Raw genomic sequence first — 72,089 nt, 5'->3', positions numbered from 1 at the left:
ACTTTGGTTTAGATTAATTACACCTTAAAAACATAGATAATTGCATACAAAAATTCATTTATTCATGTTCACCGATTCCTAAAATGATTAGATTTGCGTTCACTATAACTAATCCTTTAGCAAACAAGTCAATTCAAACAGTGATCAGTTGATTAAACTAACATGCTTCCTAGTGTTCAGCTCGTATCAAGCAAGACTTGTAAATATAGTTAATCAAATTAGTCATTCAATTAACCTCTTGTTGATGGTCATCTAACAAGGCTCACACATTAACTTACTTATTCCCAAGTTAATCCTAGTTTCACATTCGTTATTCCTAGACTTATAATCTTGATGGTCATCAAAATTATAAGCGACAAGCAATCAAGCAGATGTTCATACAACTCAATTTACTTAACAATTAACAGCAAATAATTATCATTAATATGTAAGGATCTTTTAACAAGCTTGGCAAGATAAATTAAACATAAACAAACAATTCAATATAGCAATTAGTCTAATAATCAAAGTTTCATTCAATCATAAATGCAAAGTAAAAGGTTTTTACACCCAAATCAGAAACTAAATACAGAATAGTAACACAATGGAATGCTAAACATGGTCACGTTAACAACCCATATGATTACCGACATGTCTCCGCTCTCCAACCCTTCCGATCTCCGCTCCCGTTAGCTTAACGGCCTTCCGGCCGCCTTCTAGACCCTCAAAACGGCTTAACAGAAGTTTAATATCGACTAAATTAAGTTGGAAGTCGAATCCCCTCTTCCGGTTAGCTGATAATCGACTTTTATAACCCTTGTAACCGACTTACGTACGCTGGGCGTAGTGAAGATTTATACGCGATTGAAGTTATCCGATGCCAGCCATTACGCGGGGCGTACACTAATATTACGTTGGGCGTAAGTCAAATTCAGTCATTACGTTTGGCGTACATGCAATTTACGCGGGGCGTAATCGGCTCTCCAACATTTTTCCTTTCTTTTAGCTTCTAAGCCCGATTTCCGCTTCAGTCTTTTCTTTTGTGCTTTATCGTCAACGAATAGCTGCAAATCATAATTCAAAGCATTATGTGTACTTTTTAGTTCTAAAAGAGAATAATAAAGGCCAAAATATTAAGATATAATGTATAAAAATATATATAAAAATACATATATCAAAATACCCCACACTTAGCCTTTGCTTGCCCCCAAGCAAATTTACTTTTATTTTACCAATATCGTACTAAACAATCCATTTAAAACTCAGCCATTATGCCAAGACGTCAACGCATGCATTTGTGTATAAAATTTTCCTAAGGTACCCCCATACTTTAAATACTCACAATCTTCATAAACACTCGCCCACTTTTTCCGAACAATGTTCATTTTATGCAACCCTCCGAATCCATCCGCAGAAAACCTCCTTATCCTCAAGGTATTTTTAGTTGAGCAACCTAAGCATACATAATCTAGAATTACAATTTATGATACCACTATGGAGCTCTTTTGGAATTCTTCACTTCCTTGATAATTTGATCTTTGATTTCTTTGAATTCACCACCTTATTTGATTTGATCTCTGGTATCTTCAACTTTTTGAATTTTTTAGAATGTTGATCTTTTGATCTTCACTTTATTTGCTCCAAAATTCTTCAACTTTTCTTGCAATTCTCTTTTTTTCTTTTTTTTACATGTACCTCTCTTTTTTCACTCAAAACCTACATGCTTAAGTAGAGGCCCTCAACCTCAACCTTTATTGGTTAATGATAATAATTTTCCTGGATACATTTCAGGTTTAGGCTGCTAAACATATTGCATCCCTCAAACCAAGCGGGGTTATGTTTTTGTTCCATGATTTCACGAAAATAAGGGAAGCCACAAATGCACTATAACGTATATTGGCTCAACTAAACATTTGAGTTCTCATCGGATAATCTCATACAATATTAGCAAAAATTTAAATTATCACTAGATTTTTCTAAATTAAACTATTATTTCAAGTTTTTAAATTTTTTAATTTCCTAAATCTAGCAATTTCCAAACTGTTATATATATATATATATATATATATATATATATATATATATATATATATATATATATATATATATATATATATAATTTACTTTTACCGACCCCCTACCCCACACTTATTTCATACAATGCCCTCATTGTATGCTAAAATGAATTAAGAACATAAAAAAAAGGAACAGACTCCCCTGGGTAGTTGTGGCGAGATCGAATGGGGCTGCTACAAGTTGCTTCAAATATTGCTGAAAGACTGAAAACTGGAATTGCTGCTTCTGAATTTGCCGAAAAATAAAATCAAGACTGCCGACTTCAAAAAATGTGGTGTGCAAGATTGCGAACAAATGCAATGTGTAATAACCATGACGTGGAAAAGTGTCGACCACGTCGTCTCTTCAAGAATGACATCCTCTTCTCACGATGAAAAACTCCCCCACAACATAGGAAAGTGTCAACCATGTCGTGGCAGCCGGGATGAGATTTCTTCCTCGCGTCAAAATAAAACTCTATGGTGTATGAACAGCTCATCCATATCATAAGAGTCAAAATATCGTAAAAATGCCAATCTTCTAAACAATCGCTCACGAAATCAATATGCACCCCACACTTATGACAGATTGTGGGTCTTGACTATAATCTTCGAACTCTCACACGGCTCTCTCTAGCAACAGTCGGACCTAGCTGCTGAACTTACTGCCAGCTTTCTAAGGGCAAAAATTCTGCAGAGATCTAAACAACCAAAGAGCATCAACATGGAAAACAAAAGTAAAACACCCTAAATTAAAGTTTACTTACATACCAAATAAAAAATACTAATACTAGCAACACAAAAATAAACTAAAAATAACATAAAAATAAAAAGGATAACTAAATCACTCATCATCTCCGTCATCATGCTGCTGTGTCCCAGAAGTACCGACCCATCATGTTATGGCTGGAATGGTGGTGGGTAGGGAACCGAGTACTGAAACCCCTGGTAGGCAAAGAATGCGGTCAATGCATCCCCATACCACTGTTGTTGCCTGTCCACATGTGCAACATACTCACTAAGGTTCTGAACCCTCATGTCAAGATGGTCAATTCCCTGAGCTAGGTAGCGCATATCAATCTCCGGCTCAGGTCCCTGCTGCGCTCCCCGAGGAGCAGGTCTACGCCATTGGACCCGTCTCGGCTGTGGCTCGGCGGCACCCTCCTCGTCCGCCACATCATTTGATCGTACCCGCAAGACACCATCTCCGCCCCGCTCAAGTACACGCATCGACTCTAACAACTGAAGGCTCATCGACCTCATGTCATGAAACACCATCGATCTCGTGATCTCACGCGTCAACAACTGATATGATCGAGCTAAACGCGTGATAAAATGCCCTCCACAAATCGGGCTATCCTCCCGAAGTTCCCTGGCCCTCTGTCCCAAATATGCGGCTAAAGCAACTGGAAGGTTCAGGTGCCTCCCTGGAGTAACAAGTGCCCACAAGAAATACAAGTCTGTCGAAGGCACTCTCTCACTGTTCTTATGATGCGTGAGAAACATAGAAATCAAACGGTGCAGCAGTCTGTATGTAGTAGACCGAATCATCCTACCCCGTGCAGTAAATGGCGTATAAACTCCTCCTGTAATCTCGGTCCAAAAAGTGTTCTCGTTATAGTCATCTGGCCGGTCCGTGAGACAATCAACAATGAATGTCGGAAAGTGGACACTCCTCGTCTCATCTGCTGTGTATATACCCACTCGAGTCGCAAGCTCTATGACACTGCACTCTGAAGGCAAAAGTTGTCCTATCATCGGGTGCCTTCCTAGGGTCATAGGAAACTGTAGCGTAGAACTCCAACTAAAATTCCCGATAAACAGGCTCCTGAATCCTGAACAATCGTGCCCATCCCTGACATACGAATAAATCCACTCCACTCGCGTCCGAGTGTGTGTATTGCGAAAAATCCTGGATCAGTGCAGAAAGTCCAGTCCGGGTCGCCAATTCCCAGTCGAATGATGGTGCTATGGCGATCTCCTTGGTGAGAAGTAGACTCAGATTGGTGGCATATCGTGCCCGGGTTGCATCGTTCAGAGTTTGCGGAAATTGTAAGAAACGGTGATCGGTCACATCCTCGGTTGGGTTGGTCCTTTGAGTTCTTCGGGCCATAATCTGCATAAATAGACACAAATCCAAACAAAATATAACAGCATTAACAATTTTTTAAACCAAAATCATGGTCATGGACTTAGTCTTTACGCTGGGCGTACATCCAACATACGCTGGGCGTACGTCCAGGTTTATGAATCTGTCCCCCCGCTTGTTCTAAGGTCATAACCCATATCAAAATTTTTAAATTAAGCAAATCTGCAAGCAATAAACATAGCAGGGGAAAACACAAGGGGGTATATCGAGCATACGGGATCATATCAAATATACAACCTCGTGGTCCAAGGCAGTAAAAAAAAACGGAACCACTCTTTGACTTATGAATCAATCCCCTGTAATCTCTTTGTCTATTCAAGATTAACAAACATTTAACAGGGAAACTTCATAAAAGCAGTCAAGAATCGAAGTCAAAAGAGCGTACGCTAGGCGTCCGTCCCCGAGCTCAAATCGATGGGTCTATCACGGGATTAAGGACGAATTAAGTCCTAGGGTTTAGTCCATTGATGCAAATCGGTCTATCCAAGCCCTAATCAAAACATACAATTGTGAAATCGGCCCCCAATTCAAGAAATGTATAAACCCTAGATTTCGAACAAAGGTACTATGCAGCTAATTCCATCGATTGAAACACAAATCAAAGCCATTGAGTACCCGAAAAAACATACCTATGTGTCGAATTTTAAAAGAAACGAAGAACAATCGAAAATCTTTGGGAGAGCTTGGTCGTCACATTTTGTGTGTGCGAAGGAAAGGAATTTGAAAAATAACAAAAAAATTCAAGGGTAAAATGATAAAACCTGGTTGCCGATTTACGTTGGGCGTAACGCGAAGTTACGCTAGGCGTAACGCGAAGTTACGCTGGGCGTAACCCCAACTCCGTGAAAAGTCCATCCGTGATCAGTGGTTTATTACGCTTGGCATAATTAAAATTACGTTGGGCGTAATTGAAACTGAAATATTCCCTTTCTTTATTTGAAATTCCTTTCTTTTAACTAATTAATTTAGGGACTTAGAATTATAATTAATTATTTTTCTTTTTAATTGCTTCAACAACTGATGACTTTCTGATGAGTGACATAAAAAAAATGAGACGTCATAGTCACTTGTCTTTGTCAAGATCAAACAACAATGGTTGATTAAAACCCTTGCACACAAGAATTGGTTTGCGAAAACAACCACTTTCAGGACCCGGTAGAATATTTCCTTTGTTTTCTTTGCACTTTTAACTAAAAGCGGAACAAGAACTGACCTAACTAGTCAAGAACAGCAAGAGCTCGGTCTTCCACTTAACCACCATAATACGCCTCGCTATACTACGCCTCATGGATTGAGTTGGACAAATCAACAAAGTAGTAGGCTAACCAGGTCAAAATTCCCCTAATCGCTTGCATTCTCGAAACCCATGCAAAAATTAAAGTCAAGCAATGTGTACAATCCCAAATTCCTGCAATTAACAACAAGAACCTTCCCGACAAGTGAAATGATATCAACGAAAATCAAACTAAAAATAAAAACAAATAACGAATAGTCAAATAAACTAAATTAATGACCAGCCGTTCACCGGCAACGGCGCCAAAAACTTGATGAGCACAAAAGTACCCACTAATTTTAATATTTATAACCTAACAAACTTAGACTAACTATGCACTTATAGGCAGTGTACCTAGTCAGATTACAGTATAGCTTAGGTAAGTCGGGTGTCGATCACAGGGAACGGTGGTGAATTAATTTAAAATATTTGATTATAGGTTACAGGTCACGAAAAGAATAAAGAAATAGTTTAATAAATCTCAAACTATCAATTAATTAACAACTTTCGATAAACTAACAGGAAAGCAAATCTCTTTAGGTACTTTGGTTTAGATAAATTACACCTTAAAAACATAGATAATTGCATACACAAATTCATTTATTCATGTTCACCGATTCCTAAAATGATTAGATTCGCGTTCACTATAACTAATCCTTTAGCAAACAAGTCAATTCAAACAGTGATCAGTTGATTAAACTAACATGCTTCCTAGTATTCAGCTCGTATCAAGCAAGACTTGTAAATATAGTTAATCAAATTAGTCATTCAATTAACCTCTTGTTGATGTTCATCTAACAAGGCTCACACATTAACTTACTTATTCCCAAGTTAATCCTAGTTTCACATTCGTTATTCCTAGACTTATAATCTCGATGGTCATCAAAATTATAAGCGACAAGCAATCAAGCAGATGTTCATACAACTCAATTTACTTAACAATTAACAGCAAATAATTATCTTTAATACGTAAGGATCTTTTAACAAGCTTGGCAAGATAAATTAAACATAAACAAACAATTCAATATAGCAATTAGTCTAATAATCAAAGTTTCATTCAATCATAAACGCAAAGTAAAAGGTTTTTACACCAAAATCAGAAACTAAATACAGAATAGTAACACAATGGAATGCTAAACATGGTCACGTTAACAACCCATATGATTACCGACATGTATCCGCTCTCCAACCCTTCCGATCTCCGCTTCCGTTAGCTTAACGGCCTTCCGGCCGCCTTCTAGACCCTCAAAACGGCTTAACAGAAGTTTAATATCGACTAAATTAAGTTGGAAGTCGAATCCCCTCTTCTGGTTAGCTGATAATCGACTTTTATAACCCTTGTAACCGACTTACGTACGCTGGGCGTAAGTCGGATTACGCTGGGAGTAGTGAAGATTTATACGCGATTGAAGTTATCCGATGCCAGCCATTACGCGGGGCGTACACTAATATTACGCTGGGCGTAAGTCTAATTTAATCATTACGCTTGGCGTACATGCAATTCACGCGGGGCGTAATCGGCTCTCCAACATTTTTCCTTTCTTTTAGCTTCTAAGCCCGATTTCCGCTTCAGTCTTTTCTTTTGTGCTTTATCGTCAACGAATAGCTGCAAATCATAATTCAAAGCATTATGAGTACTTTTTAGTTCTAAAGGAGAATAATAAAGGCCAAAATATTAAGATATAATGTATAAATATATATATATATATATATATATATATATATATATATATATATAATACACATATCATCCATCATCTCTATGTCAATCATGCAAGTAGGATATAGTAAATGTCAGTGTATGTATGTTGTTCATGTATAATCAATTGTGTACCGTGTAACCCATTTGTATATGAGGCCCTATGTTAGCTCATGTATAGATTGTTTTATGTACTATGTTGTGTATAAGCATGAGAAAGATCGTTATTCTATAATATTGTATCAGAGTTATAATACCTATACTCTTAAAACCTTTCCCTAATCTCTCATTTCCCACTTAATATATCTTCGGTTACTACAACCTCTTAACCCTACAGCAGCCAAATTTCTACACTTCTTCTCCCTTTTATGGCTATTGTTCCACTACCACCACACAAAGTATTTGTGTTACAAACATCAAATCATACATAGACCTTGATCAACTCAACTATGACTCATGGCGTGGGTTATTTTCTACACATTATGAATCTTATAATATGCTCGATCATAATGACTGTATGTATGACAAACCCAATGCTAAGCCTACTGATTTCAATTGGAATAATTTTAATGTTGCGATCAATATGTGGATTTAATCCATCCCCAAAAAAATCATTTCTACAAATGGTGATCCAAAAAGACCTATATGCAACACCAGGTTAGGTTAGTTTTGAACAATTATACCCAATTTGCTCGAGAATCTTGATGTCTATTCCAAGGTGCTTGATATAAACCTTATTAAATACAAAATTAATAGCTTTTTGTTCCATTTCGAATACCTTGTTATTATAATCCTCATTTGTAAGTCAATGCCCTCATTCCAATAGACACGTTGCATGCTATTACTAAAGGAACAACGTCTTTTAGTGTGTGTGTGTGTATATATATATATATATATATATATATATATATATACATACATTCTCTACCTATTCATATCTTTTGGTAAATAAAAATCCTCTACTCATTCATGTCTTTTCATAAATAAAAACCCTCTACACACCAGCGATGTAACACTGGATTTTGGATTTGCTTCTTTATTCGGGGTTGCGGCCCAATCTTAAGAGTTCATGAGGCTTAGGGCCTTGGGAAAGAAAGAATTTGGCCCTTTTCGGGTGTCAGTATTATGGTTTCGATAATCCAAGTATTTGATGGTGCCTTCAGAGGTCAAAGGTATGAGTGTAATTTAATAACTTGGTCTTTTACGGATTTTGGGTTTTGTTCAGGAAGTTTTAAGGCTTGGGTATGTTGGTAGATGTGTAGGGATTCTCGTCACCTTTCTGTGGATATCAGGTTCGTTGGAAACAGACCTAGGATGAGGAAGTTATGGTATTTAGAAGATATTGGCAAAAACGGCCCCTAATGGAAATACTTAGTAAATCGGTCTGATGCATGCAAGGAGGGCATGCACGTGTTTGGCTGAGTATGCCCAACGTAAGCTGGGGTACGCCCAACATAATATTGGAAAGTGGACGTGGGTGTTTGAGCTGTATGCCCAGCATACAGACATTACACCAACGTAGTGTGCAGGATCCCAACCCCTAAATTTTAGGGTTTGCTCACTATTTAAACACTTTCAATCATAGGTGTTAGCCTCTCTTTCATCCTCCATTGTCGTAACCCTAATCTCGAGTTGTAGCCTCATCAAGGAGTGTTGTGAGCTTTTTATGTGCATCTTTGGTGGGTTTTAGTGTATATTCAAGAATGGAAGCTTTGTGCAAGGTGGTCAATCAAGGGAAGGCTTGTGGATCTTGATTCTTTGCTCCATTTTCATCTCATAAATGGTAAAAAGTTCTAACCTTGCTCATTAGAAGTTGATATCTAATATTTATGTGGGTTTTGGTCCCATTTTTACCTTATGGGTGAAATTTAGTGGTTGGACACCACTCCAGGAGCATTGAGTTGCTACTCTTAACATTTTTGAGGTTATAAGTTCATAAAGTAGCCACCTATAAGGTTAAAAATCTTCCATGCATGTTCTAGTTGGATTAGAATGGGTCTTAATGGATTAAGTTGGTTGTTGGGTCCCACTGAGTCATGTAAATGCATAAAGGTGCCGACTTTATGAATTAAGAGCTTCATTTCAAGGTTTTATGAGGTTTGGGTGCTAAGGACTTAAAGTATTAATTCATAAAGCGAGTTTTGGGAAAATCCCATGTACCCCCCGCATAAAGATAACTACACCCCACATAATGACTCGCGGCCCCGATCTGTATCTTTGAGTACGTTAAGCGTACCTAGGGGGTACGCCACACGTACGTTCAGTTGTGGACTTTTGCGCTTCTTCTCATTTGGGCTTTAGACTTGGGTTGGGTTTTGTGTCTTGGGCTTATTGGTCATAGGAATCTTAGAGCCTTGGACTCTTGTTTGGGCATGTCTAGTTGGGCTTAGGTTTTGTATTGGGCCTTTGTGGGCCCAACGGTTTTGGGATTTAGTGTGCCCAATGGGCTATCTGAGATTTATTATTGGGCAATGAATTTTTGGGCTTTAGGATAAGGCTTATATGGGCTTCGGCCCAACATGGAAAATTGGGTCATTAGTGGGCATCTATGGATCTTGTAGTTTTATGCCTTTTTGGTTTTGGGCTTGGGCCTCAGTTTTGGTTCATATTAGATCAGGGATAAAACGGTCATTTTAACCCAAGTATGGATTATGGACCTTGGTTTGGAACCCAATTTCTAATTGGGTGTTATTTTAGTATTTATAGCTTTCGAAGTCGTCAGAGCAGCAGCTAGGGATTTCTTTCAGTGAGCTTTTGCATTCGAGGTGAGTCTCCTCACTGTTCTATGGGTCGAAGGAACCAATGCTAGTCCATTTGGTTTATATATTATAGGAAGACCCGAGGTGACCCTTGGCGTTTTTTATGAAAGACCAGTAAGCGGCTCTTGGCAATTTGTATGCAAGACCAGAGTCTAAACTCTGGCAGTTAATTAGTTAGTAACGGTAGATTGTATGTTAGTTGTCTTTGTGATGCTTGTATGGAAGACCAGGAGGTGGATCTACCAGGAGGTGGCTCCTGGCACTTGTCTGTAAGACCCAAAGTTTTGGCCCCCGACTTGGCAGGGAAGACCACGAGGCAGCTCGTGGCATAATGGCAAGACTATGGTTGGCACATATCACTCCTATTGATTGTGGTATATGTATGATATGTATGGTTCATGATTATGTATGACATGTATGGTTCGTTCGATAGGTATAGTATGTGGTATTTGGGGAACTCACTAAGCTTTGTGCTTACAGTTTGTGGTTTTGGTTTCAGGCACTTCTGGTTCGAAAGCAAGGGGCCCGACTTGATCGCAGCATATACATCTGTGTTTTCCGCAATATGTGATTTTGGGATTTAAGTCTGATAACTATTTTACTTAGAAATGTTTTAAAATGTTTGGATCAAGTTACATCTATGTTTTGACTATAATAAAAACAAAATTTTTATCCTTAATTTTGGGGTGTTACAAGCGACATCCACTGTTTGTAACCAGCAGTAACACACATCAACAAAATCATCTGCAAAGTTAGATGATGCCTCCTATGGTCCAACAATATTTTTTTCTCAATTTATGCCCAACAATATTATTAGATGTCATTTTATGCATATTTTCTATTAGCTTTTAGTAGTGTGTTTTACCATATTTTATGCATTTATGTCTACATTAGTGTAAATAATGGTCAACTCATGTTTTTCACCAAAATCCCCATAGTGTTCATATTTCTATGTCTTTTCTTGTATTTTAAAGTTGAGCAATATTGTAGAAGCTTTTGGAAGCAGCTTTGAGCATATTTGGAGCTTAAGTGGAGCTGAAACACCTGATGAAGCTGGTGCAGAATAAAACATAGAAAATCACGTTTTTATAAACGCGCCTAGTCCCTTTACACAGTGTATGTCAGTGTTACATGATTGTGCTTTCATCCCACAACTTTTTAGATCCTTAAATGAATCCTAGATATCAGCAAATAAGTTACACGATCGTGTAAGTCTCCTGAGGACCTGAAATAGTAACATAACTCATTAATCTAAATCTTGTATTATTTTATGAAGGACGCGACGGGTCCAAGGTGTACACGTTGCACATGGAGCCAGTGTTTTCCCAAATAACTTTTGTCCGTTTATGGATGTTTTGTGGCGATTTACGAAGATTTTAAGATTGCGACTAGAACAATTACTTTAGTTTATTTATTTTTCCTTTACATTCATTATTTTACTGTTTTGATAGATTTTTTACTATGCCTAACTAGTTTTCAGTTCTGCAAAGACTACAACTTTATATGCAGTTAATCATCAGATTTGGTTTAAATTTGGTTTCTGTCTAGTTATTTCAGTTTTGTTCTTCATAAATATTTTTTTTAATTCTTTTTAGACTGATTGCCTAATTATGATTAAATCAATCGAGTTAATTACTTGTTAAAATCTGTAATTATTTGGTTAAAATAGTAATAAGTAACAAATAACAGGTTCTCCGTTTGGATTTAATTTTAATATATATTGACACTTTCATATTTTATGCTTGCGAGCTTGTGAGAAGTATTGAATATTGCTAGAAATTTTACATAATCTTAATGTTGTTTTTTGTTTTAATTAAGAGTTTGTTTGATTAATTTAGTAAAAATTTAGGATTAACTCAAAGAGCATGTTTTGGTTAATTAATTTGATAAAAGAGATATTGCTACAGCTTATTAGTAATTTTCATTAAAAACTTAGACAGAACACATTTTAAATAATCTTATTTGAGTTAATTGCATTATTAAGAGAGTCGCAGCAAAACAGAAACATTTTTTATTACTGAATTTTTTAAAGTTAATTTTATTGCAATTTTTAGAATTAAATTTTTAAAAAAAATAAAACGTCCCAAAACTTACAGGACATTGTTTTTCCATTTTTAATAAGATAAAAATCAGTCATTCCATTTCATCAAAATATTGTCATAGTATCAAAAGTAATTTCAACACAAACATCAGAGTATCATAAAACAAAAGTGCGGAATCCCTAGTGGATGTGATGCAATCAAGTCTAGGTCTTCCCCTTGCTATCAGAAGTACCTGAAACATTTAAACTTAAAACTATAAGCACGAAGCTTAGTGAGTTCCCCCAAAATACCACATATCAACATATTCGTATACATAACAATACGATCTATTTCAGCAATCAGGCTTGTTTCAACCCATGTGAATATTGTAGTCCTCCCACAATCTTATAATCACTTCATTCTGCCTACAGTCTTTCTTGTTATGGTCCCCCCATAGTCTTTCATATAATTTTCATTGTCCTCCTATGGTCTTTCATATAGTTGTCATGGTCATCCCTTGGTCTTTCATATCGTTGCTATGGTCTTCCTATGATCTTTCATTCAAAAGTCGCAAAGACAATCTAGCATACTACATAATATAGTGAGAAGACTCACCTCACAAATCAAGGTAGACTACAATATATACCGCAAGATCGTAAGACTGGTACTACCCACCGCCTAACATAAAACTAAAGGTCAAACATTTGTCTACCATCTAAAACTATTTAGTTGACCAAAAGTCAACTTTGTCAAAAGTCAACGGCCAACGGTCAAAGTCAAGCCTGCATACCACCGTGTCGTGGCAAGGTCTTGGCCATGCGGTGGTACTTACGGGTCAACGATCAAAGTCAAGCCTGCATACCACCGTGTCGTGGCAAGGTCTTGGCCATGCGGTGGTTTACTACCCGTAAGGATAATGGGTCGTGCCTACTTCCACCAAGTGACCAATTCCATCAAAATTTCAAAATAACTTCAAAGTCAAACTTGGTCAAACTCAAAGTCAACTTGTCAAAACTAATTAACCCACTGAGTCAACCCAACCGAGTTAACTCAAAATGGGCTGACCCATGCAAGTACACGGGGCGTACTGTGAAGGTACCTTTACTAAAGGTACCTCCTTGTTACGCAAAACCTTTACCTTCTTTTCCAGGATAGCTACTGGCCTCTCAACATAGTTTCGGCGCTCATCAATCTGAATATCATCCAAGAAAATCATCGCATCCTCATCCAACATGCACTTCCACAACTGCGAAAGATGGAAAGTGTTGTGAATCTGAGTGAGCTCCTCAAGAAGATCTAATATGTATGCAACCTTGCCAAGCCTAGAGATCACTCGAAACGGACCAATATATCGGCGACCCAATTTTCCCCACTTCCTAAAGAGTATCACACCTTTCCAAGGTGATACCTTCATTAACACCATGTCGCCAACTTGAAACTCCAATTCGGATCGACGTCGGTCGGCATAGCTTTTCTATCGACTCAGAAGTGTCTGCAATCTCTACCTGATCTACTGAATCACCTCTATGGTCTGAAGGACCACTTCTGTCTACCCCATAACCCTATGACCAACCTCGGCCCAGGAAACCAAGGTACAGCATCTTCGCCCATACAAGAGCTCAAAAGGCGGAGCACCAATGTTGGAGTGATAACTGTTGTTGTAGGAGAACTCCACAAGAGGTAGGTAGGAGTCCCAACTCCCACCAAAATCGATAACACAGGCCCTCAACATATCCTCAAGGGTCTATATCGTCCACTCACTCTAGCCGTCGGTCTGCGGATGATAAGCAGTGCTAAAGTGCAACCTCGTGCCCAGTTCCTATGCAACTTCTACCAAAAACGAGAGGCAAACCGAATATCACTGTCTAAAACAATGGAGACCGGAACGCCATGGCGAGGAACGATCTCGCGAATATACACATCGGCTAATTTCTCGGCCGAAGAACTCTCCCGAATTGCCAGAAAGTGGGGACTCTTGGTCAATCGATCCACGATGACCCAAATAGAATTAAAACCCTTTGCCATCTTCAGCAACCTGGAGATGAAGTCCATCGGAATCGGCTCCCATTTCCACATGGGAACCTCCAGAGGCTGCAGTTTTCCATGCGGCCTCTGATGCTCAGCCTTGACCATCCTGAAGGTCATGTATCTCTCCACATACCAAGCTATATCCCTCTTCATACACAGACACCAATAGCTCAATCCTAGATCTCGTTACATCTTGGTGGCCCCCAGATGGATAGAAAAACGAGACTTATGAGCCTCCTCCAATATAATCTGTCTGACCCCACCAAACATCGGAACCCAGACCCGGCCACATCGGTTCAACAACCCACGATGATCTGGAACAAATCTGGAAATCTCACCCCTGATCCTCTATTTCTTCCAATTCTCTTCCTAAACACCCTCGGCCTGAGCCTCCCTAATCAATCCCAAAAGCGGGGAATCCACTGATATCCTCATACACGATACCCCATCTGAAGACTCAACCAACTTGCGACTCAACGCATCCACCACCACATTCGCTTTACCCGGATGGTAAAGGATCTCGAAGTCATAATCCTTGACTACTACCAGCCACCTACACTACCTCATGTTCAGGTTCGGCTGATCCATAATATGTCTCAAAATCTTGTGATCTGTGAAGATAGTACAGTGGACCCCATAAAGATAATTCCTCCAAATCTTGAGGGAAAAAACCACTGGCCCCAACTCCAGATCATGCATGAGATACCGCATATCGTGGGGCTTCAGCTGCTGCGAAGCATAAACTATCCCATGTCCTCTCTACATGAGGACCGCCCCCAAACAAGTGATGGATGCATCACAGAATACCACAAAATCCTCAATTCCCCCTAGGAGGTCAAAACTGGGGCCTCACATAATCTCTATCGAAGGGTCTCGAATGTTGATTACTGCTCAGGGCCCCATTAGAAATTCACCCGTTCCTCATCAGACAAGTGAGGGGTACTGCAATCTTGGAGAAATCCTGAATGAATCTCTTATAGTACCCTGCCAAACCCAAGAAACTCATGTTATCCAAGGGAGATTTTGGAACCTCCCACTACATCACAGCCTCGATCTTGGTCGGATCGACCAATATCCCATACTGGTTAACGAGGTATCCAAGGAACTGAACCTCTCGTAACCAAAACTTGCACTTCAAGAACTTAGCATAAAACCATTCTCGCCTCAAAACCCCCAGAAGCTCATGTAGATGCTCCTCATGCTGCTCTTTGGTCTTGGAATAAACCAAGATATCATCAATGAACACAATTACCAAACGATCGAGCATCGGCCTGTATACTCGATTCATCAAAGTAACAATATCTAAAATTTCAAAAAATGGTGAGGGAAGAATGTTATGCCATCAGGTCGGACCCTTTCCCTTAGTATAGGATGTACCTAAAACGATAAATATAAAATGTAAGCAAAAGCTAAGTGAGTTTCCCCAAGTACCACCTACCAAACATAAATAAGTTAGTGTTATGGGCTAAACCATAGTCTTACAAGTAATTTCCTGCCAAGGGCCAAATACCGGTCTTCCATACAGTTGCTAAGGGCCAGATCCTGGTCTTTCATACAGATGTCAGGGGCCACATCCTGGTCTTTCATACAATTTCCAATGGCCAAATCCTAGTCTTTCATACACTTATCGCAAATATAGCTAGCATCCTATATCAAAAATAATGGGTCGGCCTTGGTGCCTTCGACCATTGATATAGTGAGAAAACTCACCTCAGTCCGCTGATAAATAAATAGATGCTCAGATGCAAAACTGGAAGATCCCACACTAACACAAACAAATAACCCTAATCAAAATTAGGTTATAAACCATATTTTTAGGTGTAAATCCCAAACATAAACTCCTAAGATAGAATTCCATTTTACCCTTCCCATAATGGGCCTTCCCAAACTTGGCCCAATAACAAAATAATGATCCCAAAGGCCCATAAAGGCCCAAATTATGCAACTAAAGGTTCATTAATACAATTCTGAGGCCCACTAACATTCCAAGGTTCAATACCTAGCTAAGGCCCAAAAGTCTAAAGCCTAACAGAATTCCAAAAGCCCATGAAGAGCCACAACAAGGCGTACACGTTGTAAGCTTGGTGTACATGACTGCTTGCCAGTACGCGTTGCGTACCCCTTGGTACGCTCTGCGTACTGGGCTGCTTGCCACCTTAAGCCATTTATCGCTTCATTCATTCAGCCATAAGGTCCAACTTCCAGATCTAGTCCATTTTAGGGTTCTAATACATAAAGTTGGCAACTTTAACCCTTAGCATGTCTTAATGGAACCCAACATCCATTTGTATTCATCAAAGATCCTATTAAGGACTCAAATTCATGCATGAACTCATACCAACCATCAAGATAACAATTTTATGCATCAAGAGCAACAAAGAGGCTGAGATCTAACATATCTAACTCCTGGAGTTACTCAAACTCATAAGGAAAACCCATGGGACCAAATAAAGCTCATAAATAACCCTAAACTCAAACTACCATAATGAATCATCAAGGTAAGAACTTTATACCTTCTCTAGCTCCCAAAATTGATTAAGACTCTCGATCTAAAAGCTCAACCTCAACAAATGCTTGGTCTCCAAGTTCCTTTTTCTTGAATACACACAAAAATGCCACAAAATCACTTCCAATGCTCAAATATGCTCAAAGGATGAACTAGGGTTTCACTGGGATGTAATGAACAATGGAGGCTGATGAGGGTACAGGTACAAAGGATATAATGATGTTTAAATAGTTCTTATTCCCTAAAAATTAGGCTTTATTCTTGGTTATCTTACGCCATGCGAACACCACGTACGCTCAACGTACGTGGTTAAGCTCCCCGACTCCAAAACGCGCTTGTACGATAAGCGTACTTAAACGTACGCCCAATGTACGAGGGACCATTTTCTCATAATTTTCAAACTTAAAGGACTATGGAAGAAGTACCTGAAATCGAATGTTACAATCAGCATATCTAGTTGTTAGACTTTGGAGCAAATGATTGACAGAGCCCGTGAGCAGGAGATTAAGTTGGAGCCTCAGAATAAAAGGAAGGCACCTCATACTCAGACAACAGTTTTTTCGTCGAAGAAGTCTAGGATTTTCTGATTTAAGATTTGGAGGCAAGTCACGCCATGGCCATTGTGGTAGGTGTGGGAGATCATATGAGGGGCCTTGTCGTGTAATGGGATGTGACTGCTTCAAGTGCAGCTAGACATGACACATCAGCAGAAACTACAAGTAGGGAGCCTTGATTTAGTCTTCACTATAATCAAATTGGCTACAAGAAGGCTGATTACTCTAGTTTATCTGGAGAAGCGATGAGGGAACCCGCTCATGCCACCTTAAGGATTACTGATGCACACTACGGCAAGGAAGAGGCTCCCGTGGTGAAGAACCAAGCATTCCAATTGACATCTGAGGAGGCCAGAGCAGCGATGGATGTGGTTACAAGTATGTCTTCTATCTATTTTTTCGTTTTTGTGTTTATTCTTATGTTTTGTGATGATGTGATTAGGGATATTCGTAGTCAATGGTATGCCTGCTCTTGTCCTTATTTATTTGGGTGATACTCGATCATTTGGGTCTCTCGCCCTTAGAAAGAAGTTTGATGTTGTTACTGGAGCACTGGGTTTCCATTTGGAAGAAGATATCATCAATGATCGCACTGTGAGTGCTTCGAGGGTTCATTGGGATTGCATATTGGAGATGTATCGGGTGCGATTTCCTATTGATTATCTTCCTATTTCTCTAAAAGGATGAGGATCATTGTGGGCATGGATTGGTTGAGTCTGTTTTAGGCTATGATCGACTTCGAGTAGAAATTGGTTTGAGTTCAAACCCCAACTGGGGAAGAACTGATCATTCATGGTAAGGAGGCATGGGCAACCCGACCATTTGTTCAACAACGAGAGCTAGTAGATACTTACAGCATGGGTCTACATGGGTTTTAGCATATGTTGTGGATACTCGTGTTGAGGGGAAAAAGTCTATTCAGGACGTACCAGTTATTCAGGATTTCTCTGACGTGTTTCCCAAGGATTTGCCAAGATGTCACACCCCAAAACCAAGAACGGCGGAAATCGTTCTGGGGCGGAGGACGTCATGTATAGTATCACAACACAGTATAACAGTAAATAAGTAAACAACATCATCCATTGCATTAAATATATAATTTTAATATAAGTGTGTTCTGTACAGTTATAGACACCAAAAAGTAAATCAAAATAATAAGATGAGTCTTGGATGCGCTCCATCTTCTCAAAAGCTGGCCTCGGTACCTGTCTACTGTCGACCTGAGAATACAAGTTATTTTGAAAGAGTTTATCAGCATTAAGCTGGTGATTTCATAAGTATTTTAGTGTCGGTGTTTGTATCAAAACGTTTGAACATAGTTTTAAACAATAGTTTGTAAGCATTGGTGATAAAAGTATGTGAGTGTTTGTACGTGTTTGTAAAAGTTTGAATCTCTTAGAAAAACCTATATTTTCTACTAAAACTAGCCTTCTACCAAGGTGTAACTGTTTTGTACGTTCGTTTATCGTAAAAGTGTGTAATTTTCCCAAGGGTAACTATCATTATCAAAATATAGTTTGTACATAAATGTTTAAGTGAAATAATCACTAAATGTATATAAAGGATAAATTACTGTAGTACTGTAGTATTGTAATATAGGAACTACTGTTGTACTAACTACCTTAAACCGGATTTATATTAAGGTATCATGTGATTAATTGTACCATACTATCGACTGGGTAACAACGACAAATGAATGGTCGTAAAAAGAAATGACGTTTGGCACCCGCAGACCTGTAGGTCCAGCTGTAGCTAGTAGCAAGGTGTAGGATAGTCAATCCAGTATAGATCTATACACAAACTCACGCTCTCCCTGCAAGAGACTCTGGCTACCACTGGGCCATGACATTTAAGTCATGCTCCGATACAGTGGATCACAATTCTGTCAATGTATATATGTATATGTAATGTATTGTTACTCGTTCTAGTATCGTTGTATATGTTCTCTTTCTAGTATAGTTGTATATGTTTTCTTTCTAGTATAGTTGTATATGTTCTCTTTCTAGTATAGTTGTATATGTTCTCTTTCTAGTATAGTTGTATGTTCTTCTCCTAGTATAGTTGTATATGTTCTCTTTCTAGTATAGTTGTATATGTTCTCTTTCTAGTATAGTTGTATATGTTCTTCTCCTAGTATAGTTGTATATGTACTCATAGTAATGTAATGTATATGTTCTCATAGTAATAAGTATTTGATACGTAAAAGAGTTTGTAAAACAGTTTGAAGTAAAATAGTTTGATAAACAGTTTGAACAGTGATAAAATCATTGGTTTTATAGTTATTAATCACATGTGATTGATGTAATAACTATAAGTATTCAACTTCTATTCCCCCCCCCCCCATAAAAGCATTTAAAACATTTAAAAGTATTTCAAAGGTTAATTAAAGGGGTATAAACTCACTTGTGGTGAGTGGATTGGATTGAAGGGTCGGTTACGGTGCTAGGTGACAAATGAAGACTTGTACACACGCACGAGCCTAGTTATCATATAATGAACATATATATAACTGATTAGCCTTATTATAACTAATAAAATGAGTTGGGACACTCTAGAATATGAAAACACTCTGTTTCAAGTGTTAAAGATCACAAGGATTGCATCCAAGTGTTAGTAGGGCAAAACTAGGGTGTTTGGGGTCCAAGGGTAAACTCCTTGGGAGTTTACGGTCTAAATGACCTTTACCCTAGGAGTTTACGGTAGTAAACTCAAGGGTTTGCGGTCTAAACTCCATTTCTTGCAACTATGTGTTGTTTGGAGGTTTAACAAGTCCTTTGAAGCAATCTTGCTAAGTGGTTTAGCCTTTGGAATGGACTAGGGCCACAAAACACCCTCTTTGAGGTGTTTACGGCCTAAGGGCATTTTCCTTTGGGTTTACTACCATAAACCCTTATGGGAAAGGATATTTCCATTATTTCAAGTCCTATACACAACTAGGTAAATATCTAAGTTAGCTTCTAGGGCTAAGAAAGGAAAATGGCTCATTTAAACACCTTTTTGGGTGTTTACGGTTTTGGGATATCCTTAGACCATAAACACCTATGAATGGTGGTGTTTGGTGTTTTTCAAAGCTTAAACACATCAATGGAAGGTTTACATATGTTAAGGTAAGTCTTAAACTTCAAACTAGGGCTAAACATGGGACTTAAGTCAATTTTGGGGGACTTTATGGTGTTTATGGCCCAAGCATCATCTTGGACCGTGAACACCTCAAGCATGTTGTTCTTGACCGATTTTCCTGGTGTTTAAATGATATACTAGCTTACAAGCACTCAAGGATGGAAGTACTTACTATAATGAAGCTTGATTTGAGCTAAAAGGCCAAGAACACTTAGTGTGTGTTCTTGGTGTTCTTGGTGTTTTGGAAAATCTAAACAAAATACATAAATGAATGGATGAATAGATGCACAAACACTAGATTAAGTTTTTTACTAACTTGAAATGGTTAGAATACTTACAAGATTGGAGTTTTGGAATTTAATGTTGGATGATACTTGAGAGAGTTTTTAGAGTTTACTCTTTTAACTATTTGGGGAGTAAACACAATGACTAGTTTCTTGGGGAGTAAACTCATACATAGGCATGAGTTTACGGTTTTTGGGTGATTCCTAAACCCAAAACTTAAAAGTTTGGTCGGGTGATTCTAATACGCGAAGTGTTTGCGGTTTTCAAAAAATAAAAACCCGGGACGACACTTTCTTTCACCCATTCGTTTAAAAATAATATTAAAATAATCAAACGAACTTTATATTTCTTATAAATAAGAAATAATGATATTAATTCACAATAAGAAGTGGTTGACTTTTAAGGTTTGACCAAATGAAAATTTCGGGTTGTCACACAAGAGTTCCTCCTAAGAGGCAGGTGGAGTTCAGGATTGACCTAGTCTTAGGTGCGGCTCCGATAGTCAAGGCACCTTATCGTCTTGCACCTCCTGAGATACAATAATTGTCCATGCTGTTCGCCTTGGGGAAAACCAATTTTGTTAGTGGGGAATAATGATGGATAACATCGGATGTGCATCAATTATAAGGAGTTGTATAAATTGACGGTGAAAAACCTTTATCCACTTTCGAGGATGGACGATTTATTTGATCAGATCCATGGTGCATCTTGGTTTTCTTAAATTTACTTGAGATCGGGGTATCATTAGATGAGGTTCACGGATGAGGATATTCAGAAGACGGTCTTCTGGACTCGCTATGTGTAATGTCCCCAAAAAATACAAAGAGAATTTTGTTTATAAAATAGAATAACCAATTAAACCATTGTCCTAAAAACCATTGAATGACATTTGATTGATTTAGAATAATACATTATCATAGTTAAGTTCACAAAACCGTGGAAACGAATATCTTCGATGTGTGTGTATAATCTCGTCGAGCTCTTCTCATGAACGACCTGCAAAATGTTTAATCCATAACTATAAGCATAAATTTAGTGAGTTCCTCAATATACCACATTGTTGGATTAATGTCTAAGTCCATAACTATAATTGGTAAGACTTGACCCGACCCGGCATGGTCCATTTGGGTTGTGTAACAGCCCGGATTTCCAGGTATCTTTATTGTTTATGATTTTGGTGTTTTGAGAGGGGACCCGGCGAGTTGGAGCTCAGACTCGCCGAGTAGGGACGCGATTCTGGACGCGGGATTCGCCTGGACTCGGCGAGTCCAGGATATGGACTCGGCGAGTCCGCGCTGTTTAATGAAACCCTAATTTCTCGGGTTTGGGACCTATTTAAAGGGCCTTATGGCCGTCATTTGTACCCAGCAGTCCATAGAGAGAAACCCTAGAGTGCTTTAGCGATTTGAGAGAGAGAGGAAGCATTTCTTGACCTTTGTGTGTTGTTTAGCAAAGAAGAGGGAGGTTCTAGCCAAGAGAAAGCAAAGGAGGTTGCTATTCTGTGGATTTGAAGCTTAGATCATCGATCTAAAGGTATGATTTCGGCTCATCTTCTGTTTTGTGAAGTATATTTAGATTTAGGGTTTCTTGTGGCCTTTGTTGGGTTGATTTGATGGCCAAATAGTCCCTTGCTAGTGATGAGGCTTTGGATCTGGATCCATAGAGGTCCAGAGAGCCTCATTCATCAAGCTTTATGAAGAAAAATGGAGGTTATGACCTTGAGTTGTGATATTTGTTGATAATTCTTCATATATGGACATATAGAGGTTGTATGTACACAAAGTTTGGGGCTTTACGTGGTGAATCAGTCTAGGAAGGCCAGATTTATGAATTGATGGAACAAATCTGACCTTAGAAGCAAGTTTGAGTGATTGCATGGCATGGACTCGCCGAGTCCGATGAGCAGACTCGGCGAGTAGCTTGAAGATTGCCTTGGATCGGCCAGTGAGTGGTCCAGTCGAGTCATGGGTTGACTCAGTGAGTCAGGGCGAGTTAGGGAAGGGTGGTCAAGAGGACTGAGTCGAGCTGGGACTCGCCGAGTTGTTCTTGAGACTCGGCGAGTTGAGTCGGGGTGGCCCCGCGATTCTTCCAGGTGGAACTCGTCGAGTCAGGGGGAGTACTCGACGTGTAAGAAGGGAATCCTAGAGAGTTGGTGAAAACGTCTAGACTCGCCGAGTTGCCCTCGTGCACTCGCCGAGTCCGGTCAAAGTTGGCCGTTGACCGTTGACCGTTGACCAGAGTTGACCTGTGATTGACTTCTTAGGGATAGTCAACCTTAGAGATAAAAAGTGTTAATTAGAGACATATGATGTTATAGGAGGATTATAGCTCGGAGGATCGGGCACGAGGGATTTCAGGATTTGTGAGTCATCGAGATACGCGAGGTGAGTCTTCTCACTATACTTTACCTTGAGTAGGTAACCAGAGTTATGTGACAGAGTATTGTATGCTATATGTTGTACTACATTATTTCTATGTGATTATGATGTGCATGTTTACAGAGTTGGAACCGGAAGGTTCCTAGAGTTAGAACCTGAGGGTTCACAGAGTTTGGGTGCACGGACCCATAGAGTTATAGCCTCGAGTGGCTAATATGTGTTTTATGTGTGGTATTTTGGGGAACTCACTAAGCTTTGTGCTTACAGTGTTAGTGTTGTTGTTTCAGGTACTAGCGATGACCGTGGGAAGGCGCCGGCTTGATCCGTACACACGCATGGGATTTTGTTATACTTGTGATCTTGGGATTTTGTATAATGTAAATTGGGATTTAAACTTGATGATTTTATGAAAAGTTAATGGGAAATGTTTTTATAAATTGTGAAAAATTATTTTGAAATTTACGGTGTTACAAGTTGGTATCAGAGCCTTGGTTTGAGGGATTCGAGTACACCTTCGGGCGTATTTGAACTCAAACTGAGGATTTGAGATGTATTTTCAAAAAGAGTAAAAGATTTTTGAAAAACGCAGAGCAAGAGATGTGTGTACGATCAGTCAGCGCCCGAACGGTGATTTCCCAAAATACCTTATATTATGTGATATTGATATTGATATGATGTATCTGCATGCTAGAGTAGGATAGGTATTGCTATTAGGACTAGAGTGGCCTGATTTGTGATGCCTTAGCCGAGGGAGAGGTGAGCTGCTATGAGATATTTGAGAGTAAGTAGGTAGCAGCGAGGGGCTTATGAGAGATCTATTAGAGAGTGGTCTACGCATGATAGAGTACTTGGGACTTGGAATCCGAAGAGGAGGACTTGGGGTGTATTTTGGTGCGGTGCGGACAGTAGTATTGGGCCCGTACTACTGAAAGCATCGGAGCGGTGTGCAGCCCAAGTAAGAATCTTCGGAATACCAAGAATCAAGGAGGAAAAAGTTGTCGAGTGTGAGTATGCTCGTGTGGATTCTGATTTCCGTATGTTGTATTTCAGAGGTAGATCATGGTGAGGACACGTTTGATGCCCAAGAGCAGTGGTACCAGTGAGGAGGAGATCCGCCGGATCATCCAGGAGGAGGTGGCTGCGGCCATCAGGGCGGAGATACCGGAGATGTTTGGGTCTATAAAGACCACACTGATTGAGACGTTTGATGAGCGTTATGCCGCTCTTTCTGAGGCTGCTGCTGCAGCGGCTACGACAGCGATTGCTGCTGCGAGGCCGCAAGGTGGTGATGCGTTGCTATTCCGCGAGTTCAGCAACACGAAACCACCAGAGTTTGATGGGACTCAGGATCCGGTGGAAGCTATGAGGTGGATATCTGATATTGAGGGGTGTTTCTTCACTTTCTCGTCTCCTGAGCATTTGAAGGTTCGGTTCGCGCTGAACCAGCTTCGCTTGGGAGCGAAGGACTGGTGGAAGTTTGTGACGGCGCATTATACGCCTGCTCAGCTTGCGACAGTGACCTGGGAGAGGTTCACTGTCATGTTCCGAGATGAGTACGTTCCCCAGGTGGAGAGGGAACGTTTGGCACAGGAGTTTCTGACCCTCAAGCAGGGTACTGAGTCAGTTACAGCGATCACGAGGATGTTCCATGAGAGGGCGATGTTCTGCCCTGAGCACGTGTCCACTGAGCATGCACGTATGAGCCGCTACTTGAGCATTTTGAGGCGGGATATTCGGGAGTTCGCTGCGAACTCCTCGTATCGGACATTTGCTGAGCTTCAGGCAAATGCCCGGAAGAGGGAGATTGAGCTTGAGACTCAGGCCAGGGAGGAGGCGGAGTCTCAGGGGAGGGATCGGCGACCGGCACAGTCTCAGCCGGCAGCCAAGCGGGCCAAGCCCGCTGATCCCAAACCAGGGAGCCAGAAGGGCCGCACTTGCGGGAAGTGCGGCAAGGGTCATGATGGAGTCTGCCGAGCGGGATCTTGCTACAAATGTGGCAAGGAGGGGCATATGGCCAAGGACTGCCCCAAGGGGTTTGCAGTGTGTTTTCACTGCAACCAGACTGGACACCGGAAGGCCGAGTGTCCGCAGTTGGGCGGAGCATCCCAGGGATCTGCTCCTACCGCCATCAGAGCTACAGAGAGTCGGCATGTGAAGGTCGAAGCGCCGAGAGCTCGAGGGAGAGCTTTCCAGCTGACTGCGGAGGAGGTCCGCGCTGCGCCCGATGTTGTGGCTGGTATGTTTCCTTTCATGTAATTATTTTGATGTTGAGATATTATGCTTATATTATGTTATGTGTAGGTACTTTTCTTGTGAACTCTGTACCTGCTTTAGTGTTATTTGACTCGGGTGCGAGTCGGTCTTTTGTATCTTTGGCCTTTAGTCAGCATATCAGTGTTAGCCGTGAGGCATTGAGTCGGCCTCTAAGAGTTTCCATAGCTGACGATAGAGTGATTTGTGCCACGGAGGTTCTCCGGGGAGGTGTATTAGAGATTTTCGGGGTTGAGTTTCCGATTGATCTGATTCCTATTGCGATGGGTGATGTCTGTGTCATTGTGGGCATGGACTGGTTGAGCCGATTCGGCGCGGTTATCGACTGTGAGCGTCAGCTGGTGACCATACAAAACCCTAGTGGGGGAGTTCTTTCAGTGTACGGCGAGGGTACACGTTCAGGATCAGCTTTTTGTTCGGCCGCTAGGGCGAGGCAGTGTTTACAGCAGGGCTGTAAGGGTTTTGTGGCGTATGTGATGGATACGCGGGTGGCTTCCGAGAAACCGAGTTCAGTTGAGGAGGTTCCGGTGGTGCACGAGTTTCCAGATGTTTTTCCCGAGGAGTTATCGGGTGTGCCTCCTATGAGGCAAGTGGAGTTCAGTGTTGATTTGATTCCAGGGGCCGCGCCTATCGCTAAGGTGCCTTATCGTCTTGCACCTCCCGAGATGCAAGAGTTATCCTCGCAGCTTCAGGAGCTGCTGGGGAAGGGGTTTATTCGGCCGAGCAGCTCACCGTGGGGAGCGCCTATCCTGTTCGTCAAGAAGAAGGATGGTTCACACCGGATGTGCATTGACTACCGGGAGTTGAACAAGCTGACGGTCAAGAACCGTTACCCGTTACCGAGGATCGACGATTTATTCGATCAGTTGCAGGGAGCATCTTGGTTCTCTAAGATAGATTTGAGGTCGGGATATCATCAGGTGAGAGTGCGGGATGAGGACGTCCAGAAGACAGCGTTCAGGACACGATATGGGCATTACGAGTTTGTGGTGATGCCTTTTGGGCTTAGCGTGACCCGGCTGTGTTCATGGATCTCATGAACAGGGTATGCAGGCCGATGTTGGATCGGTCGGTGATTGTATTTATCGATGACATTCTGGTATATTCAAGATCTAGAGAGCAGCATGAGGAACATTTGAGGGAGGTCCTTGGGGTTTTGAGATCGGAGAAGCTTTATGCAAAGTTCTCCAAGTGTGATTTCTGGTTGCGGGAGGTCCAATTCCTTGGACATCTTGTTAACCAGGAAGGGATTCTGGTCGATCCGGCCAAGGTTGAGGCAGTGATGAGTTGGGAGGTGCCGAAGTCACCATCTGAGATCAGGAGTTTCCTTGGGTTGGCAGGGTATTATCGGAGATTTATCAAGGATTTCTCCAAGATCGCGGTGCCACTCACCAGATTGACCCGGAAGGGTGTTGCGTTCTCATGGGGTCCCGAGCAGCAGACCTCCTTTGAGACACTTCGCCAAAGGTTGTGCGAAGCCCCGGTATTAGCACTCCCGGAAGGGATGGAGGATTTTGTGGTATATTGTGATGCATCGATTTTGGGGCTGGGTGCGGTGTTAATGCAGAGGGGTCATGTGATAGCATATGCATCGAGGCAGTTGAAGCCTCATGAGACGAGATATCCCACGCATGATCTAGAGTTGGGGGCAGTAGTGTTCGCTCTCAAGATTTGGCGTCACTACTTGTATGGGGTTCGGTGTACGATATACACGGACCATAAGAGTTTGAAGTACTTGATGGATCAGCCCAACCTAAATATGCGACAGAGGAGGTGGTTGGATGTGGTCAAGGATTATGATTGTGAGATCCTGTACCACCCAGACAAGGCTAATGTGGTAGCCGATGCGTTGAGCCGCAGGGCGGAGAGCACACCACTGCGAGATGTATGTTTGAGGTTGACCGTGATAGCTCCGGTATTGGATGCCATTCGTGGGGCACAGGCCGAGGCTGTGCAACCGGGGATGCAGAAGAGGGAACGGGTCGTTGGTTTGGTTTCAGAGTTCGTTACGGATGGTCGAGGGCTTATGACTTTTCAGGGTCGGATTTGGGTACCGTTTGTGGGCGGTATGCGTGCTACTTTGATGGAGGAGGCTCATCGGTCGAAATTTTCGATCCATCCGGGGGCCACGAAGATGTATTTGGATTTGAGGAAACAGTATTGGTGGCCCTGTATGAAGAGGGACATCGCCTGGTTTGTTGAGAGGTGCTTGACCTGTCGCAGGGTTAACGCCGAGCACTAGAGACCGCATGGTAAGTTGCAGCCATTGGAGGTTCCCGAATGGAAGTGGGAGCAGATCACTATGGATTTCATCACCAAATTGTCGAGGACTGCCAGAGGAGTTGATGCAATTTGGGTGATTGTGGACAGGTTGACGAAGAGCGCTCACTTCCTTGCCATCAGTGAGAGTTCTTCAGCGGAGAAGTTGGCGGAGATATATGTGAGAGAAGTGGTATCTCGGCATGGGGTGCCGATCTCGATTGTTTCGGACCGTGATGTGCGTTTCACTTCCAGATTCTGGAAGAAATTTCATGAGGAGTTGGGTACTAGATTGCATTTTACTACCGCATATCATCCCCAGACAGACGGCCAGAGTGAGCGGACGATTCAGACGCTTGAGGACATGCTTCGAGCATTTGTGTTAGATTTCGGGGGTAGCTGGGATGCGTATTTACCCTTGGCAGAGTTCTCCTACAACAACAGTCATCATTCGTGCATTGGTATGCCACCCTTTGAGTTGTTTTATGGTAGGAGGTGTCGAACCCCCATTTGTTGGGGAGAGGTTGGGCAGAGAGTGATGGGCAGTACAGAGATCGTGCTTCAGACGACAGAGCAGATTCAGCAGGTCAGACAGAGGTTACTGACCGCCCAGAGCCGACAGAAGAGTTATGCAGACCGACACCGGTCCGAGCTTGAGTTTCAGGTCGGCGACTTCGTTCTCCTGAAGGTCTCTCCTTGGAAAGGAGTGATTCGATTCAGGAAGAGGGGCAAGTTGGGACCCGGTATATTGGGCCATTTCGTGTGATTGCGAGGGTAGGCCGGGTAGCCTATCGTTTGGAGTTGCCAGCAAAGTTGGGGCAGATCCACGACACTTTTCATGTGTCGCAATTGAGGAAGTGTATAGCCGATGAGTCGGCAGTGGTTCCATTAGAGGATATTCAGGTGGATGCGAGCCTGAATTATGCCGAGAGGCCAGTGGCCATCAGAGATCGGAAGATCAAGGTTCTGAGGAACAAGGAGGTACCTCTGGTGTTGGTTCAGTGGCAACACCGGAAGGGATCAGAGATGACCTGGGAGCCGGAGCGCGAGATGCGGGAGCAGCATCCGGAGCTATTTTCAGAGCGAGACTTCGAGGGCGAAGTCTAGTTCTAGTGGGGGAGAATTGTAACAGCCCGGATTTCTAGGTATCTTTATTGTTTATGATTTTGGTGTTTTGAGAGGGGACTCGGCAAGTTGGAGCTCAGAATCGTCGAGTAGGGACGCGATTCTGGACGCGGGATTCGCCTAGACTCGGCGAGTCCACGCTGTTTAATGAAACCCTAATTTCTCGGGTTTGGGACCTATTTAAAGGGCCTTATGGCCGTCATTTATACCCAGCAGTCCATAGAGAGAAACCCTAGAGTGCTTTAGCGATTTGAGAGAGAGAGAGAGAGAGAGAGGAAGCATTTCTTGACCTTTGTGTGTTGTTTAGCAAAGAAGAGGGAGGTTCTAGCCAAGAGGAAGCAAAGGAGGTTGCTATTCTATGGATTTGAAGCTTAAATCATCGATCTAAAGGTATGATTTCGGCTCATCTTCTGTTTTGTGAAGTATATTTGGATTTAGGGTTTCTTGTGGCCTTTGTTGGGTTGATTTGATGGCCAAATAGTCCCTTGCTAGTGATGAGGCTTTGGATCTGGATCCATAGAGGTCCAGAGAGCCTCATTCATCAAGCTTTATGAAGAACAATGGAGGTTATGACCTTGAGTTGTGATATTTGTTGATAATTCTTCATATATGGACATATAGAGGTTGTATGTACACCAAGTTTGGGGCTTTACGTGGTGAATCAGTCTAGGAAGGCCAGATCTATGAATTGATGGAACAGATCTGACCTTAGAAGCGAGTTTGAGTGATTGCATGGCATGAACTCGCCGAGTCCGATGAGCAGACTCGGCGAGTAGCTTGAAGATTGCCTTGGATCGGCCAGTGAGTGGTCCAGTCGAGTCATGGGTTGACTCAGTGAGTCAGGGCGAGTTAGGGAAGGGTGGTCAAGAGGACTGAGTCGAGCTGGGACTCGCCGAGTTGTTCTTGAGACTCGGTGAGTTAAGTTGGGGTGGCCCTGCGATTCTTCCAGGTGGAACTCGTCGAGTCAGGGGGAGTACTCAACGTGTAAGAAGGGAATCCTAGAGAGTTGGTGAAAACATCTAGACTCGCCGAGTTGCCCTCGTGCACTCGCCGAGTCCGGTCAAAGTTGACCGTTGACCGTTGACCGTTGACCATAGTTGACCTGTGATTGACTTCTTAGGGATAGTCAACCTTAGAGATAAAAAGTGTTAATTAGAGACATATGATGTTATAGGAGGATTATAGCTCGGAGGATCGGGCATGAGGGATTTCAGGATTTGTGAGTCATCGAGATACGCGAGGTGAGTCTTCTCACTATACTTTACCTTGAGTAGGTAACCAGAGTTATGTGACAGAGTATTGTATGCTATATGTTGTACTGCATTATTTCTATGTGATTATGCTGTGCATGTTTACAGAGTTGGAACCGGAAGGTTCCTAGAGTTAGAACCTGAGGGTTCACAGAGTTTGGGTGCACGGACCCATAGAGTTATAGCCTCGAGTGGCTAATATGTGTTTTATGTGTGGTATTTTGGGGAACTCACTAAGCTTTGTGCTTACAGTGTTAGTGTTGTGGTTTCAGGTACTAGCGATGACCGTGGGAAGGCGCCGGCTTGATCCGTACACACGCATGGGATTTTGTTATACTTGTGATCTTGGTATTTTGTATAATGTAAATTGGGATTTAAACTTGATGATTTTATGAAAAGTTAATGGGAAATGTTTTTATAAATTTTGAAAAATTATTTTGAAATTTACGGTGTTACAGGTTGCATGGCATCATGCATTTGGATAGACTATAATGAGAGAAATAAGACACTTATGGTTATTAATATATTATAAGTTCTAGTATATTAATAATAAGAATAATAAGATTATTTAATTAGTATTGATCAAGAATTAATCTAGGATTAATTAAGTGATCAAAAGAAGACTAATTAAATATATGGGTTGATTGTGCAAATCATCCATAACTTATATAGTGGGCCAAAGCTCCATGAATAATCAAGTTGGGTTAAACCCATAGGATGCTCCATGGATGCTCCATGGAGGTTACATAACCCATGGGTCATGGAAATGAAAGGTCATGACAATTAGGGTTTACATGGTGTAACCCTAATTGTAACACACTATATAAGCATCATATTATTCACCAAAATCGGCACTAGTGGGTGTAAAAGAAGGGCTAGCCGATTTCATGAAGTGTAGATTTCTCTCAAGTTATTCCAAGTGTATTTGGTGTTGTGTGAACCATTTGAGGTGTCACACTTGGGGCACTAGGCACTCAAGCTTCGTGAAGACTTTCTACATCAAAGAGGTATGTATTCTATCTTGCTATATTCCTTGTTTTGTATCCTAGATTAGGATAATACCTTGGAAGTTCATATTTGCATGTATAATAGAGAAAACATAGATCCAAGGTATTTAGGGTTGCATGTACACTTAGGTGTGTTAGAATGCTCAAAACCCATCAGTGGTATCAGAGCCTAGGCTTGTTTTCAATTATACTTGATGCAAATTGCTGAAAAATGCTGAAAAACTCGATTTTCTGGCTTTCTGGGCACTGGACTTGCCGAGTCCACTGATGAACCCGCCGATTCCATGAGTAAAATCATCCAACTCGCCGAGTTGGTTCATACACTCGACGAGTAGGAGCCCCAGACATCATATTTTCGAGTTTTTGGCTAGAAATGGACTAGGAACATTACCCTAAGCTGTTTTTGAACTTATAAACTTGTTTTTGATGTGGTAATGTTCATGCTAATCCATTTTCAAAGATAATTGTCAATAGATTCATGTTTTGAATTAGTTTAGTGTTTAGGCTAATTACATGAAAAAGTTTGATTTGAATTATCTTGTTCTTATGAGTTGCTTAGATTAATAGAAAGTTATGTGAAATTATTGTTTTCAATCCAAATTAATCTAAGAGTTGATTCTAAAAAGTGTTTGTGTAACTTGTCCTCAAGTTATATGAAAAGACACATTTAAGTTTCATAAAACTCATAAAAGTTGGAAAAGGTTACAAAATGAAGAGTCTAGTTCTAATTAAATGGTTTTATGACTCCATAACTTGTCCTCAAGTTATGGAGGACCAAGAGTCTCTTCATTAAATAATAAATAAATAAGTGTAACCTTAATTAATTCCATAAGTTATAAAATAAAGATAAGTTAATTCTTTTATTAGTTTAAAGTCTTCCATAACTTTTCCTCAAGTTATGGAACTTGAAGAGTTTTTGGATTAAAACTAATTTAAACACATAAGTTATGGAATTAATTAGTTTTGAATAGTTTCAAAACTTGCCCTCAAGTTTTGGAATTTGTAAAGTTTTCTTTTATGAATACTTTAATTCCAAGTTAGCCCTTAGAATTTTAAAAGTTAAAATTCAACCCTTATACTTTATAATATTATAAGTTAATAATATTTATATATATGTATAAGAGCAAGTCAGTCTTACCGTTAGTAGGCCTCATTCACGAAGCCGGTCTATAAGGGGGTATAAGGTTACTGCCTATAAAATGGCAGTTTAATGGGTGTCCACTCTCACCCACCGCTTCCTTGACTGGTAGAGGGTCGTTAGCCGAACGGGTTTGACAGGACTATAATTCTCCCTTCATTAAAAATATTAATGATAAATACTAAGTAACTAAACTCTTAATAATACCCAATCTTAGTTACTTAGGAAAATGTGAATAAGGTGCTAATCCATGAAATTACACTTTGCACTTTGTTTAAGTTGGTTAGTGGAGCGTGTGTGGTTAACCGGCACACTAACTCGTATTTAACAAGGTAGGCAAAGGGTAACTTAATGTTTATCATAGTATCGATGGAGCGTGTGTGGTTAACCGGCACAACGATTGAGGGGTAAACACTTAAGGGTACCAAGTAATTTGCATGGTTACTTCACACCTTGCTTTGTGATACTCGGCATCCCATTCACAAAACCTGAAGGGCACACTCGAGATTGAAACATGCCATTGAACAGTTCAATGAATCTCAAAAGATCTAGGAGTTTCAAATCCAATTAAAACCTAATAATACATTTCGTTTATCTTGGTGGAAATTGGTGAATCGCCATTCACCTACCTTCAAAATATTTTATAGCTTGGATTACGGCATCCCTCTTCTAAGTTATAAAATATTTTGTCGGTTCCTAGCCTTAATATTTCATATTGGGTGTTATATTAAGGACTTTAGATCAACTATCTTGAATATCTCCCAAAAGATGTCTGGTTTAGACATTTGTGATCTTCCCAAATCCCTTGAAACAAGCTTTCCTAAATGAAGATGATGTCCCATGGAAATCATACTTCTTTCACCTCCTCCAATTATTCTCCCTAACCCACAAGTTCAAGGTCACTCAAGCCCTATTGGCAAGGCAAGGTCTAGGTGTGATCACATCTTGAAGATGTAGTCACATATTGACAAGCCGGGAGAGTTGTGTGTCAAAGTCTTGAGAAAGTTGGTGGCTCAATCACTTTCTAAGTCACATAGTGAGTTTCTTTGGAACTCCTATGAAACAGACTATGACAAGACCCTTAATGATCTTATCTATTTGCTAAGATCATCTTCCTAAAACTTTATGGACATTGACAATGGTGACACTGGAAATCCAGAAAAAGCATTTTCTTCCTAAGGAAAGGGATTGAACATAGTCAACTAGGTTGACCAAATGGTAAAGAGAAAAAGCTAATTCTGAGAGAGTACCATTACCAAAGCGTCCATATGTTAAATAGCCAAAGGAAGGGGCATTAGTTGCGAAGCTGCAAATTTACCTAAGTGTGTTAAAGTCAATAAGGTTGACTCTACTTTAGGTAAAGTCCACTATCTAACTCTGATAAGTTTCTATTCTGAGACTCTTGATACATAATGTGACTGGGTCACATGGTGATGTTTTAAGAATCAAAGAAAAGTAAAGAAACTTAAAGAAAGAATATGTTGAATCTGTTCGCGTAGATGTATTTCTATCGCATAGTTTGAAGATCGGATTCTTGAGCTACTTCTTAGGAGATATGAGCTATTGCTTAGGAATAGATAACAACAAGTTTTCATATGGATTGTAAGGATAGTTTTTCCGCAAAATTTTTAAAATAAAAGGAAAAATGATGATTTTATTTATTTTAAAATATCCTTACAATGGCATTTGAGGAAAAATTGTTGCATATATGATTCCATTAATAGCAAGTGTAACGACCCAAAATTTCGCGTCCAAAAATTTCGTTTATAAAACATTACATAGAAAACGATAACAATTAAAACATTGTTTAGTTGAACCACTTCACATCGAAAACCAAATTAAAAACCACAACATTCGATCGATCAAAATATCAGAGTATCAATCCCAGAATAAACTCGTAAATGCGGAAACCAGAGAATGCGTGTGTGACATGCTGCTACCGCGCCGACTCCTTTCCCCTAGCTGAGAAGGTACCTAAAACCAAAACTGAAAACCGTAAGCACAAAGCTTAGTGAGTTCCCCCCATAATACCTCATACCATGCAAGCATATAACAAACAACGTTCAGCTAGGAGTTACGGGCCCCGCCCATACTCGGGAAGATACGGGCCCTGCCCACACTTCGCTAGCCGGGAGATACGGGCCTCGCCTGCACTTGTGAAGATACAGGCCTTGCCCACACTTCGCTAGCCGGGAGATACGGGCCTCGCCCACACTCTACTATCTGGGAGATACGGGCCTAGCCCACACTCCAACCTCGGAGAGATACGGGCCCTGCCCACACTCAACCGCTAACCCATAATATACCAGTATCACACAGACAACAAGTATAAGCAACTCTATCATATTGACACATATATCATACTCGACTAAACCCAGAGATACGAGCTCGGCCCACACTCTCGTACTAACATCTCGTCTACACGGGTCGGCCTTGGTGCCTTAGACCCGTTTCTACTGAAAAGGAAACTCACCTCGAAATAGCTGCTAATCTGGTCGAGAACTGACTGCCTACTGCTGCTCCGGAAATCCTCCGACTGCAAATCCCACAACATACTCAGTCAATCACTGCTAACTGCCCATTGGGTAAAATGACCATTTTACCCCTGATCATGTCATAAGTCAAAGTCAGAGTCAAGTTTCAGTTGACCCGACTCGCCGAGTTGGCTCTCCAACTCGCCGAGTCCCTAACCAAACGACTGTCCTAGATCCCGACCCTACTCATCGAGTTAGGCGTTGCCTCGACGGTTCTTCTTCTTAACTGAGGTTCAAGTCCTTCATCCTACTCGCCGAGTTGTATGAACAACTCGCCGAGTTCATCTTCATCCGAAGAACACTTTATGCTGTGACTCGCCGAGTTGTATGAACAACTCGCCGAGTCTGTTCTTGATCTAAGGAGATTGCCTTGAACTCGCCGATTCAGGGAATGGACTCGCCGAGTTCCTCCATGGATGAGTTTGGCTTCCAACTCACTGAGTCACACCCCGTGACTCACTACACCCACTCGGCACAACGAAAAGGGGACAACTCGGAGACTCGCGAGCAGACTCGCTGAGTCTGATGAACGACTCGCCGAGTCGTCGCCATGCATTCATTATATATGCGATTTTTCTCGATTCCAGTCCATTCCATTTACAGATCTGGGTTCCTAGAGCATGAATGACACGTAAAGTTTCCATCTTTACGTGTAGATACTCACCAATGAGGGATTTAGGGCTCAAAATGCCTCAAAAGGGTAGATCTAGGGTGAACAAGCAACATGGGTCCATAAAGGTAACAGATCTGAGCTCCTGGAGCTCAATCTTGCCTAGATCTAAAGGCCAATCAACTTATTACGACTTATTTTGCACATACAAGCTTGGGGATTGGCTCAAGAATGACTTAAATGAAGTAATAAGCATAGAAACAGGGGGAAAACGGGTTATACCTCAAAGGAACTGCTGAGAGAGCACAAAGATGCTTGGATTCCTTCCCTTCCTCTTGATCTACTCCCCTTTTGCTTCAAAACCTTCAAGAACACACAACAATTTCTTCAAACTCTTAATGAACAAGCTTAGAACGAGGGTTGGGAGCTCTGAGGGTGAATGGGGGCTGGCCTGGGGCGGATAAGACGTTTAAATAGGGTGCAAACCCCTGAAACTTAGGGTTTCATCCAACAGCGGTGACTCGCCGAGTCCAGGATATGGAATCGCCGAGTCGCCAACTTAAACGTGTCCCGGGTCCCGTATCTACTCGGCGAGTCGGACATATGACTCGCCGAGTCCAAGGCTACAAAAAAAAAAGAATACTCAAATAAGATTTACGTACCAGGAACCAGGTGCTACAGCAAGAGTGGAAATATGAAATTGATTCTTTCATTTGTGGTAATGTCTAAATATACCAAATAAGGAAAGATTCCCATCACACAAGTTTCAATTGGACCGGAACTTGGAATCATGCAAGCTGTATAGCATGATGAATGAGAACTTTCAAGTATTGGAAAATTAAGACTAATTACTTGTTCACATGGATGTGTGAATCAAGTGAAGGACTAAGGGATCGAGTACACATTCTTGTGCACTGGTCAAGTGCACCACAAAAGATCGATAAGATTATTTGTCATAATTTACTAAAGCTCAGTAAATATGGTTATACTTACAAGCTTAAGTGTAATTTTGAGACATTGGAAAAGGTTCCAATGTAAGGCAGAGCGAATAAGAAGAATCAAATTAGGCAGAAAGATAAAAGTTTCTCAAATCTGAAAAGATGGGAGAGTACTTTAGTATCAATTTTTTGTGATCATCTTAATGATTAAAAAACCATATCAAAATTAGTTCTCTAAGGAAATCTTAGTGCATTCTTATGACTAAGAATAGGAACTTTAATTGTTGAAATGGTTAAATCAAGGAGATGAGTCATAATTCATTCCAAAAACAATTCTTAGAGTTATACTCTAAGATTGAACTTGAGTGACATGTATTAAAGAAGGTTTAAAACACTTATCAAATGTAAGAGTAAAAGTTTTCTACTCTTGTACATTTGAAATTGGTAAGTTGTGATGTTTTGGATAAAACAAAGACCATCTTAGGACAATTGTGTGAAGTGTTTGTCTTGATTAGAATCTACACTATCCCTTGAATATTTGACAAGGAAGTCTTATATGTGAAAAGGACAGTGGGAGTCTTAAAGGTCTTGAAAGTCTCAAGAACTAATCAAGAATAAAACCTGAAGTTCTTCACTAGCACACGACTTGAGGTTTATAACCTATCATGTTGACATATTTTGTGCCCATTCCAGTTAAAGTTGGCTTTGCATATAAGTTCTTAGAGTTCTCAATTGGTTGCACAACCACTTGGAAGCAATGGCAGGCCCTTGAGCTGCCAGGTGGCAAGAAATTAAGATTGAGTTCAGTCCATATGAGTTTGGATTTGTCATTATCCTTGTCTTGTGACTATGGTTTTGACAATTCACATGGATAAGAACACATACACCAGTAAATCTAAGTGTCATAAGGTTTCTCTCCGATTCATGAAAATGATGGTGAGGAAACACTTTCACTAAGTAGATTTTAGCTAGATAGAAATTGTGATATTTGCATTCTCAAAGTCGTTAGTGGAGCGTGTGTGGTTTACCGGCACACTAACATGGACTTGTGAGAAGTGGAAAAGGTATAAACAATTGAGACTATGATTACGACATCCCTTTTCATAGTTCTAAAATTGTTTAGACACACTTGTGAGCTATCTAAAATTGGTGTATGATTTTGATAAAGTTTTATCAAAACAATCTAGTATCAGAAATCTGAACTTTGGTAAGAAAGTCAACTAATTTTTGAGTACATGTCAAAGCTAGTGGGAGCATAAGTGTTATGCTAATAATCATCATGTTAGTGGGAGCATGATAATTATGATAAGTATTGCAAGTTGGCAATGTTAATTATAGAAAACAAAAGGTTTCAGGTGGGAAAAAGTTGTTTTGCTATAATTAAGGGAGAGGAAATTATAATTCATCTCAAATCTAAAAGCTTAGATTGAGGTTTTAATCATACTTAGTCAAGGATATATATATATATATATATATATATATATATATATATATATATATATATGAATTTCATGTTGGAATGGATCAACATAAGGAAATTCTGTATATGGGTCCATTATTTGCGTTCTAAAATTCGATTATGATTACGACATCCCTTTTCATAATCTGAATTATGAGAACTTGGCAAATAGAAATGGAAATGTTATAGCAAAAGACTGGTTTACTCTTTATGTGAGACATCATGAATCGTGTCCCATATTCTTCGGATATAGGATCGATTATATGTGCTATATTCATCCTTTCTAAAATTTTCCAAATGCCTGGGGCATTAAGAAGGGAAAAGGTCTAGAATTGGATATGACTAAAAGGATTAAACAATTGTCGAGGACAATCTATGGTTTACCAAAGATTGGCTGCTCAAGGACAATTGGAAGTATAGTGATAATTCTGGATGGACGATATTGACATAATCTGTAAGGAGGCAACTCTTGTTCAGAAGTGATAGTCAAAATGGAATATGGAAATGTTTCAAAGTTAGAAATTATTCAATCTGTATAAGATTAGGAAACTTAATGCAAGAAGGATGTTTCCAAGGAGCTGATCTCCTTTGGAATACTCTATAATGATTGTTGTCAAGTCTTTCTGACTTTGTGCATAATCATTACAAGAGGATCAATGCATATAAGTTTAGAATCTAACAGATTTCAGTAAATGGCATGAATTTGGAATTCTTGCATTTGCAGTAAGGATTTGGGACTGTGAAAGAGGATCATTGGAGTTATGTTCAATTGATCTAATTCACAAAGTGAAGATCATAGACAAACATAGTATGCATACTTGGTGTATGGCATGACTAGTGTTTAGAAAACATAGTCTACATGCTTGGAGCATGGGACAACTATTGTTTTAAATTCAAGAATAAAGTTGATAGTTGAAACAGTATACAATGAATAATGTGTAATCATATGGTGATAAATAAAAGGTGTTTTATTTATGTTCATAGGTTTTGATACCATATTAGATTCTATTGTTATTGTGTTTCATTTTGCATGGTTTGACTTCCAGAATAACTAGGTCTTTCTTCTTGATTGACTAATTTATTCAAACTATCCACAGTCGGTCATATGTTGGAAGTAGATATGAATTAAGACTGTCATGGGTTGGCTTGTAGAGGTCTAAGATGTTGGACAAAGGGCTACAACACTCATGAGTGCTCATAAGTTCTGAGTATTGGATTCAACCCGCGCTCATTGGAATCACTTCATGGATTTTATCACGAGTGATCATGAGACGATAATATCTTATATTCTTCAAACCTAGAGATATGAGTTGTTACTATGAGTTGGTTGTACATTGATTGCACGAAAACGCATTCGGTAACTCGGTGTTATAAAACGTGTATTTGTGTATGATTCAACAAGTAGTAGAACAAGCCATATGAGTCGAAGTTTATCCATTCCTTTTACCTTTGGAATAAAAGCGATATTTGTGGGCCCCTCGCTGATTTGATGATGACAAATGGAAGTGCTCGGCCAGGCCAGGACTGATTTGATTTGTTCAATTAGTCAGTCGTCATAAATCGGAAATCGGGAAACAACAAATGGACAGAGATAATGATTATAATCCATGTCTCAGTCCATATGATATCTAGAATGGAGTAATATATGATACCTTATCTAATGGACAAGTCATTGACAAAGGTCAGAGTTCATCGGCAAGGTCAGATTTCGATAGAAGCTTTTGAGAGCTACGATTGCCAGTTGGTTCTTGAAGTCATACGCAATAATAGTTTTAGACTTATCCAAGTGGGAGACTGTTGGATTAATGTCTAAGTCCATAACTATAATTGGTAAGACTTGACCCAACCCGGCATGGTCCCTTTGGGTTACATGGCATCATGCATTTGGATAGACTATAATGAGAGAAATAAGACACTTATGGTTATTAATATATTATAAGTTCTAGTATATTAATAATAAGAATAATAATATTATTTAATTAGTATTGATCAAGAATTAATCTAGGATTAATTAAGTGATCAAAAGAAGACTAATTAAATATATGGGTTGATTGTGCAAATCATCCATAACTTATATAGTGGGCCAAAGCTCCATGAATAATCAAGTTGGGTTAAACCCATAGGATGCTCCATGGATGCTCCATGGAGGTTACATAACCCATGGGTCATGGAAATGAAAGGTCATGACAATTAGGGTTTACATGGTGTAACCCTAATTGTAACACACTATATAAGCATCATATTATTCACCAAAATCGGCACTAGTGGGTGTAAAAGAAGGGCTAGCCGATTTCATGAAGTGTAGATTTCTCTCAAGTTATTCCAAGTGTATTTGGTGTTGTGTGAACCATTTGAGGTGTCACACTTGGGTCAATAGGCACTCAAGCTTCATGAAGACTTTCTACATCAAAGAGGTATGTATTCTATCTTGCTATATTCATTGTTTTGTATCCTAGATTAGGATAATACCTTGGAAGTTCATATTTGCATGTATAATAGAGAAAACATAGATCCAAGGTATTTAGGGTTGCATGTACACTTAGGAGTGTTAGAATGCTCAAAACCCATCACACATATCATCATATATACAATGCATCCACACAAAGTGATTGGTTGTAGCACCAACCTGCCAAATCTCCTATTCACATAAACATACATTGGAATCATATATGAAATAACGTGTCTAGTCCAAACCCAAGTGAATGTTATGGGCCAAACATAGTCTTACAGTCACATATTGCCATGGGCTAAATCATGATCTTTCCTTACAATTTCCAAGGGCCAAATCTTGGTCCTGCATGCAAGTGCCAGGGGCCAGATCCTGGTTTTACATACAACTGCCAGGGGCCAGATCCATGTCTTCCATATAGCTGCCAAGGGCTAGATCCTAGTCTTCCATACAATGGTCAGGGGCCAGATCTTGATCATTCATGTAATACAATAAGTCATATGTTGTTAGTGATCAGATAAACAGTCGAACAGATGACCCAATCGAAAGCGAACAATCAGACAAGAGCACCGCAATAAGGCATTAGACCAAGAATTCTCAGGCTATTCAATTTAACTACATAGAACACAAGCTATCATTACCACATAATCATATAATATAAACACACAATAGAAACTAGTATATACATACCCTTAGTAGTTAGCATTCTCTAGTTACCCTACCATTGACCACTTCTAAAATAAGTCATCCGCTGGTCAGTCATACATAATCTTGATAATTGGCCTACCCCAGTTACCCTAACCAAACATAACAACTAACAACATCACACAATCAACATGCAAGACCCTACCAGTCTAGCATACCAAGAGACCAAGTGTCCTAAATTGCACATGAATAACAAGGAGTTATCCTAGTCCACTAGCATACTTGTACTCAGACAGTACCTCTATCCAACCATGCAATGGGTATACAATGAGATATGTGGGATAGTGAGAAAGTCACATGAAGTAAAGATTCAGAGAAGCACAACAGCACTTTCATACCTTTCACATATCGATCCTGCGATCCGAATGACATCAGAAGAGATAAATCATCCATCAATAGACCAAATCTTCTAAGTTTTACTCCAAATCAAACTGGTCAAAATTCAATGGTCAATGGTCAACAAAATTCAATATCCACTACGAAGTGGAGAGCACTTCGCCATGTCGTGGGCATGAAAGGACAAAATAGAAGACATGTAGGGCATCACCAAGTCATGAACCTCCTTGGCCATGTCGTAGGCATATCCGGACAAAACAATTTTAGTTTGGACTCCACCTCGTCGTGGTCACTCCTTATCCATGTCGTGGTCACTAGAAGACTCAACAATTCTTAATTAAGGGGTTAAACCTAACAGATCAAAGCTCATACTTCCATATTTGATTCTTTTCAATGAGTTAATGGAGGAAGTCTGCAACTTTATCCATTAGGACCTCACCACAAGAAAAAATCTTAAATCATAAGTTCATAAAGTCCATAATATGACCTTAACTTGTGCATGGAGCAAATGGGACCAAGACTTAACATTTTTTCCATCAAAAAGGGCCAAAATATGGTCACCAAACAAGACTAAGGTTCTAGAATTGTCCAAAATTCCAAGAAAACTTCTTCAAAGCACTTCATGGAATGAAATAAAATAAGAGAATGATAAAGGTAGAAGCTTTATACCTTGCCAATCTCCACAAGATACAGGAGATACAAGATCTGAAGCAGATACACTTCTCCCACTAGCAATCACACCTTTTTCTTCTTCCTAAAGTGAAAAACAAGGCTTTAAACCTCAAGAATACAACAAGAATCACCAAAAGAGGGAAAAGGTTCATCTTGTTGGTCGGAGGCTGAAGAGGGTGCCCTAATCTTGGATTTAGAGGCTTTAAATATGGAAGAGACCCTAGAAGATCATGGGCTTGGGCTGCAGCACTCGCCACGTCATGGCAACCCTTTTGTCATGTCGTGGAGCTCTCCAAAGATGCATTTTCCATAAAATCCATGTCGCGTTGTGGTCATCCATGCACCATGTCGTGGCACAGGGTTTTTCTCCAAAAAGCCCATCTTTGATCCTGTTAACTCTTTAGATAAACCATTCTAGATAATGGGTGTTGCAACTCTCTCCCACTTAAATTATGTTTCACCCTCAAAATCTGTACTTACAAATTACTCTTAAAACACCCTCCAAACCCTTTGTAGATTTTCCAAATCCACTCCCATCTTGTACCAACCGACGCCACCCTGAATGCCCGAAACTGCAACAACTACAACCATAGGGATTTCCAATACCAAACGAATAGGCCAAACCCAAGTTGAATTCCCAAAGGTCTACTTCATAACCACTACAGCACTGAGACAATGCTTTGAACAGACACTTCCTTCAATCCCTAATCCAATTTAATCCTTAATGAGAAACACACGACCCGACGAAGAGGTAACACTAACGCCTTACAACTAACCCACGTCGAGAAGAAATAACTTCCTTATCCATAATCTGAAGACTCTGAAACCATGCCTGACTTCCAGACAGACAGAGCCACCCGAACCTCAACCATACTGACCAAAACTCACATATATGATCAGACAATGAATCGACAATCCGAATATTGAATCTAACAACCCTTGATAGAAACTAGCTGTAACACCCCATTTTCACATTTCAATAGAATTCAATATAAATCATCATTTATAAAATCCGAGAAAGAAATATATTAACTTTTGGCCTAAGTAATCATCATAATCATGTAGGAAATGTCGATACGATTTTCGTAGATATATATAGAACGCTTAAATCCGACTTCGTATCAAAAAGTTATGCTTCTTCGAAGTTTCGTGATTAAACCAACACAGCTCAACATATCACAAAAGTGAATTTTTGATAGATTACTTTTTAGCCAAAGAGATCTAAAAGAAAGTTGTAGTAGTCATAAAACCGAGAAAGTGCATACAAAGAATGTGTAAATCTGACTTAGTGAGAGGAAGTTATGATTTTTCGAAGTTTCAGCGCAACAGTGTGGGCTGAAACCACATGCAATCTAGATTTGTGTGTATTTTAACGACATGCCATGAACCCTTTTAGAGGCATGTTCCGAATAGAGAATCCAGTTAGGAAGTCATAGATAAATTTCCGTAGTAAAGCACTTTATATCGAGTGGACTTTGCCGATATTTCACGTCTAAAGGCGATTGTTTGTAGTACAACATAAAGTTCAGGAAGTCTAGACCGACGAGTTCCCGATTTTGAACGGCTTCGCGAGGAGTTTAGGAGTGTGCCTAAGTTAGAAAATGAATTTCTACGACTAAATAAGTACAGATATGCGAATTTGATATGGCAGCGTCAGCTAAGATCATGAGTTGGTCTCAATGAATCCAATAAGGTGTCATCTAGGAGCGCAAGGAGCAGGATTTTGGGGATGAAATATTTGTAAGTGGGGGAGAGGTGCACCCCATTTTTTCATTTCAATAGAAGTACATATTAACCGTCATTTATAAAATTTATGATAGAAATATATTACTTTTTGGCCCAAGTAATCATCATAATCATGTAGGAAACGTTGATGCGATTTCTGTACATATATATATATATATATATATATATATATATATATATATATATATATATACGCTTAAATCCAACTTCATATGAAGAAGTTATGCTTCTTTGAAGTTTCGAGATTAAACCGACACGGTTCAGCGTATCGTAAAATTGAATTTGTGATAGATTACTTATTAGCCTAAGAAATCTAAACTAAAGTTTTAGTAGTCTTAAACCTAGAGTGTGCATATAAATAACGTCCAAATCTGACTTCGTGAGAGGAATTTATAATTTTTCGAAAATTCAGCGCAACAGTACAGGCTCAGAAATCGAAATTCAAAACAATTGATTGTTAGCCGAAACAATATAGAAGAGAATTAAATATATCGTTAATAGGAGCCCAACGATATAAAGATGGCCTAAAACGGAATATGTATGAAGAAGTTATGAATTTTCCATGGTTGTTAGTAGTATAATCTTCGTAGACTGTTAAATTTAAAATCGTACAAGAGTTAGCCGACAGACTCTAAATAAAAGTTACAATACTCACCGATAACTATGTGATGATATAAAAGAACGTCAAAAATGGAGTTATTATGAGAGATATATGATTTTTAGATGAATTGGCGATTTTACATGGCTAGGCGACGGAGAACCACTCATATGCGGACATGTGGCAGCATTATGGAGGGGGAGTGCTTATAAAGCAAGGGCGTGGAACGCACCTTGTCTGTGCGCGATGCATACCCTTATCTTACTACCTATAAATAGCAGTCACCCTCCCTCTTCATTCCTCACACCTCCCATTGCTTTACTTCTCTATTTTCGTCGATTCTAGCCCCATTTTCCCTTAGGTTTAAGAGTCTGGCGAAGCCCGGAGGTCCCTAAGAGCCCAACATTTAGTAGCTAGCAGGCCGGAGTTCTGCCAGTGCAATTTTCAGACGTTTGTCATAGTCATTTTTATGAACCTATAAATAGGATTTATCAGTAATTCCAGTTATAATATAGATTGATCTACTTACGGGAAAGATGTCTAGAATGGTTACATTAGCTTAGTTGTTGGATTTCAAAAAGGCTATATGTTGAAATGGTCCTGCCTCACAACCATCTGGCCTGGTTGATCCTTATTTGTTAAAAATTTCAGTATTTGTTGGGATTAGTGAAAGATCTAGTTGCATTATCAGATCGTCATAGAAATTAATAGGTTAAAGTATTATAGGTTAATACTCTTTAGACGCGTTGACCTCCAGTGGGATCGCCCAGAAAGCTATTAATCCTCTAACAAACTGTCCGGGTGAGTTATCTCACTATACCTTGTAGTACAAAAGATATCCATGTATATTAGGATGGAGAGCTAGTAGATTAGAAAATATAAATGTGTTTGTATTAGTAGAATCTAAAGTGTGGTCTCTATATGCATAATTGTTGTGATATTAGACCTAAGTAGGGGTTGATGGTGGAACGGTTAAAGAGGTCATGAACCTATTCCAAGATATATAATGGCAGATCGTGAACCATTGTTTGCATGCATGTATATGTATTGTGGTATATGGTATTTTAGGTAACTCACTAAGCCTAGCGCTTACCAAGTTGTTATAAATGTGTTTTAGGTATTTTGTGAGAAGGGAAAGGTTCGACTATACACACGCGCATTCACAACATGCTTCCACATACTGTAATTATAACTATGATATATTTTAAATAAATAAAAATGAAAAATTTTCCATGAAATTTAGGACGTTACAAGTTGGTATCAGAGCCCTGGTTTGAGCGAACTTGATGAACAGTCATGTGATTCCAAACTCAAACTAAGGATCTGAGTAACTAATGAATCTTTTTGTAAGAAAAATAATACAAAAGGGGAAGAATGTGATGCGTACAGTCAGCCAAAGCTCAGAAAAGAAAGTGATTCCCAAAATATCCATGTTGGTTATAAGTGAAATGTTAGAAATGCATGCTAGTATGTAGGCTAGGGATCTTTTCAAGGATTGCTGCTTAGAATTTCCTGATAATTAAGATGCCTTAGAACTTAGAGATTTGCTTGTTATTTGTTGCTTAAAACCTATATTAATATTAATTATTTATTTGACAAATACGTTAGGTTGCATGCTCCCAAAAATAGATAGTTTTAGATTGTTGTATTTGGCACTATTTCGCAGGTTTCTTATGAGTCTAACCATTCTAGTGTCGGATATTTCAGTCTCCATACCATTTGATTTCAGAGGCATATAATTGTATTCTCCAAATAATTAGTAAATATTGGTAGAAGCTCGTCTTCAACCAATAATAGGGAGGAGTGGAAGAAATCCTACAAGGAGAGGCTATGAAGTTTAATATATGTTCGGTAAGACATATATTTGTAAGATAGGACGTCGGTACACAAACAAGATCCAAGTAAAGTCTAGGTTAGAAATAATTAGGTCCTTGAAACACTGTATGTGTGTGTGTGTGAAAATGCCTACCAAATAGCAAGTGTAGTGAATTGGAAACATTTGAGAAATTCTTAGGTCTAGTATGGACATGTGTGGAAGGTAGTATGGGCCCATACTACCGGAAGTATAGGATCCATACAGGAATCAAGAAAAGCCACAAAGTTGCTAAGAAACTGGAAAGGATTTGAATAACATTTTAGATTTAGTACGATTCATATTAACATATTCTCGTTACGCCCCCAACATGGTGATGATTACAAGATCAAGTAGATTGGGTTCTGGATATGAAGGGTTAGGACCAAGCAAGAATAAGATACACGATTGGATCGGGGTGGTGGTATCAAAAAATGTAAGAGAAATACTTCTGTAAATGTTCGGAACTATCAAAACCGAACTAATCTCCATGTTTGATGAATGGTACGGTGTTGTTCTCAGTATCGTTGTCGCCGCAACAACTGTTGTTGTCGCTGTTGCAGCTTCTCTTAGAGAGAAGAAGATACCTTATCGAGAGTTAAAAAACACCAAACCCCCAAATTTTGATGGTGTTAGAAATCAAATTGTTTCTTTGAGATGGACCTCAGATGTGGAAGGATGCTTCTACACTTGTGCTTGTCCGGCGAACCTAAATTTCAGATACATGTAAAATCTTCTACGTCTAGGAGAAAAAGACCGATGGAACTTTGTCACCAAGAATTATTCACCGGAAGAGAAGAGTGTGGTGACTTGGGAACAGTTTGTTGAAAAGTTCAAGGCAGAGTATGTTCCACAAGTACAAAGGGAGCGAATCGCTCAAGAATATATGTCACTCAAACAGACCACTGAATCAGTGACCAAGATCACCAAGATTTTCTCTGAGAGGATCTTATTCTATCCAGAATATGCCTCATCATAACAAGTTCAAATGTCACGATACTTAAGCATGCTCAAAATTGATATCATGGAATTCATATCAAACAATCAATACAAGACCCTAGCAAAAATCCAATAGCATGTCAAGAGAAGAGAAATCAAGTTATAAACTCAACGAAAGGAGAAGAGGCGGAATTCGGCTCCATCTCAACCAATTGCCAAGAGATCCAAGCACAACGAGTCAAGGTCTGGAGGAAAGAGGGTCCCTCAGTGTAATAAGTGTGAAAAGTCCCATGAAGGAGTCTTTTGTGCTACAATGTGCTATCAGTGCGGCAAGCAGGGATATTATAATAGAAACTGAAAGTAGGGAGCATGGGGAGTACATATTTGTTTCCACTACAACCAGATAGGCCACATCAAGGCTAATTGTCCTTTTCTGAACCCAATAGGTGCAATACAATCTCCAATACATGCAACATAAAGGATAATTGATGCACAGCATGGTAGAGTTGAAGCCACAAGAGCCAAAGGGTGAGCCTTTCAACTCGTGACAGAGGAAGCAAATGAAGCACTAGAGTTTGTAGCAGGTTGTACTTTTAATCGAGGAAAAGCTCCAGCATAAATCTAATCGCACCGAAGAGATTAATAGTGCTTTTAGACTTTAGCTAAAACCTTATGTAATACAAATATGACGATAAGTTATAATAAATATGGAAAGTTAAGTCTATATTATTTCTAGTGTTAAGATTACAACATTGTTCTTATCACGATCTTATCCTGTTTTGATCGTGATTGAGAAAAACAGTTGCATTAAGCTCAAGTAAGTAATACTCCGATAAGAACATTGAAGTTCATTGAATATGACAAAATGAGTTTCTTCAAAGTAAAAAAGGAGCTATGGATCACATCGACTTAGCTAGCCTGGATTATGATCATGAAAGAAAATCCACAAGCAATGGATCAAACCCAAGTGGGGAGAACTGGCCCATTAGATGAATGTACGAAGAGGAGTTCAACTTTCGCTCTGTACATCAAATACCACGAGGGTGCAAAACAAGTAGATATAAATTTTTCGTTTAAGTTTAATTACTCAAGATAAAAGAAGGGAGTCTTTGGCTAAGATTACCCATAGGCTATGAATTTCTTGCTTCTTAAGGAAAGATATGTCTTTCCTCCCAAGCGTCTAGTAGGATTTAGGAATCGGGCAAATTCTCAGGTACGTCTTAGATAGCCAAGAGAACCCGATAGGTTTGTGCCTTCAAGATTTTAGGATTTATTCTCACAACAGAGGACTAGTATATAAAAAATTCAGTAGGTCGTGTAGATCGCCAAAAAATGGGGTTAAGTACTCAATACATGTACCAGACTTTGAGATTTCATTCAAACTGTAGTAAGGATTTAGCTAACCCATGACAAACAATTTTAGCAATAGGATCAATGTCAAAGGAGAGAGTGTTTTTGTGAGTACGATTAGAGAAACATAGTAAGAGACCAATCAAAAAAAGACTATGTCTATTAAGCATATGCTAATACTTCAATGTTACTTTAGGAATCAGGGTAGATTACGTATTTGGATTATTTATTCCTTTAGTAGTAAGCACAAAAAAATTAACATAAAACTATAACCGGATCTTAGGTCAACATAAGATGACAATTAGACCTTAGCATTTGTACATTGTAGATTAAGGACCTTTAAGATTACTCGTAGCCACAAAAGTTCGAAAAGTAGATCCTTATGATGAGTCTGTTACTAATATTAGAGTATTGGTTCCAAAGTTTCAAGTCGGTAAACTAGTTGTAGAAGTTTTGGTTAAATGGAACGCCCTAAAATAGGTAAAGAAACCATGAGTAATCTGGATTTGTGTGTATTTTAAGGACATGTCATGATCCTTTTTAGAGGCATGTTCCGAAGAGTGGCTCCCGTTAGGAAGTCATAGATTTCTGTAGTAAAGCACTTTATATTAAGTCGGTTGTGTCCACATTTCATGTCTAAAGGCGACTATCCATTGTAGAACATAAGGTTCAGGAACTCCAGACTGACGAGTTCCCGGTTTTGGATGACTTCACGGTGTGTTCAGGAGCACACCTAAGATAGAATATGAAGTTCTATGGCTAAATAAATACAGATAGGCGAATTCGATACAACAGCGTTAGCTAAGATCATGAGTTGGTCTCAATGACTCCAATAGGGTAACGTCTAGGAGCGCAAGGAGTAGGATTTCGGGGTCGAAATCTTTATAAGTGGGGGAGAGTTGTAACAACCCATTTTTGCGTTTCAATAGAATTAAATATAAATCGTCTTTTTTAAAATTTGAGATAGAAATATATTACTTTTTTTTCCATGTAATCGTCACAATCATGTAGGAAACGTCGCTATGATTTCCGTATATATATATATATATATATATATATATATATATATATATATATATGCTTCTTCGAAGTTTCGCGATTAAACTGACACAGATCAACGTATCATAAAAGTGAATTTTTGATAGATTACTTATTAGCCGAAATGATCTAAACTAAATTCGTAGTAGTCTTCAAACCGAGAGCGTGCATATAAAGATCGTCAAAATCTGACTTTGTGAGAGAAAGTTATGATTTTTCGAAGTTTCAATGCAACAGTGTAGGCCAAGAAATCGAAATTCAAATTGGTTGAGTGTTAGACAAAACAATCTAAACAAGAGTTGTATATCTCGTTAATAGGAGCCCATAAAGGCAGTCAAAAATGGAATTTGTATGAAGAAGTCATGAATTTTACACGGTCGTTAGCAATATAATCTTCGTAGACTGTTAAAATTAAGAGTCTGGCGAAGCCCTGAGGTCCCTAAGAGCCCAACATCTAGTAGCTAGTAGGTCGGAGTTATGCCAGTGTAATTTCCAGACTTTTTTCTAGGAAATCTTTGTAAGTTAAATTACACTCAACATTATTTTAATTGTAACTTATATTTATAGTCATAGTCGTTATTATAAACCTATAAATAAGATTCATCAGTAACTCCAGTTATAATACTGATTGATCTACTTAAGGGAAAGTTGTCTAGAATGGTCATGTTGGCTTAGTTGTTGGATCCCACTATACCATGTAGTACAATATATGTATGTATATATATATATATATATATATATATATATATGTGTGTGTGTGTGTGTGTGTGTTAGGATAAAGAGCTAGTATAGTAGAAAGTATAAATGTGCTTGTATTAGTAGAATCTAAAGTACATTCTCAATATGTGTAACTGTTGTAATATCTGACCTAGGTAGGGGTTGATGGTGGGATGGTTAAAGAGGCGGGGAACCTATAGATCCACATACTTTTACTTAGGGGATGATGGTGGAACGGTTAAAGAGGTCGAGAACCTATTCCAAGATATATATATATATATATATATATATATATATATATATATATATATATATATATATATATATATATATATATTGGCAGAGCGTGTGATCCATTGTTTGTATACATGTATATGTATTGTGGTATATGGTATTTTGGGGAACTCACTCAGCTTAGCGCTTACCTAGTCATTATAAATGTTTTTAAGAAATCGTTTTCTTATAAAAAAAATTATTAATCCTCAGTTTGAGTTTGGACACACTATATGGTGTGGTTGAATCCATCAAACGAAGGCTCTACTACCAACTTGAAGTGTGTCAAAAATCATAGGAAGTTTTTTTTTCCATTTTTAATAAGATAAAAACCACTCATTCCCTTTCATCAAAATATTATCATAGTATCAAAAGTAGTTTCACCACAAACATCAAAATATCATAAAACAAAAGTGTGGAATCCCCCAGTGGATGTGATGCAATCAAGCATGGCTCTTCCACTTGCAATAAGAATTAACCGAAACATTTGAACTTAAAAATTTAAGCATAAAGCTTAGTAAGTTCCCCAAAATACCACATACCATACATATTCACATATATAACAATACGGTCTATTTCAGCCAACTGGTCTATTTCAACCCATGTGAATATTATGGTCCTCCCACGGTCTTACAATCACTTCTACTGTTACAATCCTCCTACAGTCTTTCCTGTTATGTTCCTCCCATGGTCTTTTATACAATTGAAATGGCCCTCCCGTGGTATTTCGTATAGTTTCTATAGGCCTCTCATGGTCTTTCATACAGCTTATATGGTCCTCCCGTAGTCTTTCTTATAGAAGTCACAAAGACAATCTAGCATACTACATAGTATAGTGAGAAGACTCATCTCGCAAATCCAGGTAGACTATGCCACAACTTGCAAGATCGTAAGACTGATACTAACCACTGCCTAATGTAAAACAAGAGTCCAAGCCTTAATCTACCATTTAAAACTATAAAGATGACCCAAAGTCAACCTGGTCAAAACTCAACCTTATAGACAACTGCATCATGGCAAGGTCTTGGCCACACCATGGTCTGCTACATCAGGACCATGATGGATTAGCCCACCGCACCATGGTCGGCACCTGACCACATTGTGGTTACGTTGGCAGATCCATCCTCCTAATAAGTCCTTAACCCATTAAGTTATCCACCCAAACTTCCAGAAAGCTTCTTTTCACCCAAATGATTCATAAAAATCCTAACTTTGTGTACATGCATTTCACGCACCAACTTAGGTCAAAATAAAGAGAAAATGAAGCCAAATTCCATGCATGGAATCTACACAAGCTAAAAGTCTATATCTGAAACATAAGTTATCCTTGGGACCTCAGGGAAGGATAAAGTTGCAAACTTTATCACAACCATATACTCATATAAGCACAATGTGAATAAATTAGCTTGTTTCTTAGATCTAAAATGGATGAATCATAAAGGTAAGAACTTGAAGACTTACAAAAGTCCAGAATATGCACAAAGAGATGGAGATGAGTTTTCTTGATGATTCCTTGCTCTACAAGACCTTCCTTACTTATTCAAAGGCCACCAAGAGCATAAAATGAGCTCAAAATGATCCCAAAAAGGCTAGGTTTTGATTCTTTGCACTTGGAGGTGATGGAGGATGACAATGGGAGAACCTTAGCCATCATATTCTTTAAATAGTGCCCAAGGCCCAAGATCTAGTGTTTTGAGCCCGACCTCCACCGCATCGTGGCACAAGCCCTACCCCACCGTAGTGATGGGAAAAACCTGAAAACTACAACATTACAGAGCACAAGATTTACACCTAGAAACCAAGTGTTACAATTATATTTTCTATTTTTTTACTAGTATGTTCCTTATGTAAAGAGGCATTGACTTTTAGGTTGTGTTCATGCGAATTCGACCCCGCTTCCCTATGCTATCCTTTAGTGCAACCAAGTAGTGATTTTTATTTATTTAGGTATAAATGGCGCTTAAAAAGTAGGTATTTATCTCATCCAAATCGTTGGGCCAGACCTCAATAACGAGTTCTTGGAGAACCACCTTCTCTGCTCATACCTCCAACACATGTGCACACTGTTATGCGCCCATCAACAACCTCTTTTCATCCACCAAACAACCCAATTTCACTTCCTTAGCTCTAGTTTGGAAGGGATCAACATCCTACTAGTTTGTCTTAAATGTTTAGTTCCATGTTGTTACAAGAATCGGGTGAATGGATTATGAACACTAGCGTGAACGATCATCTTCATGAGAAAGGAGGTATACTCGATTGTATTTGTAATAATCATAACTCTCATCATATCGTAGTTGGGTATGGGTCCAAAAATCATGTACCAAAGACCATACATACCACTTTTCCAATTAAAAGCATATACTAGCCTTTACATTTAAATAACATACTTGTCACCTCATTCATCATCAAAAAATCTTATTTTTGTACACAAATTCACTAGCCAAAATAAATGTTCTATTGATTTTGGTGAATTTGATTTTACTATCAAGGATTACAGGACACACTAACCTCTATTCCGATGTAATAGTAACGATCATCTCTATCTGATTAATCAACTATCACCTCAAACCCTTCTCTTCAGTGTCTCGATCACCTAGAAAATAAAACTTTTCAATTTTTACTTTTTTATAATTCCATTTCATGTTATATAAACTTGTCAAATGTGGTTTGCCCTACATGTCAACTCGGCAAAACATACTATACTTCCATTTATGCTTTCTAATTATGTTGTTTCACATGCATTTAACATTATTCATTATGATGTGTAAACCTCACCTATCTCAAGTGTGTTCGTTAAATGTATCACATTATTATGGTGGTCAATTTGACATAATGGCTAAAAGTGTCACACTCTCCATAACAGCCCTTATGGAGAGAATAGAGACTACAACATATATAGATACACCACACAAGGGACTGTGTTCTACCGATTTGGGATACACTAACATTAACGAATCTAAGTAAAATTCCTTGTTTTCTAACTTCACACAAGTTAATATACCACCTAAACTAAACCTCCAAAGTAATATGTTCAACTTGATAGGAACAAAATTATTTCATCGAATAGACACCTCTGACATCATCAATACCTCACTATCCAAGAAGCTTCTCGCTAAGGAAATAATGAAAGCCTTAGAAGGCTCCAAATACCACCCATATTTATCATCACTATCTGTCAAGACAAACCATTGATCAAAGAAAGTAAATTTATCTACTTCTCTTTTTCCACACCCCTTTTGGGCAATTGTCTAAGAAAAGCCATCATCATAACCTCTAAAAGCCTATCATACACTAAAGACTCCTTACTATTGTCTATGTGTAAAATCTAGGAAACTTATGACTAAGTTTCTCATTACCAAGACAAACATCCAACCAAAATCTAGTAGATACACTATTCCCAAACTTGATCTTACAAAAGTCTTAAATATCAAGGTACTTGGATGAGAGACACTTAATAGAACGAACAATGCTAAGCCATGGCGTACTGTATGCATTTCTTGACATTGAGGTTTTGAAGCCAACCATGTGGTTTGTGAATGGATTTGACCACTTGAACCCACATTGTATCCTTATGCTCATAAAACATGCACCTCCATTTAAACATATTGAAAGCGAATACACTGTTGACTTCAAGGCCACTTTTTTTCTTACTAACCATTAATTTATTCCAATGCACCTACTGTAACTCTCATTGACTTAAATCCATGAAAACACCATAATTTATAAACTTGGTAAAATATTTTGTCCTCTTTTCCCCTTCCAAAAAAAAACTTTGTAAAATATTTCAATTACGCCTTATTCCGAAGTTTTGTTTAAAGATGGATATGGAATGATACGTAGGAAAAGTGAGGGGTGTCGAAGGAAAATCATGTTCCTGAGATTCATTAATGGAGGGAAAGTGAGGGGAGGGAAAGGATTTTTGGAGCCAAATTTTCCTTCCAAATTGGACGGATTTGGGAAGAAAGTAAGAGGAAGGAAAGTTTTAAGTTTTATTTTATTTTTCCTCCTAACTCGGGAACACAAAAATTTAAAATTTTTCTTTTATTTCCTTCAAACTCGGGAATACGGAATAATGAATATTTTCTTTCCCCTCCCTTTCGTTCTATCAAAATTTTCCTTCCCTTTCCTTTATTGAATTTACCAAAATTAAATAAAAATAAAATAAAATAAACTTAGGAACAAGCCGTTAATGTTAGAATAAATGTACAAATGTCGTAAATTTGTTAGGTTTCCAAAAAAAACTACTACTTATTTTTTTCAAGACATTTCAACTTTGTTAAGTTTTCATCTTTAAAGTTTACATAAGGTAAATTATTTTAAGATGGGTTCATCTATCCGTACCCCTTTTAATATATACATACCCCTTATTCATTATCCTAATAATCAACTCTCATAATTACATAATAATGTTTATTTTTTTACATTTAGTTATTAGTCAGTTGTTAAGTAATTATAAATATTTTTTTATAATATATAAATTATTAATTTTTTTAAATCTATTTAAAAATATATTATTTTATATTATTAAAAAAGACTTGAAATGTTTTCTTAAAGAAATTAGTATAATTTATAAAAAGACAAGTTGGTTTAAAAAACTTAAAATATTTTATTAAAAAATGACAAAAATGTTATAAAAACTTAATTTTTATTTTTATAAATGTATTTTATTAAAAATTTCTATACATAAATTGTAAGAGGTAAAAATTAGAATGTGTAAAATGTAAAACATTTAAAACTTAGGGGTTGTAGCTGTCAAATTTGGGGATAGAAAACCTTTCTTATCTCCTAATAAACGAGGGAGAGAAACGTTTCAGGCCGCTGGTCCGATGCTCCAAAGATGTTCATGGTGTTATGGTGTTCTGACGATCTACCGTCTCCAACCGATGTGTGGTGTTCCGCCGACGATGGCAGGGAAACGCAGCAACAGTCAGTGTTGTTGGTGGTCATGTACGACGACTTTCAGTCGGTTGTGTTGTGCGGGGTGGTCAAGTTTGGGGTTTGATTTACAGTGGTGCGCCGACAATAGACATGTTGGGGGTGGTCTAACATAAGAAACAATAGATCATGTAGTGATTCACAATGGTCTTCACCCTTTTATTTCTGTTTCTCTCAATCTAGATGTTAGTTGGCGGTCGGCTAGGGCTCACTTGATCTGTCTCCCCCTCTTGTTCTACCAATTTCTAGATCTTTTTGGTAGATATCCAACGGTAGGTTGCCAACAACGGTTAGTAGCGGCTCAAGGGGGGAGTCATTGGTGTATAGTTGTTTAAGTGTTGATAGCGATGTCAACAGGGGCAAATGGGATGGCCGCCCCCGCCCCCGTTTTCCCGTCTCCATTTGGGTTGTCTTTTTTGGCTAAGGAAGTTGTTTTTTGGGATAAAATAAGTTTTTTTGGGCTAAAATGGGCTATTTTTTGGATAAAAAAATAGTTATTTATAGCATAAATTTACATGTTAAAAACAAAAATGTTATAACATCTCAAAAATATTATACTAAACTTAAAAACATTATGTTTTGTTGAATTTTGGAAGCTCAAAGTTATTGATATTATTTATTATCTTTATATAAATAATATATTAACGGGACCCCATTGGGGGCTCGGGATGGAAATGTTCATCCCTTCCTCCACCCCCCGAAATTAAAACGAGGGTTAACCCTGCCATGCCCCGCCCCCGATTTTTTAAAGAAATATCATTCATACAGGATTGGGGTCCCACAGATTCGGGGTCCTATGAGACTTTTTAACATCCCTAAGTATTGAATATAACATATTAAAAACTTATTTTGATTATTATAAAAAGATTATTCAATGTTTTGAAAATCATTTGATGCTCTATGGAATAATTAAGTGGTACACACTTTTCAAAAATTATGGTTTGGTTAAAAATATATGATGTGCAGTTTTCAATATCCTAAAAGTAGCATTTTACATGTATTGGCGATAAATATAAAGAAGCTACAATAATTAAACTAGATTATAACCCGCATTAAACACGGGGAACACATAGAAAACATACAAATGTCTTCAGATATTACATAATAATTATAACAAGAATTATGATTATTGGAATTATTGAAATGTGTAGAAGATACATTGAAATCGATAAATATTTATAATCGTTGAAGGACTTCTTTGTAGACAACATTTTTTGTTTTATTCGTTGAACGACTTTCCTCGTCACATATCAGTACCTTCAAACCTTTTATACTTGTAGCACGGGAAATAACTACATATAACTGAAATTGACCATACGTGAATACGGGTCTACGTAAATATAATCCAACATTTGATAATGATTGTCCTTGACTTTTGTTAATGGTCATAGCGAAACAAACAGTTACGGGTAATTGCCTTCGCTGAAAACGGAATGGAATTTTTTATCAGATGGGGTTAACTTTATGCGAGGTATATAAGTAGTCTCGTTGAAAAATCTACCAGATATGATTTGGGCTTCAATGACGTGTCTTCCAAGCCTTACTATCTGTAATCTAGTACCTTTTTTTAGTATAAGTTTATGGTTGGGAATTCTGGAAGCCTTAAAACCATTCAACACATCTGGAGAGTATATTGGTTCCTCAAAAGATCTTGTACCACCGTCTCACAAAACAGAATCTGAACTTCGATACGTTTTTCCTTCATCTTTCATCAATTCTAACATGTAGTCATTGATAGCATCGACTTCTTCATTTGTAGGGACCAAAATAGCTTTATCTTGAAAATAAGATGGATCATCAAGATGGTTCTGAAAGGATGAATAAAGGGTGGATACAATTGAATGAATATGATCACCTATAAAGGGAACGATAAAATCTTTTGGAAATTCAACTTCAATTTCACCGTCATTAGGGCCACTGATAGTACCTTCACTAATTTTAAGAATCTATTCAGCAAATGATTTTGTCTCTTTGAAATCATTGTTTGGACAACTGACCTGAAACCTCATGTTTATGGTCAAATATAAAACTGTACATTCACTCCATAATCTAGATGAGTGCAATGATGCCTGGACAATATATGAATGACTTCCTCTTTGTATTACTGGAAGAATTTGTCGAAAGTCCCTCCAAATACAATGGTCTTGCCTCCAAACAGTTTATTCTTGTCCGATGAAAGGATAACGTCTCTAAATGTCCTATCAAATGCTTCGAAACAATGATGGTGCATCATCACAACTTCATCCCAAATGATAAGTCTCTCTTTATTCAACACGGTAGTTACGTCGTTACCTAGCGTAATAGAACAAAATGAATCCTCATTAAGTTAATTAGTAAATGAAATCTTGAATGTGTTGTCCTACCACCAGAGGGAAAGAGTGCTGCAATTCCACTTGAAGCAATTTTGATAAAAATTTCACCTTTGAATCTAATAGCAGCAGACAATGTCTTCCAAACAAATGTTTTTCCTATTCCTCCATAACCATACAGGAAAAAGACACCACCTTTTTTGTTGTTAACCGCATTGATAATTGTATCATAAACGTTTTTTGCTCGACATTTAATTTGGAATGATGTTCTTGATGTTCAACTTCAAGAGTGGACAAATCATAATTTTGCTAATCTTGAATTAACATATTGGAAGAATCTTGAATATATTTGTGATTAGGGAATGGCATTTTGGGTATTTGCTTCAAACTCAATTCATGGCTCAATAACGATTTCTCAATGTATGACAACGTAAGGTGGAAAATTGCTTCCGGTTAGCTTCAAGGCTTAAAAGACAAAAAATAACTAAATTATTTATTTGTAATATATATTAAAGTTAGAACTTTTTTGTATAAATGGGTTAGATTATTTGAAATTTTACCTATCACATCGATTTCTTCTTCACAAACGTGAACAACATCATCAGAAGGACAATTATAGGTCTCTTTAAAAACATGATGAGGTTTGGATAGACTATTCGATGTAATCAACATAACAAATAGAGACCTACGGAAAGAAGCGGTAGCCCAATGATGTGTTTCGTGTATATATGATTTGTACTCTCTATCATCGTCTAATAGAACAAGAGTGTAGCAAGCATCTTTGTAAGAGTTATAAATGGTCCTATTAACCGTCCTAATATCTTCATAGCAAGTAGAACCCTTTACTTTGTTGAGCAAAATGCGTAAGAACATCACCAAACTTAGGAGACATGTGATTAATTCTGCCAAGTGACTTTGTCTTTGTTTTTCTTCTTGTCCATACTTTATCTAATTTATTCCAAACATACCCAGTTGGGAATTCAACATATGATAGCTTCTGGGCATTTTCATCATAGTTGTTACATTCTATCCAAGCCAAAAATTGAGAGGCGGCAATAGTGGGATTAGAAACAGCATTAGTAACACGTTGGTATGGTTTAAAAACATGTTATTTGTCTTCAAGGTGAAACGACAACCTTTTAACAGGTGGTGTTCTATAATTAATGGCATACCCAAAAAGTATTCAGCATGCCTCGTAAGCAGAAATATAACGACAATTGTAAAACTCAACAATTTCATCACGATTGTTATTTTCTTTATGTTGTTTATTTTTTTGGGCGTTATAAAAAGAAGTTGTGATCATGTCTAGTCATTTGTTAATATACTTATAAAGGTACTTTATAGATCCAACCTGACTACACCACTCAAAATTCATATGTGTTTGGTATTGCTTCAAAAGTATCTTATTATATGGAACAACATATCTGAAAAAGAAACAAACATGTCATAAATAATATTAAAATCATATTATTTTTAAAACAGAGGTTTGAAGATTGGAACAAGAGATCACACATGCTTAATCGTACCGACAACAATCAATGTTTTTTCCTGAAAAATATTGATGTAAGTTTAAATTATACAATAGAAAAAGTAAAATGAAATATGAGGGTAAAAATAATCCAAAAAACTAATTGACATAATATAAATTTCATAAATGAAAGGTAAGTATATAAACTTCATCTACTTGTTGGAGATCAGCAATAACATGGAAATCAAACTTACGAAGGAAATAGTCATTTTCAGAGTAGAGGATGGAGAACGAAGCGCTGCTACAATTTGCAATTATGCTTTGAGCATCTGCTTGTGAAAAAAATAATGATTCTTAAACACATGGGACTCAACCAAGCCCTCTTGACTCTTTTTTTATGTGCAAGCGAATAATTGGGGGAGTTACAAGAGAAAAATATGAATTGGTTTAACATACAAGAAGATTATGGAAAATTGTTAAAAGTTTTCAATAGGCACTCTAATTATAGAAATGTCAAGTAGGGCTATCCAGCATTCAAATACATATATCGTTCTATACCAAATCTATTGTAAAATGAATATTCTACACCACATAAGTCACATTGTAAGCCCACCTTTCCGTTTTTAGATTTTTTTGTGGAGTTTTTTTAGCAATTGAACACTGAAATTTTCATTTTTAATTTAACAGTAAAATAGTTTTTTTGTTAGAGTTATACTCATCATTTTCATCTAGTTTGATTTTTTTGTTAGAGTTATACTCGTCATTTTCACCTGGTTTGATATGCATGACACTTATCATTCGTTAGACGTTATATGTTAGAATAACAATTCCCCAAAATATAATATCATTCATTAAATGCAGAATAATTGTCATCTGAAGGATTGTGTTAGTTAATAAAATCGACAATGACAGAATATGATAATTGGCTAATAGAGATGACTATTATTGTAAAAAGAACTACTTTTTTGCAGAATGGTTCTCATTTGAAGGACTTTTATGGGTAAGTATTGAGAATATGAAAATATAATGAGATCGGCTAATAGTGTAAGGACTATTATTGTAATATTTATAAATTACAAGGCAGAAAACAAATAAAGTTTAATGATTATCCAAAAACAAATAAACTTTGTGATAATGATACGTTGAATTCAAATAGTACAGAAAACATGATTCATAACGAATCTTCAATAATTTCATGGACTTATTATTAAACTTTTGTTGATAGGAACAGGAATGTTGGTATTCCAATTGCAGTGAGTCGATCAGATGATGGAATTGAAAAAAACATAATTGGAAAGGGGATATATAAAAAATGATAAATTACAAAAAGATGATATTCAGGAAATGATTTGCTAACGATTATACAAAGTTTTAATCTTTATCAAGTTACTAAAGAATAGGTAATTATTGGCTAAATTTTAGACAATAAATATGGATATTCTTTAAATGTAAATTTATCTACCGATTTGTTGAGGGATTTTAATTTATCTATTTAATCTATGGACTTGATCTTTTAATTATGAAATATATATATATATATACATATATATACCCTAATAAATGAAAATGACTTTGCCACATGTCCTCTTCTCATACATTTGGACACATGGCATTTTCTAGAAATTTTAAATTTATCTATTTTCCACTTGTCATTTTATTGTATTTTTGATTTTATTAAATTAAATTCCACATTTAATATATAAGGTAATATATATGTAAGGTATTTATTAGAAATGGTTTATATATGTAATGTATCTAATGCATTAAAGTCTCATTAATTGTAATAATTCAAAAAATTTCTTATTTTTCTTATAAATTTAAAGTTTTCAAATTGTTAAAATTTTATATTTAATTTTTTTTAAATAAACCCATGTAATACATGGGTCTCACACCTAGTATATATATATATATATATATATATATATATATATATATATATATATATATATATATATATATATATATATATAGGGTTAGGTTATTTTGTTTTCACTATCTATTGTGTGCATATATGACTGATTCTGAACCAATCATTTTAGTTATTTTAAGAAAGTAATTAATGCATATTACATGTTGAAGACATAATAGGTATTAATTACATCTTCAGCATTTAATAGGCATTAATTACTTTTTAAAATAACTAAAATGATTGGTCCAGAATCAATCATACGAACACACAATAGACAATGAAAACATTTGAACTTAACTCTCTCTCTCTCTCTCTCTCTCTCTCTCTCTCTCTCTCTCTCTCTCTCTATATATATATATATATATATATATATATATATATATATATATATATATATATATATATATATATATATATCGTTTGAATTTACATTTACTTACTTCATTAAATTAATTTCCTTATTAAACGGATATTAAAGATAATTAAGATTATTGAAATTAAATAAAGTGAAGGATAATGTGAGCAAAATATTTAAAGATGAAAAAGATAAGGGTGAAATACAATCAAAAGTGCAAATTGTTTAAGATGTTATGATAATGTTTCTGTTTTAATATATATTAGAAATAGAGATAACCTTAAAATAAGTTACCGATAATTACACCAAAAAAAATAATGATGAATGGGGTATATTAAAGAAATCAAGGGTATTAATTGTAGTATCCTTTTAACATTAGCAAAATATAAGGACTTGCATCACATGGTTCGATAATGACTTTTCAAAATTATATTGATAAAGACTTCATCAAAATCTCAAATTGCTGTATGAAAATCTTTTTCCGATAATGACATTCGTCTTTCTAAATAATTACCAAAATATAAGGGCTTGCATAACATTTGCCCTTTATATAAAACTGGGTGTCTTTATAATCATGACAAAAAATAAATTAAAAACTTTTGTTTTTTTTTACAATTTCATATATATCCTTTTTAAACATTAATATATTATATTTGCTAAACTTAAAATCTAAATATCATATTTATTTTTTATAAATTTGTAAAATATCATATATGTTTTTTAAACATTAATATATATATATATATATATATATATATATATATATATATATATATATATATATATATATATATATATACACACACATACACACATACAAGTAGTTTCATGCGAAAACATAAATATTTTGTGAAAATGTGCAAACAGATTTTATCTTATAAAAATCAAACACATGTATTTTAGAAATTAAATTTATTAGCAATAAATTAAAGATAATAAGTTTATATTTAAGAGTGTTATGGTCATATAGATTTAAAGATAATTTTAACAACCGTTTTTTTTTCACGTACTTGACCACTTTTAAATTCAAGTCAAGTTTTCATAATAAAAATATCAAAAAAATATCAATGGTAATATCCAAAGTATCCTTTATCTACAATATGATAATAATCAGCAACAATAAAAACTGAACAATCAAATATATATATATATATATATATATATATATATATATATATATATATATATATATATATATATATATATATATATATATATATACACGAAATTCTCTATTTTTGGTAAATACTGATATTTTGAAGGTTTATAATTGGCAAAGATAATATTAAAAAACTAAGTTTGGTAAATATACTATTTTGATGTCTAAAAAGTTATATACGAAATTCTCTATTTTTTTCATATTATCTTGAATGAAATATTTTAACAAAGTTCTAATCCTTTTAATAGATTTTTAAACTTCAATTACCAAGTTAAAATTAAAGGCAGACTTGTTTGGGTTCTTTGCATTTTAAAGGTTTGCCAAACAATCAAATAATTGAAGACATGGATAACATGAGATGTCTAAAAAATCATTGAAAATAAGATCTTTTAACAACCCTTTCCCTTTGGTCTAATCAATAACCCCATTTCTTGTGTGGGGCTTTAGTCTTAAAAAGCAAACTTTTGTGTGCTGAAATTTAGATAATCAAAAGACACATATTCTTTAAAAAAAAAAAAAAAAAAAAAAAAAAAAAAAAAAAAGAAGCAATTGTGGAAAAAGAGAAAGAACACTTGCAAGCCACATGGGGTTCGAAAAAGATGGGATATGATCAATCAATTACCTCCTTTTTGCTGTCTATAAACTTTTAACATGCATTATGTTTATACCCACTAACATGTTATCCAATCTTATACATTATAAATGTGTTCAAACTAAGATACATGAACAAGTGAAATGAAAACATATATGTGATAACAAAATTCAACTTTAAACGAGTATAACTTTTAAAGCAGATATTATCACAGACGTCGTTAATGCTAGACCCAATAGCCGGATCTATAGATACTTTAATAGAACTCCAGATTCAATAATCTGTCTTTATGATTATTGATTTTTATTTGATTTTGTTGTGTAATAAATTCATAAAGTTAATATCATAAATTGGCAACTACCTAATTTTTTCACAAAACACTATCAATTTAAAAAATGGCGTCAGAAGGTAGACAATCAACTGTAACATTGTAAATATCATTATAATGATTTTTCAGAGTACTTTGTAAATGAAGACAAATAGTTCGTTATCTCTCTATTGTAGTTTTTCTAATCAATTATATTTTGTAAAAAAAGTTAAGTTGTTTGTTACCTACATACGAGGTTAACCAAAATTCATACGAATTTTCTACAAATCACATCATTTACCTAAGGAAATAATATTTAGTTGTTTTGTTTTATTTTTAAACTTTTAAAAGCTATCTAGGTCATAAAATGTTTTTCTTTTAAATTGAAAGAAAGCTATAAATAAATTGAATATGAAGAAATCATGATTTATAACGTTAGTTTGGGAATGAAACTCAATAATAAAAGTCATATTGTATATTCTGGTCTTTTAATAAATAGAACAACAAAAGGAATTGAATTCAAGCACTCCACGAACCCAGATACCGAATTCTAATCCTGTGGGGTTTGATAACAACCTATAAAGCAAACATGTCCTTAATTTTTAATAGTTCATACCAAAAATATAAAACCATCCATTATAAAGGATTATAAAAAATTAATAAACACAACAAGCATTCAATTACAAAGTGTTGGGGGTAGGGTAGTTAATATGTAACCAATCGACCAAACATAACGACTGGAAACCCCAAAAAAAGACATGCACAATTTACTATTTTCCTTCTTCTACGTAAAACCACCCCTTAACTCTTAAAAGTTACATCACAATCACATACGATGTTGTTGTAGTTGCAAGAGCCTAGAGTAAGCCCCTTCGGGTCGGCTAATAAGTTCCCCATGGCTACCTTGTTCAACAATCCTCCCATCTTGAACCACACCAATACTGTCGACCCCTCTGATGGTCGACAGACGGTGTGCAATAAGGACAGTCGTCCTACCCCTCATCAACCGCTCGAGTGCGTCCTGAAGGACGCACTCTGACTCAGCGTCCAATGCGCTCGTCGCTTCGTCTAGTAACAGAATCGCTGGATTTTTTAAAACGGCTCGAGCGATCGCGATTCTTTGTTTTTGCCCGCCGGAGAGTTGAACACCGCGTTCGCCGACCGGAGTATTGTAACCTTCCGGCAAGCCGGAAACGAATGTATGGACGTTAGCGGCGGTTGCCGCCTGGATAACCTCCGCCTCGGTGGCTCCGGCTTTCCCGTACGCGATGTTTTCCATTATCGTGGCGGCGAATAACGCAGGTTCTTGTTGGACTAGACCGATTTTTAACCGGAGAGATTTTAGGTTTAACCGTCGGATATCTTTTCCGTCAATCATAACTTTTCCAGCGGTCGGGTCGTAGAAACGCTCGATCAATGCGATGACCGAGCTTTTTCCCGACCCGCTCGGTCCGACCAGAGCCTGGCTCTGACCGGACCGGATTCTCAGACTGAAGTCTTTGAAAACGGGAACATCCGGTCTCGACGGGTACGAGAAATCGACATGACGAAGCTCGATTTCTCCCCGGACAGTGTCGACCACGTCGGAATCGGGATCGTCTGGGTCGATTCGGGTTTGTCGATCGAGGATCGAGAAAACCGAACCGATGGCTTCACCACCCCGGATGATTTCCGGGGCGAGGCTGACAGTCTCAGCTACCGAGTTTGCAGTTATCACCAACACGATGAAGACTTTGATGACTTTTGAGAAGGTGGAGAGGCCTTTGGTAACGAGGTGGGCGCCGTACCACAGGATTAAGGCTTCTGATGCGAAGAGAGAGAGCTGTGAGATGCCGAATAGGATGCCGGAAAGTTGACTCCGGCGAAGACTTTGTGTTTGGGGGAGACGGAGTTCGTCGGAGAATAGGGAGAGGATTTTGTCTTGGGCGTTGAAGGCTGCTACTGTTCTGATGTTGCTTACTCCTTCTCCGGCGATCATGCTTGTTTTTGCGTGGGCTTTTGCTGTGTCTCCGGCGAAGCCTTTGAGAGAAAGTTGCTGTAAATTGAAAAGTAAGACAGGAATTAGCGACAATATTATATCATTTTTTTTCATCAAAATTATGTAGCAGTTTTGTGTGAAGGAAGATTCATTTCCAACCTATCAACATAATTTTAACATCAAAAACAACATTCTAACTTTCAAGTGCATATTTTACCGTAAATTATATAAATTTAAATAATAACCCTTATATTTAGTAGTTTTTTTTTACCAATTCGACTGACATCTAGTTTATTACAGTAATTTCATAAATTATGGTCATTATAAAAGTGTCGTCAAGATAATTGATTCATTTATGATTATTTATCGTATTTTTACAACTATTTAATTAAATAAAAATACTTACATAAATGTCGACAAATATTACACATTTATGTATTGGAATATATATGTCAATTGTATGTTTTATATAGGAACGCTATTGTGATATATAATATGATATAACAAATAACAAATATTACAGCTAAAATATAATTAAATAATTAAATAAACATCAATAAAAAAAACTTTTAAACAAGTCTTGTTTTTCAGGATTGTGGAAAACGGAAATGACAAAACTACCCTTGGTTTGAAGTAAAGTTGACAAGTTAAAAGTAAGTCACGTCTGGGACCCTGAAGTGTTTAAGAAGTAAATGGTATGGGGACAAAAGGACACATACCTCTAGTAAGGTGGTAGTTGCTCAATATACAAGGCAAAATATAAGAAATTATTTATAAGCACATAGTAGCTAAAAATTTATCTATTAAAAAACAATTGTTTTAAATTCATATGCATGAACATAACAGTTTATATAATAAAATATGAGAAAAAACAATTTAGCCTAGCCACTACGCATATACAAATAACCATCACTTTTTTGCTTGCTGCAACATTCACAATTTGCTGTTTTGTATACCCCACAAAAAATATTAAAAAAACAAAAATAAATGAAGTCGTTTTGTTGGTTATGCTGCGAAATTAATACTACAAAATTGTTCATATTATTAGAAAATCATAGGTTTTTTATCTTGCAAAATTGTTTCATTTAAGTTGCTATATATATTAATAAGAAAATTTATAACTATTATATTTTTAGCAAATAACCGGTACTATTTCATACGATAAAAAAAAAACAAGGCTAACCCTGTTGATGTATGAGTACTACAGTGTCCACAATCGCAATCAATTTGACTAGATTTGTGAAGGAAGAATATGATCAATAAGAGAGCGTGGTGTACTGGTGTATGAAGGCTTTGGGGCCCAACAACACAGTCCATTTTCCAAATGCATAAATGCTCTGACAATTCAGGCTTCAATAGAAATTATAAATAGAAGAGCGAAAGTTGAATAATAATTTATTTATTTTTAAAGTATAATAATAAATAATGGTTTTTCTAGAAGAAAGTGCAACGATCACGGGCTAGGAATCTCCCCTGCCATTCTGTATGGACATCACAGTAAATGTAGTAGCATTCTGCATTCACATGTCCTCTTTTATTTTCCTTTGCTTTTTTATTTTACCTCACAGTAAAAATTTACCAAAAACTTTCACCAAGGACAAAATAGTCATTTACTAAAACTACGAGCTAAATAGTTAGATTTAACAAGACCCAGAGACCAGAATAATTTCAATAAAATGAAACCATTGAGACAATTTGGACTAAACCTATTAATTTGAATATATCGTATCAGCCAAATTTGTAATGAACTGTTTATGTAAATATTAAAATACATTTTGTTATTGAAAGATAGTGTTTTTTGAACTTTCCAAATGCAAAAGTGGTATAGAATATAGATCCTTTATTGGAGCAAGAGTTTTGTGAAAGTATGAACAGGAATTGAGGAAAGCACATGCAAGCCACTTTGAAACTGAATCTACATTCTTGTCGTTTAATATCAAAGATAATATCACCCAAAATCAAGATTCGAGATTATCAATAAAACCGATGCAATTTCAATTTTGACTATGGTCAACTTTATCTGGAGGCAGCATGCGTGATTTCAGTTCGTACTTAGATTAATATTATAATATTATATGGAACAGTAATAAAGGCATTCAGTTTACCTGGGCAAAATGGGCGAGAACAAGAAGAGGAAAAGTAGCGAGAATCAGAAGTGAAACCCTCCATTCGACAATGAAAGCGACTACAAATGACGTGAGAAGTGACGTCATGTTCTGTAATATAACAGAGATCCTCTCAGCTATCGCGGATTTCACGTCTGCTGCATCTGTTGCTAACCTCGCTGCCACTAGACTCGAGTTATGCTCCTCCTCATCAAACCACCCAACTTCATTTCTCATTATCGCTATAAACAAAACAAAAAAAAAATTAGTAAAACTTTTGTCTAAAAAATAAAATACATGTAAACCATTTATTTATATACCTGAAAGCATCATTCTTCGAACTCGTGTAGTGAGATTCTCACCCATGATACTAAAGAAATAATGTTGGATTAAATACGCAACAACCGCGTATAAACCAGCTCCAACATATATAAAAACATACTCTTTTGTCTTTCTCTCCATTCTCGCAGGGTTATCAAAGTAAAAAACCTCAATCATATTACTCATCACAATCGCAAAAGTCGGACCAATAAACCCGGATAAAATCGACCCAATTGCACCCATAATCGAATACGGCCACTCGGGTGCATTCATTTTCAAAAGCCTAAAAAAATACCCACTCGGAGCTCCGTTTTTCCGATCCGTTTCCGCATTCGATATCATTTCAATCCGCCCATCCGCACCCGTACTATACTGATAACTCAAATTCCTTAAGCTTCCGGATCGAAGACTTAAAGATTTTGTAGACAATGAATTGCTCAACCGCGATGACCGCGTCCGGTGAGTCATCGACGGGTTTGAAAAATCGCGGTTTCCGATCATTTCTTGGAACCGGATTAATGACGAATACGCCCCTGGGCGGGAAATAAGTTCCTCGTGGGTCCCGGTTTCGATGATTTGTCCTTGTTGGATTACCGCGATGGAATCGACGTTTCTAATGGTGGAAAGGCGGTGCGCGATTACTACGGTGGTTCTTCCGACCATCAGGCGGTCGAGGGCTTCTTGGACGATGTTTTCGGAGGCGGAATCGAGTGCTGATGTGGCCTCGTCTAAGAGGAGGATTTTAGGGTTTTTTAACATGGCTCTTGCGATTGCGATGCGTTGTTTTTGACCACCGGAAAGTTGGATTCCGCGTTCGCCGACTTGGGTGTTGTAGCTGTTTGGGAGGAGGGTGATGAAGGAATGCGCGTTGGCGGCTGACGTGGCGGCTTCCACTTCGGATGTGGTGGCATTGGGTTTTCCGTAGAGGATGTTTTCGAGGATTGTGGTGGCGAAGAGTGCGGGTTCTTGGTTGACTAGACCGATTTGGTCGCGAAGCCATTTTAGTTGGAGGGTTTTGATGTCCACGTCATCTAGCAAGATTTGTCCTGCATAATGCGGGAGGTTAGCTGTATGAATTAAGTGCTTAATGGATAAATGATATCATCTGCATATGGATAAATGACCATTTTACCCGTATCCTATTCGAATATGTTTCTATTTTTCGAACCAAAAAAATCATCTAAATGTGAGTAAATGTTCATTTTACTTTTTTGTAACACAAAGTATGTTTCTTTTGTTGGACAGAATCATCCCTCGGAAAGTGAGTAAATGACCATTTTACCCTTACGTACACACAATACGTTTCTTGTTTTGACTTGATGAATCATCAATGTGAGTCAATGACTATTTTTACCATTTTGTATTAGGTTTTTTTTACAATGAGAATTCTGAATATAAGTAAATGACCATTTAAGTGATGCCAAATAACAGATGGCAAAAGGGTAGGGAGGTAAAAAAAAAAAAAAAAAGGAGAGTCTGAATAGTTAACTCATTAAGAAGTGCTTATTAAGTGAAAAAGAAAAAAGAAACAGGTAGTAAGATTAAAGATATACCTTGATTAGGGTCATAAAACCGTTCGATTAGGGAAACAACTGTGCTTTTACCGGACCCACTACCACCAACCACCGCAACTGTCTTTCCAGCCGGGAAGAAAATGGAAAACTCTTTAAAGATAAGAACATCGGGCCTTGAAGGGTAACTAAAAGACACCTCCTTAAATTCAATATTCCCGTTGACCTCGGTCAAACATTTCCCATCAGTAGAGTCTTGAACTATAGTCGGTTTTTGCTTAATGATTTCCAATAATTTATATCCAGCAGCTTTCCCTTTGCTGAATGCTCCAAGATTCGAAAACGACTGACCCAAACTCCTGTTATGATTATTTTGATTAAAATTTAAAAAAAAATTGGGTTTTTGAAGAAACAATTATTATAGTAAAAAAGCTTACATGCCACCAACAATGGCGGAGAAGATTGCTGTAAATGCTTTTCCACCATCTGTCTGCCCATTCCTAATAAACACACCCGCATACCAAAACACAAGTGCCCATGACATGCATGCGATTCCATATGTGCATCCCAATCCCAATCCTTTTGCCATTCCTGCTTTGTATCCCAATTTGAGAGTGTGTTGTATTGCATCTGAATATGAATCGAGTGCTTTGGTTTCTCCCACATATGAATACACTGTTCTTACTTGTGCAATTGCCTGTTAATTAATAACAATAGTCGATTAATATATGATCATATAAAGTAAGTGAATTAATTTATTAAGATTTCAGATTTCAGATTAGTAGATTACCTGTTCAGCGATGATGCCAGCATTGGCATAGGATTCACGGCTTTTGGAAGTGAGACCTGTAAGAGTATAAGCGTATAATCCACCTGCAAATGCGATTCCGGGGATCACTGCAACACTTAGAAGAGCTAGCTTCCATGCGGAAACGAAACCAACAACCAATCCAGCCAAAAATGTCGAGAGATAATGGATAAAGTTTCCCACCTAATGAAAGGGGAACAGTTAGGTTTCTTTATCGAGATAGATGATTCAAAGTATGCTAATATGGCGAATGAAATATTGAGATATGTATGACGTTGTTTATTGGACCCCACATCCCCGCCATTAATGGAGTCTGTTTATGTTTCTGTTTCAGGTGCTCGTAACAAATTATCCATCAACATCTCTGGAATTAAAACCAGTAGATGTGTTCAAAAGGAAAAGTTGAAAAGAGAGATTACCTTCTCACTAATGGCGTCTTGGACAAGTAGAGTATCAGTGGAGACACTAAAAACGATATCTCCTGTTCTTGCATCTGTATCGTAAAATCCAACGTCTTGTTTTAAAACTGCTTCCAAATATCTCTTCCTCAACGTGCTCACTTGCCTTTCTCCGGTGTACATCCAACATCCGATTTCTGTTCATACACAATTTTAAACATAATTAATCAACAAATTATATAATAATAATTAATCATGATCGATTTCATTTTCATAAACAAAAGCTAGAATTCGAAAGTGATGGAGATGTTTGTGATGTATTAGAAAATTATTGAAAATTTTGACCAAGTGCGTGACGAAAAGGACAAGAGATAACGAGGAACCCACGTGCACATGATCCTTTGTGAACTGGCTAAAATAAGCATTTTTCAATAATGAAGTGTGAAATCAAAAATTTATGGCAACCGATGTTTATTAATTAATATTAATATATATAAAATAAAAGAGAGACAACAACGGATCGAGTTTAGCTTCTCACCTGCGTATGACGATATGCACACTACCAATCCGAGATAGACGAAATACAGAGCATACTGCATTAAATTAGAGTAAATAGATATTCAGATCTGAAACCTGTGATTAATCGCACCGAAAATTGAAAAACAATAAATATTTAATCCACTGACTCAGACTAGTCACTAGATAGCATTTTTTTTCGTGAAAATCCTCACAAAATTGAAAAAGAAGAAGCTCGTTTAATCTGGACTCTGGAGAGATAATAATAATAATAATAATAATAATAATAACAATGATGATGATGATGTTGATGATGATGAATAACCTTTGAAACTTCGTGAGTCATGGTGTTCAAATCCGATTGGTTTTTTCCGAAGCCATTAATCATTTGTCCGAACAAGAGGAAGAAGAAAGGCATGGAAGATCCGTGAATAATGGCACCGATGCTACCTAAAATCATGAGAGCGTAATCGAACTTGTCCGCGAATGAAAACAGTTGGTAGAAGGGAATACTCTGCTCCTTTCTCTTTTCTGCTTGCGCCGGCATTGCCTTGGACGCCTCCGTCGTCTCCGCCATTTTACAAAACTCCGTTTGTATACCGGAAAGCCTTTCTGTCAAACTTTATTTTACAAATTAATCGAGAGAAAAGTCGAAAACGACTCAATCGCCATGAAAGAAGAGCTTGTAAAGGAGAGAGAGATCTAGGAATCAGCAGTGGCGGTGCTCGGTGTTTTAGTGAGGAATGGTGTGTGGTCCACGAGACTGGAGTTTTGGTCAAACGAGAGAGTGTGTTTGGGTCTGTGTTTGTTTTTGAGAGTAGAGTGAATGTGAAGTTGGGTTATATAAAAGGAGGGGGAGTTTAACCCTGGTTTACAAAAGGTATCAAGCCAAAGGACAAAAATGGAATTTCATTTATAATGCTAGATAAATAAAATATTATTTGGGTTTTATTGTTTTTAACATTTTATAAATCTTGTTTCACAAACTTGGTCATTTTAATTCTTTACATTTATACATTGAATAAATTTATCTTTTTCTTTTATATCCTCTCCACTCCATTAAAGCACTTCGACGTCTAAGATATTAGTTGTTCAACAACGAATTTTGTAACGTTTTTAAAAGCTTTTATTTAAATAAAAAGCTTCCAATTTAAAAATTAATTCAACTAGTTATGATACTTTTAATTTTTAAATTTTATAATTTTATCTTTGTGTTATTTTACATTAGTCAAAAGGTTAAAACTATTTTCCTCCTAACATTTTCATGTAAATAAAAGTTATAGCTTTTAGTTAGTGGTTAATTTTGACAAACACATCTTATATCTAATTATTAAGTGGTTTTAG

At 37.6% G+C, this 72,089-nt stretch overlaps 1 protein-coding gene across 1 annotated transcript; it reads right to left on the bottom strand.

Moving 5' to 3' along the window:
- Nucleotides 1–63,721: 63,721 nt before the first annotated feature.
- LOC145097807 (ABC transporter B family member 19) lies at nucleotides 63,722–71,573 on the bottom strand. Its single transcript, XM_079035446.1, has 9 exons — nucleotides 71,071–71,573; nucleotides 70,768–70,822; nucleotides 70,251–70,426; nucleotides 69,814–70,014; nucleotides 69,461–69,720; nucleotides 69,066–69,382; nucleotides 67,512–68,558; nucleotides 67,192–67,433; nucleotides 63,722–65,143 (listed from the first exon to the last, which is right to left on the bottom strand). The coding sequence occupies exons 1-9, from the start codon at nucleotides 71,320–71,322 to the stop codon at nucleotides 63,935–63,937; spliced, it is 3,759 nt and encodes a 1,252-aa protein (XP_078891572.1). The 5' UTR covers nucleotides 71,323–71,573; the 3' UTR covers nucleotides 63,722–63,934.
- Between the last annotated feature and the right edge of the window lie 516 nt (nucleotides 71,574–72,089).

Source organism: Lactuca serriola, chromosome 4 (assembly GCF_051521515.1).
Source record: "Lactuca serriola cultivar US96UC23 chromosome 4, Lser_US96UC23_V15, whole genome shotgun sequence".
Classification (NCBI taxonomy): domain Eukaryota; kingdom Viridiplantae; phylum Streptophyta; class Magnoliopsida; order Asterales; family Asteraceae; genus Lactuca; species Lactuca serriola.
Note: the sequence above shows the minus strand (reverse complement) of the source record. Positions and strands in the feature narration are given on the sequence as shown.

Coding starts and splice junctions, on each gene's coding strand:
- LOC145097807 (XM_079035446.1), bottom strand. CDS start 71,322: ATGGCGGAGACGACGGAGGCGTCCAAGGCAATGCCGGCGCAAGCAGAA. Junction 70,427..70,767: donor GTGCATATCGTCATACGCAG/GTGAGAAGCTAA, acceptor GTGTATGAACAG/AAATCGGATGTTGGATGTAC. Junction 69,383..69,460: donor TCCGCCATTGTTGGTGGCAT/GTAAGCTTTTTT, acceptor TAATCATAACAG/GAGTTTGGGTCAGTCGTTTT.